The sequence below is a fragment of the Monodelphis domestica genome, chromosome 1 (assembly GCF_027887165.1).
Source record: "Monodelphis domestica isolate mMonDom1 chromosome 1, mMonDom1.pri, whole genome shotgun sequence".
Classification (NCBI taxonomy): Eukaryota; Metazoa; Chordata; class Mammalia; order Didelphimorphia; family Didelphidae; genus Monodelphis; species Monodelphis domestica.
Window position 1 is genome coordinate 759,711,134 of NC_077227.1, and position 71,911 is coordinate 759,783,044.

Sequence of the window (71,911 nt, forward strand, 5' to 3'; positions counted from 1 at the left end):
TCACAAGGGGAGATTCAGCCCCTAAGATAGAAGTGCAGAAAACCAGGACTGGGGGGATAGAAATAAGGAAAATTACTACAATAACAATTGGCATTACACATTTGCATTTGGGTATCTTAGCCACCATATTTCTTCAGAAACCATCTTCTGACAGGAATAAGATCCCTTTAGGAAATCGGATTCCCGAGTTGTTTGCAGAGCTGGTAGGTGATGTTTCCGTTAAAGAATATCCTTTTGCAAAGAACACATTAACTATAACATCTATAAACACTGGAGTAACAATATTTTACAGGTGAATGTCTTTACTCCAGATTCTGGGAAAATTCAGGAGAACTTTGAGCTGTTCCAAGCTCAAGATCCAAACTTCACTTAAGGCTGCAAATACAAGCCATCAATGAATAAACTCCACCTACTTCTCAAAGTATGTTCCTAACAGTTTGACAATGTCCAATTACTAACCTGATAGGTTGTTTGGGGAAATGGAAACTTTAATTTTCCAATTTGTATTACGTGCTGATTATGGGGATGTCACGAAGGAAGAAGGTCCAAATGGGAAAATATCTCATGTCATAAAGGACACAGTGACACAGTGAGTGGCTTCCTGTACCAAGCAAGGCTGGCATTGCCATTATTGTTTCACTCAAGGATCAGCAGCCTAGATGGTCAGGAAAATTCAGTCCAAGGTGAGCCTTGGGCTGCCTTCTCTATAACCATCCTAGGAGCACTTGCCACTGGATGCCAGAGGCCTTCTTTTCCTTAAAGGACAAGTCTCACCCATTACAGCTCAGAGAAATTCTGCTTGTTAGCAGTCCCAAAACAAATTTCCATACCGTCAAACAAGCTTTTCTGACCATTTGCCCTCTCTAAGGATTCCTTAAAGCCTATGAGTCTACATTATAGCAGTTATTCTTACATATTTTGGCAATAATTAATTTGTCACAATTTAGTCATAAAACCTGAACAGGAATGTTGAATTCATTAGCTCTACAGTACATACAAATCAAGGCTAGATCATATCCTGACCTTAGGCCTTCGGAAGGAACTAAGACAAGACCAGTCAGGAATCTCTCTAAGGAATTTTGATTTTCCAAAACTACATACGTCAATTCTAGAAATGATCCCTAAGTTAAAGATCCCATTATGAGAGCAAAACATCTGTTCTCTCTCTCTCTGTCTCTCTCTCTCTGTCTCTCTCTCTGTCTCTCTGTCTCTGTCTCTCTGTCTCTCTCTATCTCTCTCTCTCTGTCTCTCTCTCTCTCTCTCTCTTCCTTCAAAACCCTCTGCTTAAAAAGGCAGAACACAACTTCCATTCTTCCTTCACAAATCTGCATACTCAAGCTTTATGGACTTTAGATCAAAGTCCCTCTTTCTTCTGAATTCAAACCCAACATACCTCTTCACCTTCTCTGACTTGCTTTTACCATCATAAGTCAAACAAACATTCCCTTGGTATCACTTCAATTGCTAATCAGTAACCCAAAGAATTCTGATTTAAAGGATCATTGCAATACTGTATCTTTAGCATAGTACTCATCCATTATGAGTTTCAGTTCATAGTACAAATTGGTAAACTGAGGTAACCACTGAGTATTGAACAAACTCTATGGTTTGCAATGAGCTTTTGTTTACATCCAAACAATATTTAAAATACATATTTCAACAGCAACTCACATAACATTTCAAAAGATTTCATAAAGCATTTAGTATTAAAGGATCTATTTTAAATTTAGAGTTTTGAAATCTTTTAAGGACTGTAAACCTTAAAGCAAGCCTTTGACAAGCAGGCTGATTATCTATTTTCAAGACCAAGAAGTTAAATGTAATAATAAAGTTATTCCACTTTAATACACTGGGATGAAAACCATTGAGATAAAAACCATTTGATAATTTTAAACAAAAACCCATTTTTGGCAAGTTTAAACACTTTAACCCATTTTTTCCCTTAAACCCCTTATGGTAGAAAGGTAGATAAGGCTGGAATGCAGTCTTTTCAAGGCTATACTGCTAAAAACCTATTTTACAAAACCAATCTGTGGCTTTTCTATACAAACAAATTTCACTGTCTGACAAAATTAAATTAGGATGCTATTTTTTAAACCCATATAAATACGTGATCACAATTTTGAAATAAAATACCAATAAATACCTCTAATAGACAGATTTTAAGCATTACTTCCTTCTGGCTAGCAGACAGGGAAAGGAGATTTATCAGGTCTTCTTATCTCTCCCCGTTTACCTCAAAATAGAAGATAATTAATAGGTTGTTCTACAAGTTGAAAAAAAAAACCCTTAGTTTTAAAAGTGTAACATTTAAAAATCCCCCAAATAGGGGTGTCTCACCAGTTTTTCTGTTTAGAATCAACCCTTCTTCCTCTCTGCAGTAGAGGAAGGCAGATCTGATCAGTGAAATGAAAAAGCTTCCCCGTGTTTTCCTTCCCCCCATCTTCACCTGGGTTTTTTTTTTTTTGGCGAGCCCTTTGCCTCAAAATCCAAGTGAAGAGTAGGGTTTGGAGAACTGGGATGCTGGTGAGAGAATAAAGCTAAAAGGTACAGAGCTTCTGTCCATAAAATATGTCCAATTGCCACCTGGTGTTGGAATTTAGGGTAAAAGTCAATTTCCTCATCAATTTTTTTTTTTGCTCAGCTGTTTAACATGAAAGAAAACAAACAAACAAACAAAATCCAACTGAATTTTCTCTCAGGCTGTTTAGCCTTGATCACTTCCCAACAGGGGAGGTCCGCAAGCCTGCTTCTCCCTTTGTCTTAATTGGGTTGGCTAGTCCCTATCTGGCTTGACCTCAGGCTGAAAAAATTTCAAAAATGTAACATGGCCAGTCAACATTACAAAAAGAAATTGGTTGCTTTTTCTTTAAGCTGTTTAGTGCCAATTTTTTCCAATTTTTAAGTATACTCCCCAAAGGGGAATCTCGGGGTTCTCTCTGTCTCTGTCCCATTTAGATGCAGAATTGGCCAATTCCACACGGAAGGTCAACACTGTGCATCCACAGGTTGCCCGACCAAGAGCACTCAGTTCAAGACTGAGGTGAGCACTCAGTGTAAAACTGAGGCAACAAGACTTCCCACACAACTTAGAACCGTCTTCCAGTATAACGGGGAGCCGACAGATAGACCCCAAACTCCAGCGGCCAGACTGATCTGGGGTCGATGGGAGAGAGTGCGCGAAAGAGTTCCCACAGAGATATCACCCAAAAGATGGGGGTTACAGGAGTCAAAAAAAAGGTTCCTTCCTACCTGAAAAGCCATGTCCTCGTGGGCGATCCGGGGTACAGACGTGGCTTTCAGGAGAGCCAAAAACGTTGGGCATCAAAATGCAAGGGCAAAGGAGTTTTCCCTGATAATAGTTGGCCTGGGTTTCTGGGGTACAGTGCCCATGTCATCCCCATGGGGGAACAGCCTTTCCTTTCATGCTGTCCTCCCAGGAACTGTTCCCCATCCTGCTGCCCCACCTTGCTATCCCCCTGGCCATTCTCAACATCACTTTCTAAATTAATAAATTTCTCTTTTTGTTTTTAAGCCAAGTTTTGGAGTCATTGCATGCTTGCAAAAGGTATCCTTCCCGAACCCCAAGGATATCCTTCACCCCCACAATATTTTGGTGCCCAGAAGAAAGAGGGAAACCCCAGGGGTACACATCGACCCCCATAACACCTTCACTGAGCTTACATGCCGTAAGGTCAGACAACATGTATACCAAGATATACAGAAGACTGCACCTTCCAAGACTGGGGCTTTGAGCAGACTCAGGTCACCTCAGATGGAAGAGCCCTGCATCTCCTACCATGTGGGCAGGAAGAGCCAGACTCAGAGAAGGCCTCATCTCTAAAACAGCCAGGTTGGCTGCCCTTTGACCCAGCCATAGAACTGCTGGGTTTATACCCCAAAGAGATAATAGGGGAAAAGACTTGTACAAGAATATTCAGAGCTGGACTCTTTGTGGTGGCCAAAAATTGGAAAATGAGGGGATGCCCTTCAATGGGGGAATGGCTGAACACATTGTGGTATATGATGGCAATGGAATACTATTGTGCTCAAAGGAATAATGAGCTGGAGGGATTCCACGTGAACTGGGACGACCTCCAGGAAGTGATGCAGAGTGAAAGGAGCAGAACCAGGAGAACATTGTACACAGAGACTGATACATTGTAGCACAATAGAACGTAACTGACTGTCAACTAGAAAAAAACGCAGAACTATTAAATAGTCAAAATCACTCTCTAATCAAGGGAAAAGGGGTTCAGCACTACTAAGTGTGACAACAGAGCTGCTCCCCAAGACTGCACAGAGTCTGGACACCCTGGTCACTGACCCCTGGGAGTGCCACGACTCAGGGTGGACTCCAAGGAACAAAAGAATTTGGGGAACCTCTATACCATTTGGGGAGTCCAGGGGCAGGGAAAGATGACTGACATCACTATAGCTACAAGAAAATGGGGGTGTTCAAACTACACTGACAGGATACAATCAAGCTTGGGAAAGAATCATAGCTAGAGGCTAGGGTGTAAGAGAAGGGGCTGCTTACTATAGATACTGAAGGATGGTTCCTGCTCAGGTGTGGATCTTCCTGGGAAAGGTTCTACTACAATAGGGGAGACTACCTAAAACAAAGAGGGTCCTTAGCATATGCTTATCTCACCCAACCAGGATTGTCATTTCCCTGAGGGTGCCCCACTCAGTCTGAAACTTCTAACTTGGGATTCCCTTCAGGGTAGATTCCCATGGGAACAGGGAACAAGTACAAATTTTGGGGTCTCAAATCTATAAACTAGTCCTGAAAATTGGGGTTCATCAGATCTCACTAGGTAACAAGTTTGGGATTCCTAAATTCCATGTTGACATGACTTAGCTACTAGAAGCAATGCAATGACCCAGGACAATCCTGAGGAACTCATGAGAAAGAAACTCTCCACATTCAGAGAAAGAACTGTGGGAGCAGAAACCCAGAAGGAAAACAACTGCTTGATTACATGGGTTGATGGGATATGATTGGGGATGTAGACTCTAAATGATCATCCTAGTGCAAATATTAATAAGGTCTTGATCAATGACACATGTAAAACCCAGTGGAATTGTTCCTCGGCTACGGGAAGGTGTGGGGGAGGGGAGAGAAAGAACATAAATCTTGTAACCATGGAAAAATATTCTAAATTAATTAATTAAATAAAAATTTCCAAATTATTAAAAAAAATAAAATTTAAATGACCAGGCTGGGACTGTGTCTCATGGGAAATAGTATCTCCTATCTTTCCCATGTAATCTTCAAAAGCCATGTGCAGTTGGCCCACAGCGTGGCCCCCAGAACTGAACAGGAACAGGCAATACCATCTACTCTGTCTACTTTGTCTCTATGAAATGGGCCTGGGGGATGGGGATGTAATTTCTGTCTTGATTCCTTTGTCTTTCTCAGTTTCAGGTGCTGGTGGTATCTCCACTGGCCAGAGTGAGGGGTTGAGTCATGGGGTCCTCAGAGCCAAGGCTACAGGTGAAATGGTTAGGGTTGGAGCCAGGACACCAAAGGTGGGTTTTAGGTTTGGAACCAGGACTGTTCTGTATAAGAACCAATCTAAGCTGTGAATCTATCTTTCCCTGAGACTGAGGCAGTCCAAGGTGGGGGAAGAATATGAGAGAATTATGGGAATTAAGAGAACCACACTGACTCCATCTTATGACTCAATTCTGGAGCTAACTCAGTTCCCTTTTTATTCAGTTATGAGTCTAGTCCAATTTCTGTCTTGTGGTAAAACTTGCCTCATGTGTAGAGGGACTTTCTTCCCCTCCCCCTCCTGGATTGCTGACCCAGTTCATCCCATTTTGTGTGCCAGTGCTGTGTCTATGAATGTGAATTAAAAGGTATGGGTGTGACCCAACTGATTTCTACTTCCCTGAATGTGGCTGGGGAGAGGGACCTAGAATCATGCAGGATGATTTACACTTAGATTAGAAAAGAGACTTTAAATCTATGCCTATCTGCTTTCTCTATTTCAACTGATTATTAATAAACTTTATGGAAAATAAGAAACTGCAGTTATTCATTTCATTCTAACACTCAGAACTTTGTGGCATTGTTTGAATGTAGCCCTTCATGGCTGGGAAGCTTGAACACTTCTCAGTTGGTTGTTATCCTTTGTACTAAGGAGGACCAAAATGACATCACTGGGTGATGTCTTTTGACTTCCACATAAATTGGATTTAAGTGAGGCAGAGTTGCACAAAACTAGACCACCTCCACTTAGAGACCCTTAATTAAGGACTGTGTCAAGGAAGTTTATCCCCTTCCCCTCCTGAGGAGCTTTGCCTGTCTATCAAACATTCCTGACATAGCAGAGTTGCACCAGGGGTTGTGTCAATGTGTGTTCTGTACATCAACAAAAGTTAAGGTTTGGGAGAGAATCGGGGAAGAAGCCAGAAGAGAAGGAAGAAAGAAGTCAGGATGCAGAGCAGGCAGGAGAAGGGGGAAGGAATGAGGAAGAGATTGGAAGGCTAGGCACTACACAGTCAGGTTACTTAGGAATGTTTGTCTACCCTTCCAATAAACTTTATAAAATATATTAGTTGGGTAGAAATATTATTTAACTTTTACAGTATGGCGACCACAAAGGGACTTTTTTTTAGGACTTTAATTTTCTTCTGAGAGAAGTTTTGAGTAGGTATAGCTTAGGTAAGATAGAAGCAGCTTCAGTTTGCTGGCCTGCCTTCATATGCAAAAGGAGCCTTGGTGGAGAGAGGGAATAGGCTGCTATTTTTCCCAGATTGGATCACATTGGATTGGTGAGAAAAGCTCCTTCCCTCATGGCATCCCCCCCCCCACTCTTCACCCCATTTTTTTCTTTCAGCTTGAATAGGGGTGAAGGGGCCCTTTTGCCTATACAGAATCAGGTGGGTTTTAATACCCAACAGGAACTCCTGCTCTTTTATTTTCCATAGTACACAAGGTCCTACTGTTCCTTCTTTCAGCCTAGTGCAGTGCAGGGCAGGGGGAAGTGCCTTGAATGGATCTTGGGGGTCATTCTAGGCCATATATTAGAGAAGAGCTAGAAAAGGGAAAAGGACTCCCCAAGGGGAGTCACCCCACCTGACCCAACCCGACCTGACCTGTTTTGGACAAGAATGGGGCAGCAGAGGACAGGGCAGGATCCTGTGTGCCCCCCGACAGTTTGACTTTCCTGGGTGCAAAAAACATAGACTGCTGTTTCTTCCCAGCCTCTGCACTCTCCCCAGGCATGCAATCAGCACAGACCTGCACATGGAAGCACCCTCCTCCCATTCCAAATGGGACTGAGTTTTTTTTTAGCCAAGGGACACTAGGACCCAACAGGTCTTTCCCAGACCAGTGTCTGCCAGACTTTCCCCATGTGCCACACCCACTGGCCTGCTGCAGCAGGGACCTGCTCAGAGACACCCATTAGGCACTCCCTGCCCCCCACCCCAACTTTGAAAAACCATGAGTGATTGCTCTGAGGGGAAGGGAAGGGATTTAACTCCATTTTTCTTTCCTTTCTCCCTTCCCCCCCAAAGTAAACCTTAGAACTGTGCCACGGAAAAAGTCCACCCTTGCCTGAGACTCCAGGGTATCCTAACTAGTGGCGAATGATCAGTCAACAAAAATAACAAATGGAAGACAGCTTAATCATAACAGCCATGGGATTGCTTTGCATCTGACAGCTGCTCCACTTTCCCGATGTCTGATCTTTATTTTTATACCCATTCTCTTGGCATGCAGATACACAAAATCAAAGAGAGAGAATTGGAAAAGTGATACATCAACTTTTAACAAATCACTTGATTAATATAAGGACTGACCTGAAATCCTTATATATTTTTACCTGTGGGTAATAACCTAAGAAGGAGAAGGGAGACTAAGGAAATAGGTGAATAATAAAGACTCAGAAACAACAAGTTAAAACACATGGGGAGTGGAGCGAACTCCTTAATGTTTCCCTTGGATAATTAATTAAAGGGAAACATGAGGAATAAGAAAGCACATGGGGAATACAACTCCTTAATGCCTCCTATGGACAAGAAAGTCCGAGCATTAATAGGAAGCATGGGGGAGACAGCGTTGCGAGGAAAGAGAGATCAGTAGGAAAATATAGGACAGAGAAGTAAGAAGATCCAGGAAAGTAAGAGAGAGAGCCGCGCTTCTTCCCCAGTATTTATTGGAGGTTTTAGGAATGTGGATTGGGAGGTGATCAATGAACACATAATATGGCATAGGTCTTAACATTGGTTGAATTGACAATGACAAGATCAAAGAGGTGGAGATTAACCTGACATGCGCCGTGCAAAGGAATGTGGCTTGATAAGGTGTGAGCTAGGCTCCTGAGGCCACTCAGGAATTCTCTTGCCCTTTGGACTATAACTTCTATACAATGATCATTAACTGATCTGACCATGTATCTGGTAAATGAATATATATGATACAATATCAATACATCAACCATTCTTCTCAGATGCTAACATGCCTGGTCTGCTACAATTAACATTCTATATTCTTGTATTGTGATTACAGACAGGATAAGGTTGCACACAAGATAAATGATTTTGTCACAGGTGGCTTAATTTTTTCATTACCCTGTGAGAAGTTTTGAGCTTACAAACAATCAAGGAAAATTATGTATTGCTTTTAACAAAATGGAATAATTAATCATCAGTTCTTAGAAGACAATTCAACAATCATATCATGGAGGCTGAGGGGTCTGGGAACACAATTCAGATTTAGACTGGCGGCTTCTAGGGAGTTACTGATTTGTGTGATCAAGTCACGGAAGCATACTGAAGCTTGATGTACTTGTACTTATCGTTTGGGCCTCTATGATTGATTTGTGTGCTTACTTCATGAGAATAGGCTTCTGTATGTGGGAAAGTTTTTGGCTTGCCTGTAGCTGCCGTTTTGCTGGGAATTATGTACCTAAGTAAAAGTTAACCCATGATAGTCTTTTTGGGATTGGGTTTAAGGGTCTGATCTTTTGATGACGTTTTGGAGAATTAGGGTATATGTGTTTTGCTCTTGCATTATTTCTTTTGAGACTAGATGGAATAATAATCATGCAAATTCATAAGTAAGGGGCATAGATGAAGGAAGTCATGTAAAAGGGGGTTGGGTGGGCAATCACATTTCTCCAAGAACCACTCTGTGGTCTCCCCAGCTACCACGCGTGACTCTGTCAAGGCGTTGTGGTCTGATGGCTCCCAGCAGAACTGGGCTAAGAGGAAGTTTTCTTTTGGAATTTGTTTCTTCTGACTGCATTTTTCTCTCTCCCTCCCCCACCCTCAAACTTCCCTTGCAGAGTGCCTGCCTCCTTTAGCATATCAAAAGCCACTGAGAGCTTTATTGGAAGAGTGCCTGCATTCTTTAGCATATTAAAAGTAATTTTCCCCTTTCCTTTATCTGACTGCTTGCTTAGATAGCTCTATCCACAAGTGTCTTCCACTCTACATGCATTTATTTATTTACATGCACCACCTACTGTCAAGAATTAAAACTGCAGGAAAATAAAAAAATTCCTTTGCTACTGCTACTAGTGATCTAAAATAATGCTATTAAATTGAATACATTTAAATAAAAGGATTGTTAATAGGAAATATTAATAATATTGAATTTAAATTAAAACCAAATTTCTAAAATTGAACAAAGCCCACATTAAATCAAATTAATTACATGCAAAATTAAGGAATAATTTTGAAACACAATAGTATTAATAATACTATCAACAACAATAATTATTAATTTTCAATGACTGTTATTAGTCACTACTTCCTATTATTAATTACTAATGGCTATTATTGATGATTGATACCTGTTATTTATGGTTGTTAATTATTAATAACAACAATTATAACAAATACATGTTATTAATTATTGATAGCATTATCAATAATTAGAACAAATGCATATTATTAATAGCATCATTAATAATTATAATAAAGACATACTGTTATTAATTTTGACAATAACAATTATTACACTAAATACACATTCATTATTGATACTATTGCTGTGCAACAATTAGTTTGCTTACATTTGCTTTTTGTTTTAAACCTCCTCTTATTGCCTTCCACAGTAACATTGAAGAATTTTGTGTCTCCATTTTTTAATGTTTTAGGAACTTTTCTTTGTCTAAGCTGACCATTTAGCAATACCCAAACTAGCTTAAATAGGACATACAGACTAGACAATATGAGAAATATTGCAACACATCACAGGAAATCAGGAACTATTCCTTCTGATTCACCCCTGCATAAATTTCTAAATTGCTGGAATGATCCAAATTTGCTTAACGAGAATTGGATGACAAAGAAAGAAGCTAGAAAGCTTTGTAAGGAATGGATGAACATATCTTTTACCTGGACAAAATATGGCTTTTTTGACTTCAAGATCTTAAAAGTTTGAAGTTAGCCATTAAAAACAAAGATTCCAAAGATTATAAATACTGGTACTTGTGAGCATACCATGTTGATAAATCTACCATCCCCTCCAGTGAGGAAACCTTTCTTTCTTTGGAACCAAACCATTCTAGCTCAACTCCTTCAGTGAAATCTAGCAAGAAACATGCTCTATCATCCCACCTGGTCTCATACTGACCCAAACCAGGACTTGAACCCCCCAGCTCCTCTCCTTGTCAGACCTCACTTATCCCCTATTCCTCCAATCCCCTTTTCCCCATTCTACCTCTCTACCCTCCTTTACCCACCCATCCCCCAATTCCCACCTGTACCATCCCTACTTCAATCCTTTTCTGTGCCTTTCCTATGACTCCTCTAGACCTCACCCATCCTACTCCTCTCCACCCTGTCCTCAATCCTCCCCCTGCCCATGATATTTTTGTTCTGCCTCTCCACTTGCTGACAAGCTCCATTATACCACCCCACCCCTTCCCCTACCAGTCTCACTGCAACCCACTCCATTGAATTCCAGAACACAAATCAAGCAGCAGTTACCACAGATGATACTAGCTGTCTGAATTGGCCCACAATAGACCTTGAAGAATTGAAAAGAGTGGCAGTTTATACTTTTGAGGGACATAAGGAAAAGTAGAAGGAGAACACTGATTTAGTTGAAGCATTAAGGAAGGAAATAAAAGAATTGACTGCTAAACATAAGGATAAGAAAAATGCTACTTTAGTAGAGACATCAAGGAAGGAAATAAAAGATTTAACTGAAACAGTTGGAAAGGTAAAGAAATGAGAAATCATATCTCCCTTACAAGAATCTACAAAACAACCACTAACATGTTATTTTTGTGGAAAAGTTGGTCATGTATTTATGAATTGCAAGAAGAGAAATCAGGAAAATAGGAATAGAAGTTTCAGGAATAGTAATATTAATAGGAGAAATAGTTATTCCAATGAGGAAAATAAAAACTCACACCCAAACACCTATACTCAGTGTGGGAACTCCCCTCAGTATGGGGAACCCCAGAGGTGTGGACAAAGAAAGTGTGATGAATGATGGTACTTGGGAGGGGAAGGAACCTCAAAGAGTCTGGAGATGAATTTTTAAGCCTTCTCAGACCTCATTGTCTTATTGATGTTAACCGTTTAAGTTTGTTCCCCTCCCAGACTGAAGAAGTCTCTGTAATTCAATTCTAAGTACAAGATGTGTATAATTTAATGTTAACTATATCATAAGTCATCAGAATTAAAATATTCGGTTCCATTGTCTTTATTTGTGCCTCCCCTATGACTCTGATTGTACTGTAGAAGAATATCCTTATAAAAGCCCATAAACAGCATTTTGTTCGTTTTTTGCCTTTATTAATTGTCATATACATGATGATGGATGTGCTCCATCACATTGGTTTCAATCTGTATACAAGCTTTGGAGAATTTAATTGTCTAATAATTTAAATTGATTTTAATGGGTATTCAGAAGTGATTTTTAGATATCTGGGAACATCCCTACCTCTGACTGATCATTTAGTTTCCTGCCTCTTAAGTTGTTTGTAACAAGAAGTAAGGGTATATTTGTAGCTGGAGTAAAGTGCAATGGTATTGTTGCATTTTCTTATCTCTGCATTTATTGTAAACGTAATAGATGACATATCTGCAGTGATTTTCACTTTTTAGCCCTCAGCTCCATGTGAAAACGGTTGGGACATATTGGAGACAGTTCTGTTACACTGTTACAGTCTCATACCAAGAGGGAGGGAGGTACCCAAATGGCTTAGTTATGTGTTATAATATCATCTGGGAGATGGGAATGATTTTTCCTCTGAAGCCTCATAGCTTCAAAATGGATTTCTCATATTTGTGATTCTTCATCAACTGTACAGAGGGGTTTTTTCCCTGTGTTTCTCTCCTACCAAATTTTGGAATGATGGTAATAATAGACTTTGTTAAAAATATCTTTGCCAAAGTTGAAAGATTGACTAAATCTGTAGAACTTGTGACAAATATTTATGATTTCAAAGGTTTTTTTTGGTTGTCACACAGCAAGTCATGTGAATCCTAATGATAGTGGGTTTGTTTGCTATTGTCATTAATGGGCTCTTATAATTTTGGAGATTTTGGTACTTTTTAGAATCTGTATTAGTTGTTGTACTACTGTTGTTAAAAGGTTTCTACCTAGTGAAAAATTATGTACACTCACACTGTGGATCCTGGCCAAGTTAACAGTGATATACATTTCATTTCTGAGTGAGCACCTTTTGTGTTATGCCTCTGCTTGGCTAACACATTGTCACATGGAATTTGAACTGTGAAATTATGATTTAACTTTTTTTTTTCTCTTTATATTTGTAATAGGATATTTGATTTTTTTCTTCTTTCTTTTTTCCTGACCTTGGTGATATTTGAAGTACATGAAATCAGTATTAATGATTTTTTTTTACTTGAAGGATAAAGTTTACAGTATCTATTAGGCCTAGTGATATGCATACCCAAAAGGCTTTTGACTATAGAAACCTGCCATTTATCGATAAATGTTATGGGACTTTGTTTAATTATTATGTCTGATTCCAGGAAAAGGGAACAAAAGATCCAATATACAGTACCAAGTAGCACAAGGTCAAAAAGGACCAATTCCAATCCAGGGAAAATTGTTGAACTTCTATGCCAATACAAAAGGACTTGAACTTAGTGTTCAAATCAAGGTTGTGGTGCTTGACATATGTTAAGATGCAGGACTCCCTTGAACCATACTTTGACTCAAGTACCTCAGTTTGGCTATCATCCTCACTTCCTCTATCTCTGACAGTGAAGGTACAATCAGACCAGGGAATGATTTTTCTCATTTGCTGCTGAAACCTAGTCCCTCCTCTCTTATAATTTGGCAATTTTCTGTAGTCCTGTCTGCAAATGGGTAAAGTGCTGTATTACTACTATTGTCCTATAGGACTTGCTTGTGAGACATAAGTCACTTTAATGGAGCCTTGCCTGTGATTCAAGAACCTGCTACAAGTTTATGATTTTTTACCCAGAATTTTATACATGTAAGATTTTTATTTTGCTTTTTATCATTTCTGTTATTATTAATAATAATTTCATTTTTTACTCTTTTATTTTGGGGTGGTTTGTTTTTGTTTTGTTTTTCTTTTTAATATTATTTCATATACCTCATAACTTAGTCATATATCCAGACATGATTCTGGTGTTGATCAACACTCTCCTGGGGGGGGGGATTGTATAATTATCCTAAAATTCAAGGTTTAAAATTTTTTGGAGAAATTTCAGGAAAAGAAACTTGCCAACACCCCAAAATCAAGAAAGAGGAACCTTTTGGAGAAGGTGCTGTAAAGATGCCTAAAGAAGATACACATGGCATCAAAAGATCCAGAATGAACTTTGGTATATAATGAACTGAATTGAAAGGATTGAACATACTTATTCTGAATGTAAATTCTTATGCCAACAAGGACTGCCCCCTAGTTTGCATATTTTTCAATGTGTCTACCAATCAATTTTTGTATTTTATTCCCATCTCTAACTATTGTAACTCCCTCTTGGAAAAAAAATGCAATATTGTATGTACTTTTAGCTAGAAGGTATTTAGAGTTATAAGATAGTTATATTTAAACGATCTATTGGGGAGACAGGTCTCCCAAAGGATCACAGGGGAAATTGTTTCAAGGAAGTTTATTCCTTCCCCCTCCTGAGTATTTTTACCTGTCTATCAAACATTCCTGACATTGCAGAATTGCGCCAGGGGTTGTGTCGGTGTACATTCTGTACATCCATAAAAGTTAAGGTTTGGGAGAGAATCGGGGGAGAAGCCAGAAGGGAAGGAAGAAAGAAGTCAGGATGCAGAGCAGGCAGGAGAGGGGGGAAGGAATGAGGAAAAGACTAGCAGGCTAAGCACCACGCAGTCAGGTTACTTAGGAATGTTTGTCTACCCTTCCAATAAACTTTATAAAATATATATCTGGGTAAAAATATTATTTAACTCTACACAGCTTAGGTTAGTGATGGGCAACCTTTTGAGAGTGGTGTGTCAAAATTCACCAAAAAACCAAGCATAACTCGACTGGTGTGCTATTTTGGGGAAAAAAACCACATAATTTTGCAATATTTATAGTTTAAATAACAAAAATGTATAATTGTAATATATAACTGTATTTAATAAACAAAAAACTAATTATTTAACTTTCCTGCTTGGTGACTTCTTTGTTCATCTGACATTCGGTTTCTTTGTTGGTCTTGATATTATTTAACTTGTGTGGGGTGATAACTGGATGGAACTGATAACACCTCAGCACCAGGGCCATTCCTGTTCACTCCCCCACCCCAGGAATTCCTCTGCACTCCCTCTACCACAAAAGTGTATAAAAAGCCTGCAAGCCCCAGAATCAGGGTCAGCCATTTTTAGAGTGCTGAGCCCAAACTGCAGTTTGTTTAATAAACTCCTTCCTGTGTGTTACATTGTTGGTCTCGTTTCATCCTTGGGATTGATAACTGGGTACTTCATATAGGGGCGCATTCCGGGATCCCATGAAAGAAATGGAGTATGGCTAACAGAGGGAGGGGACCCCTGTCACTGGGGCAACTCGAGACAATGGGATCTGGAACACGTCACATCTCATTGAAGCACGGTAGGGTATGGTGAGTAGCCTCTGGAGGTGTTGAATGAATGTGTGGAGAATGTTGTGTGAGAGTGAGGGGGTAAGGTCTCCTGAGTCATCAACATATGGCTAAGTGGCTGACCACTGGTCACTGACCTGGGGGTTGTTCGGGATGGCCTATTGCCAAGTCGAACTCATTCAGGAGGACTGTTGCCCACCTATTTCTGAGTGTGGACCAGGAAAATACGCAGTTCCTATTTCCCTCAAGGGGATAGGTCAGAAATCTTGGGAAGCATGTGGACAAAGTGACACTGCTCTTGGCTACCTTCACCTAAGGATCCCCAACTCCCTCTCCCTTGGATGAGCCGTGGGAAGGACCTGTTGGACTCAACTCCCTTAAGCAGGGTATTCTGGCCAGTTGATTTTAGTTGACTTCATTTGGGGTGGTTAGAGGTCCCCTGGTTGGAAGTAGGAAACCCAGTGGATGCACTGGAGGAAAGGGGTGTGGCCACACCACTCTGTTTTTGGGACTACTCACCCCTAGCCCCTTGGGGTGAGTGGTGAAAGACATCTAATCCAACGTTCATATTTACTGTGTCTGTCTTGGTTGTCCAGTCCATCACGTATTGCCCTGTCTGCTTTCGTGTTCACCATCTTTGTGTACAGCCTACTAACTCCTTTCATTCTATAGGATATTATGAGACAGGGAAAGTCCACCCCAGAGGTCCAATACTCTCTCCCTTATGACTACCCATTTCTCTGTCTTCAAGGTGAGGGCCCACAATCTCATTGGCCATTTTCTTCCAGTGACATTTATAATTGGGGAAAATTGGCTCTAAATAACTTGAAAAAAAACGTAATTTCTTTTAATGTTGACTGACAATGTTACACCTTCAATAAGCAAGAGGCATGGCCCATCCATGGAACCCTAAAATTGTAATACCATCCTCTACTTGGGTAGTGACTGTGCTGGACTTCTCCCTTTTCAGTCTGGGAAGCCTCAGGTGTGGAGTGGCTACCAATCCTGAGGTCCGAGACAGATTGGGACTAGCCAACCCACTTAAGACAAAGGGAGAAACATCCTCGCAGGCCTCTCCTGTTGGGAAGAGATCAAATCTAAGCAGCATGAGCAAAAATTCAATTGGGTGTTTTTGTTTGTTTATTTGCTTTCTCTCATGTTGCATAGCTGAGAAACATCAAGGAAAAAAATGAGGAAATTGGTTTTTTGATACCCTAAATTCTAACACCAGGTGTCAATTGGACATATTTAGCATGAAAGAGGTCATAATATGGACAGAAGCTCCTTACCTTTTAGTTTTATCCCTCCCCCCACTAGGCTCCCAGTTCTCCAAACTCTACTCTTTTCTTGGATTTTAAGGCAAGGGCCCGCCAAGAAATCCAGGCAGAGATGATTTTTAAAAAAAGGGAAACCAGGAAGCTATCAGTTCATTGATCAGATCTGCCTTCCTCCTCTGCCACAGGGAGGAAGAAGGTTGATTCTGAACAGAAAGACAACTGGTGAGACATCCCTACTTTGGGGATATTTCTGTTTATCATTGTCTTTGTCACAGTCTCACCTCTATGTATTCTTAAAGTGGACACTCACAAAAAGAAAAATGGGGGAGTTGCAATATTGAACTTCCCACAATCAAAAATCCTCAGCAGAGGACAAACGCGAATATTTATTCAATGATGGTCCCCCAAAGGAGAGAAAAAGAGAAAAATTCAGAGCAGAAAAGGGGAGATTTTTACTCCACAGTTAGAGGCACTTTTCGCTTAAGATTAATTATAAGGGTTGATGCATGCAACTTGGGAGGATTGCTAATGATTTTGATATGGTACAAATGTAATTTCATGTATTGTGGTAACTGTTTGTCAGTTAAATGTGAAATGTTAGCCAGATTTTATTAAGCACAACAAAACTCATGGTTAGAAATTTGTTTTGTTAGATCATGCAATGCATAATGGTTTCAGTGAATTTGAGAATTGTCTAAATGCGATTGATAGCCAGCCCAACACATACAGGGGATGTTTTATTCTATAAGGACAGATATTGCACTGGCTACTTTATAGATGTAAAAGTCATCCAGAAAAAGTTTTAATGTTGTTGAGAAGAACTTATTCTAGAATTTAAACTTGGGATTTTCCCTTTAATGTATGTATTATCAGAACTAGCAACAAGAAATCATATGACACACAAGAGGTTTTAAAAGTGGTTAATCTGTGCATGTGGTTGAATAATACAAGTACTAAGAATCTGGTATTTTGCAAAAGAGGGAATTTCTAAATGGTATTGTCTTTGACTAAGGTTATATGAATTGGTTTTTTAAAATGTGCACAATGTATAGGAAGGAATTTGTGATGTAGAGATGAACATGTATTCAGATACAAATTGCTGGAAAGTAATGATGAGTGAATACAAAATATGTGTGCATTTGTACTATGAAGAGAATTAAGTTTTCCACCTAAATAGGTTAAAGGTATATGATATGCAAACTGTATGTCTTTAACAAGACAAATTTGACCAACCCTGAAATCAAGAAGGGCTTGTCATGAGGATTAAATACAATTCTGTACAGTACCTTTCCTCTACTTACAATAATGGTAAAGAGGAGAAGCCAGAAGAAATAAGAGTAATGGATGGAGATACAAATTGATACTATTAATTCTAGTGTGAAATAGATACAACAAATCATAAATTGGAATAATGTTGATGGAATTTAATCAGGTATGTAGCAATGTTTTGAGCTAAAAGAAAACTAAACTGGAGGTTATATTCTACTTTAGACAGAAGTTTGAGAGGAGTACAGGTAAATGCTTTGAACTTCAGTTTGGTTACACACTGAAAGATGGCTAAAGGGCTTAAAGTTATTTGGAAGTTGTGGAGTTCAAACTAAAATCCACTGAGAGTAAATTATTATGAAGGATTTGATGCATTCAAAATTTTAAATTGTAGTAAACTCACTTGTTAAAGAAGGGTGGGACAAGGTTGTTAAGTAGTAAAACCTAAATCAAGTCAAGCAGCCTTGGAATAAATTGCTGACAAGATATTAACCCCTTCCTTGCACACAGGAAGGAGAAAGAAGTGTTTATAATTGTTCCACACTGATACTTAGGGACTGAATTAGGGACCTCAAAGAGTTGACAACCACTGTGTGATAGAACTTAAAGATGAGTATATGTTAATTGTATATTTCAGATGTTTTAACATGCTCAAGCAAGCAAACATTGCCAGCCCTGTTTTACCAAGAAGTTTCTTTGAAGCTGTGGAATCTTAATGAAAACATTCCATGTCCAGAATGATAAAATGAGTTGAGTGATATGTAATTTATAAGTTACCTCACATGAATTTTGAGAATATGTTGGTTGATATTTTGATTACATTTTGATCTGTAGAAAGATATATGTTACAAATAGTAGCCAAGGAGTGGGTAGGACATTAAAAATGGCATCTATGTGAAAAATGCTTACTGAGAATTTTATGATTGTTATGTGAGTTGCTGCTAAAACATGTGTTTTAAGTACTGTTTGGATGTAAACAAAAGCTCATTGTAAACCTGACTGTACCATATATTTTGTTCAATACTCAGTGGTTACCTCAGTTTACCAATTTGTACTATGAACTGAAATTTATAATTGATGAGCACTATGCTAAAGATGCAGTGGTTCAATGATGTAATCCTTTAAACCAGAATTATTTTGGGTTACAGATTAGCAATCGAAGTGATACCAATGGAATGTTTGGGAAAGGTAAAGGTATGTTGGATTTGAATTCAGAAGAAAGGGACTTTGATCTAAAGTCCATAAAGCTTGAGTATACAGATTTGTGAAGAAAGAATGGAAGTTCTGCTCTGCTTTTTAAGAGAGAGAGAGAGAGAGAGAGAGAGAGAGAGAGAGAGAGAGAGAGAGAGAGAGAGAGAGAGAGAGAGAGAGAGAGAGAGAGAGAGAGAGAGAGGGAGAGAGAGAGAGAAAGAGAGAGAGAGAGAGAGAGGAGACACATAGGGAGGTGAAAGAGAATAACTAGATGTTCTACTCTTATAACTGGATCCCTAACCTAGGGATAATTTCTAGAATTAGTGTATGTGTTGCTGGAAAATCACATAATGATTCTTTAATTTATCTGGACAGTTACCCTGAAGTGATTCTTGTATGGCCTTGTCTTAGTCTTTCAGATGGCCTAGGTCCAAGAGATGATACAGCTCTGATTTTTATTACTATGGAGCTACTCAATTCAGCACTCATGTTCTTTATTTTGGGTTTTGTGACTAAAGTGTGACATGTAAATTATTTCCAAAATACATAAGAATAACTGAGTGGTCAGCCTTGTAGGGATATAAAAGACTTGTTTGCGGGTATGGAAATTTGTTTCTGTACTGCTGATAAGCAGAATTTCTCTCAGCTGAAATGAGTGAGACTTGTCTTTTAAGGAAAAAGAAGGCTTCTGGGATCTAATGGTGACAAAGTACACAAAGGACAGAGAATGTCCTGGGATGGTTACAGAGGTATATTCTGGGCTCACCTGGGAATTCATCTCTTCTGACCATCTAGGCTTTGAATCCTTGAGTGATACAATGATGGCAGAGCCAGTGATAGCTTTGGCCTGAACGTGAAGCCCTCACTATGTATCCTTTGGGACATGAGGAAATATTTTCCCTGTCAGCCTTTTCCTTGGTGACAAATTCCCATAATCAGCACATAATGCAAATTGTAAAATTAAAGTTTCCATTTCCTCAAACAACCTATTAGGTTAATAATTGAAAACTCTTAAGTCATTAGGGAACATACTTTGAGAAGGAGGTGAAGTTTATTAATAGATGGCTTGTATTTGTAGCCTTAATTTACCACAATTGAAGTTTGGACCTTGAGCTTGAATATATAGCTCAAAGCTTTCTTGAATTTCCCCCAGAATCTGGGGTAAAGAAATTCATCTGTAAAATATTGTTACTCAAGTGTTTATAGATGTTTATAGTTAATGTGTACTTTGCAAAAGGATATACTTTAACAGAAACATCACATAGTGGTAGTCTCTTGGTGACCGAGAATGACGATTGTCTTTGTGCATTATCATCTATTGATGTACCCTCATGTGGCTTTGAAGTCCAAAGACTGAGGTGCAGACTTTGTGGCACACGGGGCCTGGGACGCCAGTTGTTACGGGAGGTGCGGTTGTGGCCTGGTGTCGGTGTTCACGTGCAGTGGCAAGACGTCGACGTCATTCATCTTCAAAGGTGGTGGCGGCATGGTGAATGTGGGTTCTCCAGCTGCTTCTGTCAGAGGCAGCGAGTTCTAGTTGCTTTGGTGTCATGCCAGCCCACTTCAAGTTGGACTTTAGCTGATCCTTGAATCTTCTCTTTGGCCGGCCTTGTTTCCTGAGTCCAGCTGACAGTTCACCATAGAATACCTGTCTTGGTACTCGCTGTGGGTCCATGCGGAGGACGTGTCCATACCATCGTAGCTGGGTTTGGAGGACCAGGACTTCAATGCTGGTGGAGTTGGCTCTGTCGAGGACTTCCTGGTTGGTGATTCGGTCCTGCCATCGGATCCTCATGATTGACCGGAGAGAGCGTTGGTGGAATTGCTCCAGCTGTTTCATGTGCTTCTGGTACAGTGTCCATGTCTCACACCGTACAGGAGCGAGCTGAGGACCCTGCGTTGTACACTTTGAGCTTCGTCGCAGTGCTTACACCTCTGTGTTGGAAGACTTTGCAGCGCAGCTGCCCGAGTGCCTGGCTGGCCTTTTGGATCCTGGCATTGATCTCATGGTCTAGGGACCCGTCGTTGGCGATGGTGCTGCCCAGGTACTTGAAAGTGTTGATGTTAGAAAGCTGCGTGCCGTTGATTGTAATGCACGGCTGGTTCGTTGGCCTCCCTGGTGCAGGTTGGAACAGCACCTCTGTTTTGCTGAGGCTGATAGTCAGGCCAAACAGTTTTGTTGGGGTGGAGAACCTGTCCACAATGGTTTGGAGATGATTTTCCTGGTGGGCCATGAGAGCACAGTCATCTGCAAAGAGAGCTTCCAGGGTGAGTCTCTCTGTTGTCTTTGTTTTTGCAGTCAGGCGGCGAAGGTCAAATAGTGAGCCATCCAGTCGATATTTGATGTAGACGCCCAGGTCTAGATCCATCACAGCATGTCATAATACTTGGGTGCAAAATAGGTTGAATAGTACCGGAGCGAGGACACAGCCTTGTTTCACGCCACTGGAGATGTTGAAGTGATCAGAAGTCTCTCTACCAGATAGGACTTCCCCTGTCATGTTGACATGAAAGAGCTGGATCAGTTTGATGAATTTTGCTGGGCAACCGAGCTTGCTGAGGATCGCCCACAATGCATCCCTGTTCACTATGTTGAACACCTTTGTCAGGTCTATGAAGACAATGTAGAGACTCAGGTTCTGCTCAAGGCATTTTTCCTGCATTCACATACCAACTCTGTAAACACCTCAGGAATCCAATTTCCTAAAGGGATCTATCTATTCCTGTCAGAAGATGATTTCTGAAGATGGAGTCTCTTGGCTAAGATACCCAAATGCAAATGTGTAATATCAATTACTATTGTACTAATTTTCTCTGTTTCTATCTGGTGTTCTAGTTTTTGTCCTAGTCCTGGTTTCTACACTTCTATCTTAAGGGCTGACCCTCCCCCTTGTGACCTGTCTTCCAATGGGGGGAAGCAGTTGCTGGACATTCTTCAGATCTCCAAGCATGTCCCCACCTACCTAGGATCCAGGTATTCACTGAGGACATGCCCCTAAAGACCCTGTGCATACAGCCTTTCTCTCCCTGTTTAAGTTTTGGCTACTCCCCTGTGGGATATGTGGACCTTGCATTTGTAACCTTGTCACTTCCCTAATTGCTTCTAGGGTAGAAGCACTCATGGGAGTCACCCAGATACCACTGTAACCTTGGCAACCATCCCAGCCTGAAGCCCTGGACATTGCCTATAGTCAATACCTCTCTCTCTGGACAATAGGCAGGGACAGTTTTACAACCATTCTCAGCTCTAAAGAAGCTACAGAATCATCAAAACAATTTGGTACTGGCTAAGAGACAGAAAGGAGGATCAGTGGAATAGACTGGGGGCAAGTGACCTCAGCCAGATAGTATACGATAAACCCAAAGATCCCAGGTCTTGGGACAAAAATCCACTATTCGATAAGAACTGCTGGGAAAATTGGAAGACAGTGTGGGAGAGATTAGGTTTGGATCAACACCTCACACCCTACACCAAGATAAATTCAAAATGGGTGAATGACTTAAACATAAAGAAGGAAACCATAAGTAAATTGGGTAAACACAGAATAGTATACATGTCAGACCTTTGGGAAGGGAAAGACTTTAAAACCAAGCAAGACATAGAATCACAAAATGTAAAATAAATAATTTCGACTACATCAAATTAAAAGGCTTTTGTACAAACAAAACCAATGTAACTAAAATCAGAAGGAAAACAACAAATTGGGAAAAAATCTTCATAAAAACCTCTGACAAAGGTTTAATTACTCAAATTTAAAAAGAGCTAAATCAATTGTACAAAAAATCAAGCCATTCCCCAATTGATAAATGGGCAAGGGACATGGATAGGCAGTTTTCAGATAAAGAAATCAAAACTATTAACAAGCACATGAAGAAGTGTTCTAAATCTCTTATAATCAGAGAGATGCAAATCAAAACAACTCTGAGGTATCACCTCACACCTAGCAGATTGGCTAACATAACAGCAAAGGAAAGTAATGAATGCTGGAGGGGATGTGGCAAAGTAGGGACATTAATTCATTGCTGGTGGAGTTGTGACCTGATCCAACCATTCTGGAGGGCAATTTGGAACTATGCCCAAAGGGCGACAAAAGAATATCTACCCTTTGATCCAGCCATAGCACTGCTGGGTTTGTACCCCAAAGAGATAATAAGGAAAAGACGTGTACAAGAATATTCATAGCTGCGCTCTTTGTGGTGGCCAAAAATTGGAAAAGGAGGGGATGCCCATCAATTGGGGAATGGCTGAACAAATTGTGGTATATGTTGGTGATGGAATATTATTGTGCTAAAAGGAATAATAAAGTGGAGGAGTTCCATGGAGACTGGAACAACCTCCAGGAAGTGATGCAGAGTGAGAGGAGCAGAACCAGGAGAACATTGTACACAGAGACTAATACACTGTGGTATAATCGAACGTAATGGACTTCTCCATTAGTGGCGATGTAATGTCCCTGAACAATCTGCAGGGATCAAGGAGAAAAACACTATCCATAAGCAGAGGACAAACTGAGGGAGTAGAAACACCGAGGAAAAGCAACTGCCTGACTACAATGGCTGAGGGGACATGACAGAGGAAAGACTCTGAGCGAACACTCTGATGCAAATCCTAACAACATGGCAATGGGTTCGAGTCAAGAACACATATGATACCAGTGGAATCACGCGTCGGCCACGGGGGGGGGGGAGGGAGGAAAAGAAAATGATCTTTGTCTTTAATGAAAAATGCATGGAAATGATCGAATAAAATACTATAAAATTAAAAAAAAAGAAGCTACAGAAGACAGATCATCACCCCTTTTCCCTTAGATATTTGGAGAGGGGGGAGATGACATAGGCATTGTACCCCCCGAATCTCAGGCAAACTATTGTTAGGGGGTGGGGTTCCTTTGCTCCCTTACATCCTCGTGACTCCTAGCCTAAAAACATCTAATGACCTCTATAGGACCCACGTTGTTCTTTGCTTTTATACTGATCATATGGGGCTAGTTAAGGAATCTATTTTCCACGCATTCTTAATCGCCTTCATCAAGGATCGCATTAATATTGTCCAGCTAAGGTCCTTCACCAGCAATATCAAACCCTGACTCCTGAATCCCCTTATGATGGTGTGGTTGCATGAGGAAAATTCCTCATGTACAGCAGAAGTAGGGAGTAAAGAGCCAGCTCCCAAAGCCCTTCTTTCCCCTCCCTGGCCCCCTAACCCCAGGAATTCCTGTCACTCCCCCTCTTGACATATGCCAGGAGCTGATAACACCTCAGCCCCAGGGTCATTCCTGTTCACTCCCCCACCCAAATGAGGCCTGCTCTTTTCCCAGAGCCAGAAACAAGTCTTGCTTGCTCTCCATTTGTCATGTTGCCTCTCTTGGTGACCTGCAGGTCAAAGACCTCTGAAGAAATTCAGGACCAGCTGGGAAGCTGATCGCGCAGACACTGGCCCCTGGGCAGCCCAGGCAAGTTGGGAGGAGAGCCAGTGGGTGGAGAAAAGGGCTTCTAAGGGGAGACCAGGTGCTCTTTGGGGTCTTCTGGCAGAATGGAGAGTGGAAGGAACCCTTGTTGGGGTTTGGTTACAGGCTCATCACAGTGGCCAGTAGATTAGTAACTCTCTGCCTCCCCCTATGGTTCCCTCTCTATACTACCATTATTACTGCTGCTGCTGCTGCTGCTGAGGCTACCACTCTGGATTCTGCTGCCACTCGGATAAAGAAGGCTATGGAGCTGCTCTCAGCCTCAGAGCTTCCCTTATCACACTAGTAGAGCTTGGCTTGGGTGGCCACAGAGGTCCCTTCTGAGTCCCAGAGAAGGACCCACTTTCCAATGGCTCTGAGTGTCGGGGAGAGCCCTGGTCCAGGGTCTAGTGTGATGGCAGGGAGGGGCTTCCCTCCAAATGGAAAATGCCATTTGGCCGGCTGAGACTGTGAATGTGAAAGGGAGATGGACAGTGGGAGGACCCAGGCGGGTGGGAGGGGAGATGGGGGGGGGCAGCAGCTTTGGGGGTTCCTCTAGAGGAACTCTGCACTCACCAGTGCAGAATCATGGCACTCCCTATTCTGAGGGTTGCCAGTGGGCTGGAAGTCTGCTAATCTGGCCACTGGGACAGCCTGGGGAGGAGCCAGGGAAGGGAGAGTTTGGCCTGGAAGCAGCGGAGCTCTAGGAGCAAATGGAGTCGCTCACAGAGCTGCCCGCCAGGGGGCACTCGTTCCACACGCTGAGAGGGAAGAATGGATCTGGGCTTCTGGGATGGGATTCCATTAGAAAAGGGAAGGCCATTGGGGAGAGCAGAAGAGCATTTCCAGGCCATTCTGGGATTGCCATAGGCCAGGTGGGGGGAGAGATCCCTTAGCCAAAGAGAGCAAACCACTAGGCTATCCTACCTCCTTGTCTCCCCTGACCTCTAGAAGGCAGAAGAGCCCCTCCTAAGGACATGGCCACCTCCCCCTCAGCTGGTGGAGCCCATGCTAGGCCCCCTGCTGGGGGGGGGGTGCCCATGCTATGTAACTTGCTTTGGCCCCAGACTTGGGGGATTGAATTTAGTGTGGGGGGGTGCTCAGATCTGCACTCCTGTGTTGGGCATTGCCATTATACCCTCATCTGCTCCTCCTCCCCCCCCTCTGAGTTCTCCCTTCTTCTTTGCTTCTGGATGGGCAGAGGCCTGGAGTCAGGAAAACTCATTTTCCTGAGTCTAGCTGTGTGACCTTGGACAAGTCACTTTACCCTGTTTGCCTCAGTTTCCTCATCTGTCCAATGAGCTGGAGAAGGAAATGGCCAACCAGTGCCCAAGGTCGCCCTTTTCTGGCCCTGGTTGTCAGGGACTTGATGGGAGCCAGCCAGGCCCTTGGGGTGCACCTGGGGAGGGAGAGGCCAGCCACAAAGGAGTCAGCCCAGGCAGGAGGCCCAGGCTGGCCGCTCAGCACTTCTTGGAGACGCTCCTTCCTTGACTGGTGGGCTCCCCTGCCTCAGCAGAGCCCTCCTTTTCAGCCCGGGCTCTCTGTGGCTACAGAGGGCGGGCGGCTGGCTTGGAACCTGCCTCACACGGGCTGGACAGAGGCGTCCCAGGATGGGCTTGTTCTGGGGCCATCATCGAGGTGAGCTGGCCAGGGAAGGGCTAGGCAAGGGGTCCAGTGACTTGTCCAGGGGCACCCAGCTGGGAAGCGTGTGAAGCCGTCCCTAGGCCTGGCGCTCAGTGCACTGAGCCAGGCAATGAAGCTGCCTCCCCGGAGCCCCTGGAAGTGGGCCTGGGGCCGGGGGTCCTTTCCAGCTCCTCCCACTCACTTCAGGCCCTTCACAGCCCTCCTGAGGCCCCTTTCAGAGCCCGCCCTGGGTCTGGCTCCCTCCGGCCCCGCTTGGCCCACCTCCCGGCAGCAGGTCCAGCTCGCCGGGGGCCCCGGCTCTAATTGGCCCCGTGGGGTGGCCCCCTGTGGGCGGACCCAGGAGTCCGGAGGAGCCAAAAGGCCTGGCGCAGCCCCCGAGGCCAGGCTTCCGGCCCTCCCAGGCTGACCCTGAGGCGGCAGGTGAGGCTCCGGACGCAGAGAGGCCGGGCGGGCTGGGCCAAGGCTCTGGGGCTCCGGCGGGCCCTCCCTCCCCGCGGCTGCCCGTCCGCCGGGGCCCGGGAGGGGAAGGCTGGCCGGAGAAGCCGAGGAGGGAGCCAGCCGGGCTCTGGGGGCTCGCACGGGGCCGCTGGCGGGCCTCGGCCTCGTAGACCCAGAGGGAGGGGCGGCGCCCAGGCTCCCTCCCTCCCTCGGCTGCGGAAGCCCCGCGCCCGGACTGCGAGGGCTCTGCTCCGGCCCCGCTCCCCCTGCCTGCCGGCCATCTCGGCCTTCCGGGGGAGGAGCGGCCCCTCCCCAGGCGGGCCTGCGGACTCTTTCCCGGTCGTGGCGATCGCCGCCGAGGCAGCCCTGGCGGAGCTCCCGGAGCGGGGAGCCTGCGGTGCGGGCCCAACAGGAGGCGCGGCGGGAGGGGAGCAGCTCGAGAAGTGGAGCTTCTCCCCGAGCTGCCCACGGCGCGTGGCCTCCGGGTCGTGGGTGGGAGGGCGGCGCCGCGTGGGGAGCCGAGGAGGGCGGCCGGGGGAGATGGAGCTGAGCAAGCCGCGCTTTGGGATCTCCTCCGCTCGCCCCTAGCCCAGACTGGGAGGCCGGGGGGGGGGGGGGGGGGGGAGGGGGGAGGGAGGGGCGCAAATGAACTAGCGGACCGCCCGGGGCGGGGAGGAGCCTCCCGGCGGGCCCTGCGCCCTCATTTATCCCGGCTGGGCGCGGAGGGCTCTGAGCACGAGGGCGGCGAAGGCGATGAAGGGCCGGGGCGGACGGGCACGAGCTCGGGCGCCTCCCGCCGCAGAGCCATCGCCCTCCAGCCTACAATGGGCCCTGCAGATTGGCTCGAGGCAGAAGAGCGGCGAGGGCTGGGCCGCGGGCTCACCCGGCAGGGAAGGGGGTGAAGCGAACCCCCCCCCCCGCCCCCCTTCATTCCGGGGGAGCCGGGAGGAGGGCTGGAGGCGGTCTGAGAGCCAGAGGGGCTCAGTTGGGGGGAGATGCCCCGGGGAGCCCCGATGACTCCCGGCTCCCTCCCCAGGTGACCCGCGAAGCCCCACTTCCGCGGGGGGGGGGGGGGGGGGCTGGCAGTATAGCCGAGAGAAGAGCATAGAATGCCGCGGGCCACCGGAATAGCAGCTTGGGAGGAGCGTCCTTCCGAGAACCCAGGCCCAGGGCTCCACCACTGAGCCACCCAGCTGCTTCGGAGTGGACCGGATCCCCCTTCCCAGCTGGGAAAGCTGAGGCTCTGGGAGGACAGGTGACAGGCCGGGGGTCACAGCAAGTAAGGACCGCTCCGAGGAGGAACCGTAGGGATCCCCCTTGGCTCTGCCTCTCTCCTTCTTCCCCCTCCCCGTCTCTGTCTGCCTGTCTCTGTTTCTCTTTGTCTCTGTCTCTGTTTCTCTCCATCTCTCTGTCTCTGCCTGTCCGTCTCTGTCTCCCCGTCTCTGCCTCCCCATCTCCCCATCTCTCTGTCTCTCTCTCTCTCTCTGCTTCTCCATCTCTCCGTCTCTCTGCCTCTCGGTCTCTCTGTCTCTCCATCTCTCCGTCTCTCTGTCTCTCCATTTCTCTGTCTCTCTGCCTGTCCGTCTCTCTGTCTCCCCGTCTCTGCCTCCCCATCTCTCCGTCTCTCTGTCTCTCTGCTTCTCCATCTCTCTGTCTCTCTGCCTCTCCGTCTCTCTGCCTCTCCGTCTCTCTGTCTCCCCATCTCTCCGTCTCTCTGTCTCCCCATCTCTCCGTCTCTCTGCCTCTCCGTCTCTCTGTCTCCCCATCTCTCCGTCTCTCCGTCTCTCTGTCTCTCTGCCTCTCCATCTCCCTCTGTCTCTTTGTTTTTTTTGCATTTTGGTAAGACCCAAAAACCAAACCGGAATGAATTGAAGAGGAAAATCCCGATCTGCATCCACCTCCCCCACCCCTTCCTCCTGAGGTGGAGAGAGAGAAGAGACAAACTGGAGAGGGAGGGAGGGAGGGAGGGAGGGAGGGAGGGAGGGAGTGGTGCTTCCTGACTAGGTCTTTGGCCCCAGGGTCAGGGAGAGGCAGTGGAGTTGGGGAAAGTGGGTCTTCTAGGTGGAAAAATCCAGTTTGAGCCTCTCCTCTGCTCAGCCTAGATGTGAGACCTTGGGTTGACCACCTGACTTCTCACTGTCCCCCAACCCTTCTAAGAGGGGAGCTGCCAAACCTTGTCTACACTGGGGAATGGCCAGAGCTCCCTGGGAGGGTTTCTCCCTCCTCTTCTGCCCTGAGCATCTCCCCCCTCTGTCCCACCCTGCCTGAGGTGGTGTTTTGCAGAGCAGCCACAGCACAGAATGAGGGGAGAGAACGTGACTATCATCAGTGAGTTCATCCTTGTGGGCTTCCCCACAGCCCCATGGCTGCAGGCCCTGCTCTTCGTCCTCTTCCTCCTAGCTTATCTCTTTGTCCTGGCGGAGAACAGCAGCATCATCCTGGTGGTGTGGGCCAGCCGGGCCCTCCACAAGCCCATGTACTACTTTTTGGCGAGCCTGTCCTTCCTGGAGGTCTGGTACGTGTCGGACATCCTTCCCAAGATGCTGGACGGCCTCCTCCTTGGACGGAAGAGGATCTCCTTTGCAGGCTGCATGACCCAGCTTTACTTCTTCAGCTCTCTGGTCTGCACTGAGTGTGTCCTCCTGGCCTCCATGGCCTATGACCGCTACGTGGCCATCAGCCAGCCCTTGCGCTACTCCATCCTCATGACCACGGGCCTCTGTGTGCGGCTGGTGGCCTTCTCCTATGCCAGCGGCTTCACCGTCTCCATGATCAAAGTCTACTTCATCTCTAGTGCCACGTTCTGTGGCTCGAACGTCATGAACCACTTTTTCTGTGACATCTCCCCCATCCTCAAGCTGGCCTGCACGGACTTCTCCAGGGCTGAGCTGGTGGACTTCATTTTGGCTTTCATCATCCTGGTGTTCCCGCTCATTTCCACGGTGCTCTCCTATGGACACATCTGCTCTGCTGTCCTGCGGATCCCGTCCTCCACAGGTCGCTGGAAAGCCTTCTCCACCTGTGCCTCCCACCTCACGGTGGTGGTCATCTTCTACACGGCCATGATCTTCATGTATGTCCGTCCCCAGGCCATCGACTCCCGGAGCTCCAACAAGCTGATTTCGGCCGTCTACACGGTCCTCACTCCAATTGTGAACCCTCTCATTTACTGCCTGAGAAACAAAGAGTTTAAAGGCAGCCTGAGGAGGAGCCTGGGCCTGGGTCAGGCTCCAGGGGAAGAGCCCACTGTCCTCTCTTAGCAATATTTACAGCAGGGGACCTGGGATGCTTGGCCACACTAGCGAACTTGCAAGGGCCTGGTGGCACTGGACAGAAGTGAGACAGGCCCAGGGACGGATTCAGGTTCAGGTTTTTGGTCCACCCTCTCCTCCACCATAGGTGGTCATTGTCAGCTTTGCTTTCCTTCTCTCTTGTCATACTTCTGGGGGGCAATCCCAGAGCATGGGGCTTGGGCCATCTAGCCAGCAAACCCCTGAACAAAGCTTTCGTTCTAGATACACCCAAGCATGTAGGCACCTGGACGAGTCACTTCACCTTCTTGGCCTTGGTCTCATCTGCCAAATGAGCTGGAGGAGGAAATGGCCAAGCCTTGCAATATCTTTGCTGAGAAAACCCTGGAGGGAGTCAGGAAGAGGCAGCCAGGGTTGGGATTTAAAGGTGAGTGGGTGGGTAACCCACCCTGATTGCTTGAGCTTAGCAGTATAAAAATAAAAATGATAATGACCAGCTACATAAAATTATATTGTAAAACTATACCAAAACTTTTCAAAACTGTTTAGATACTTCTTTTTTTTTAAACCCTTACCTTCCATCTTGGAGTCAATCCTGTGTATTGGCTCCAAGGCAGAAGAGTGGTAAGGGCTAGGCAATGGGGGTCAAGTGACTTGCCCAGGGTCACACAGCTGGGAAGTGTCTGAGGCCAAGGATCTTATTATTTTAATGTGTACAATTATTATTATTTTCCCAAGGTGAATTATCTATTTATTTCTATGGATACTCATCTCCTGGTTATGATGTTGCAGAGTATGTGAGAAATGTGTCCTATATGTGTGTTATTTTGTAGTGAACTTACTAAATTTCTAAAGTCATCTCTTCTGCTACTGTCTTCTGCCTTCGTGTTGTTACTATGTAGTGTTTGCAACTTTAGTGAAAGTGTGTAATGTTAGAATGGCACAAAAAGAATCTTGCAGTTCACGTCCATAATCAGTCTGTGTTTCTCTTCTCTGTCGATTTGTTTTTCAATGTCTTTGTTACAGTTCAGTTGTCCTTTTTGCTGTCATCTATTTTTCTTCGATGTTGTCTTCTCCTTTGTCTTGATCTTGATCGCTGTCTCCATTTCATTCTTCTTCTTCTTGAATAATTTCTTCTGATATCTTTTTGACTGCAGCCATGTTGTCGGAAGTAATCTCTTCTTCTGCCGCTGTTGCTTTTTTCACATGAGAGCAATGCATCCATGATTCTTTCTACAATAAACTTAAAGTTTTTTATGTAAACGGAATCCCCAGGTTTTATTCTATGGAGTGCGTAATCTAATAGATGCCTGTCATACCCACAACTTCCACTAAACCTACTACTTTGCACTCTTCAAGGGATTTCTGCAACACAGATTTGGTAGCACCTGTGTCTAAGAGACAATCATAAACTTGTGTTCCTATTTTTAGGGTTACATGGGGTTTTGTGCTATTTTCTGGAGATCCGGCGGGTATCACAGGAGCTAACACACTGGGATCAGGAAAACTCAACACTTGTTCCTGTTCCTCATTCTCTAATTCTTCATTGATTTCTGCACTAATTTGCCATGTTTTTAAAATCTCTGTCCTTTTCATTTTCTCCATATACATAACTGCTCAGACCTTGGCACACCTTTAAAATGAAGTTGCACCTTTTTGCATTTCGAGTTTTTGGGGATTACCACCAGCCACTTGGGAATATTTTGGACAAGTCCCTGCTTTGATATATTCTTGCATGGTATTCAGGTCTGTGGCTTGTTGTGAAGTATGATAGCATCCAGTATCAAAATAATTTGCTCTCCTATAGTGGAATGTATTAATAAATGCATTATTAAACCTATAATTTCTACATCCATTTTGCCTGAATCCATTAAAGCAATTAAATCTATTGCCTCAGTTTCCCCTGAAACTTTGTCCAAAGAATTGTCCCCTAAATCTGTACTCTCTCATGAGATGACCAGGTTTGTTACAAAGAAAACATCTTGGGGTTTATCTGTATTTTCTGGGGTTGTAGTTATTTCTGGGTTGTCTATAAGTTCTTAGTGCAGTTACTGTTTTTTCCTGTACTTCATTGGATTTCAGTTTTTGTTTAAACTCTGATTTCTTTGGTTAAGTTATCAATTATATCGTTTTTCTCTTCTGATTGCCTACCTTTCTCATCTTGGAAAACATAGCAGTTCTCCTAATTTCATTAAGACCCATGTCAAACCAATTTGGACAGTTACTCCAAAAATAATTTCAGACCACAGGGTATGCATTTTTTACAAACTGCCTGCGAATGTGATTTACGTTTTCGTCTGTTAAAGTATCCAACCCAATCCATTTTTCTGCACAGTCAATTCTTTCAAGGAAAGTGGAAGGAGTCTCTCTCACTTCCTGCTTTAGGCTTTCAAATTTAGACCAGGTTCCTGGGCATCTGGAATTTTGCCTCATAGTTTCAAATATTGCCTCTCTGGCTGTAGTTAAGTCTCTGTACCCCACAAAAGAGTTATATTCCCAATCAGGATCATGAGTTGTCCAATCAGCAATTCAGGGGTTATTAGTGTCCTGTATAATCTTTTTTTTTTCTCCCTTTTTCTTAATAATTCATCCATAAGGATGTCAAAGTCCAAATAAGAAGGATTTGTAAAGTTTAACTGAGCACTTAAACTGCTTTGCAACTGCCACGGGCTCTTCTTCATATGATGGAGTATTTTTCTTAAAACTGTCTATATCAGCTTGTGTAAACATTTTGTGGCACACAAGATTCACTATATCATGCCCTGGGGACGCTATGTGTACCTCCTTTAGAGGGAACATATGAGCTGGTTTGCTTTATAATGCTTCAGTTTCCATTTCTAATTTAGTTGGATTATCTGATTTAGTGGCACCCTCTAATTTAGTTGCATCATGTTCTTTAGTTTCTGCCATTGTCTCTTTAGCCTTGAGTAATTCCTCATATTGAGTTTTTGTCCTATCTAGTTTAATCTCTAGATAGTTCGCTTTTAACATTAAATCACTCTTTGTAGTAGCTTGCTTGATGCTTGCTTTTAAATGTTTAAACACAACTGCCAAAGATTTGATCATCATGTAAAAGCACATACTAAACAATAGCAGCACAGGGACATAAGAGATTAGTCGTAGGAGTGTCAGTGAGAGTACTGGCATTAGAAAGTCATAGGCAAGTACATTTTGTATAAATTCTGGTACAATAGTGAAAATGATAGAAGTCATATCTAATAGAGAAAATCCCATGGTGATTTTATGTAGCTATTCACCAGGTTTCCTGAGAGTACAGAGTCTTTGTATCAAGTTGACTGAGAGATGAGTTTTATAGCGTTCAGCTCACTGTTACCACAGCTCACGGTGAAACTATCAACTCTGGCTGCTTCCACAGACCTCTTGCTGAGACAATAGTTCCAACTATCCAAGTTGACAGTTTGACCTTTAAAATAAGACAATTAGGTTCTTTGTCCTATTTAGGTCACCAAAATGTAAAAATTAAAATGATAATGACCAGCTACATAAAATTATATTGTAAAACTATACCAAAACTGTTCAGAACTGTTCAGGTACTTTTGATAGAGGTAATCAAAAGTATCTTCAGTGAAGAAGTGAAGCTCAAATGTAAACTTCCCTTCAGGGCCAGGCACAAGGACACTAAAGAAACTCTTATTATAAAAATAAAATATTTATTGAAATATATAAGGATAAAGAAGGATTTCTAATTCTAAGGGATTCTAAATCCACCCAAATAAACTCCCTGGTTCCATAAGGAACCGCTTCTCCTGTGTTTCACAGGCTACACTAATCCTCCCTGATCTGACTAACCCAAATTTATACTATCTAAATAAAAACTACCACTATTCTCCTTATAAATCTTAACTTCACCTTCAAATTATAAAATAGCAAAGGCTAGCTGGTTAGGTCTCAACAAGAATCAAGTTGGGATTCTGAGCCTTAACAGACTCAGAGTCCAAACCAAAGACTAGGTTTTTCTTTGGTCTTCTCTGAGTTAAACAATCTATAAAAACCACAATAGATATTCAATTGTCTTTCCCAAGTTGGGAAAGGAAAACACTGAGCTTCAGGTCTTTCCCTCAGACAGAGAGAGAGGCAAAGATGTTCCCTTCTCCAGCCCTGAGAGTCTCTGAGTGTGTCTCTGCCAATTGCCAGAGACCAAACTCCCAACTGCCAGAGAGAGTAACTGACACAGAAAACTGGTTATAACTGTCAACATCTGAAATCAACAGCTCTCTCAGCTCTGTTTCAAACTCTAGTTCTTTTCTCAAGCAGCAACTTTACTTATATCTAAACTAATAAAACAATACTTCTTTTCTAATATCATCCTTATAGCAGGGAAGGTCAGGGAAGGAAGCCATGGCTCTTCTGGAGGCCTGGGGATTCTTTTAGCCCTTTCAGTCCTGTTTGACTGCAGTGATCGGCAGTTTCTTCCTCCAACACATTTGACAGATGAGGAAACTGAGGCCAGTAGGGTGAAGTGACTTGGCCAGGGTCACCCTGCTAGAAAGCATCTGAGGCCAGATTGAAACCCGGGAAGATAAGTCTTCCTGACTCCATGCCCGGTCCCTGTCCTCTGGTCATTGCAAGGACTGTATGCTAATCAGAATAAGCGCAGGAATGATAACTAACCTCTCCATGTCCTTTAGGGTACACTGTGCTCTCTCTGACCCTCTCCATTCTGACCCCATCTCCCTTCTCTGATTTCCCGTGATTCTTCACCTTGATAACCTGGCGCCTACCTTGGCCCTCAGTGCCCTGAACCATGGTGTGGGGAGCAGCGGCTTCCTGGGTGCCCTCTGTCTAGAAGGTGGGAGAGGCGAGGGACCTTCCTGCCTTTGGCTCCAGGCCTGGGGGGAGAGCTATTCTCCCAGTGGAGCCCCTTCATAGTGTATGTATTAGAATGTTGTGCCCCGGAATACATTTCCCACAATTCCCTTTTCCCTTTGGTGTACCTGTGTCATTATGTTGTACTTGGACTACTGAATATTGGCCTTAATATTTACAGTAGCTGTATTAGATTAGGACAGAACCAGACCCACGTACCCCCTTACCACCGCTCATACTCTGGGCTTGGCTGCTCAGGACTTCTCCACCTCCAACCCTGGTAGGCCCGGGGACCCCAGGAAGGACAAACGGAATCAGCCTCTCTTGGGACCCGCGCGGCCCCGAAGGGGGTGTCCATGAGGTGGGAGAACAGGTTCCAGGAGAGGGGAGGAAGGAAGGGCTGGGTCCCAGCTGCTTCCCCCACCCGGGCCAGATCCTGCCCTGAATGGGGCTGGCGGGTTCCTGAGCCTTCTCCCCCCCTCCCCAGGGCTCCTCCTTCCTCTGTGCTGCTCCAGGGCAATGGCCAGTGTGGCGGCTCCCTCCCTGCCAGTGAGCCCCACAGGGGGCTGGACAGCTCCTTCCTCCTCCTCCAGCGGGAGATGCCTGGAAAGAGGGAAGGCTGGAGGCAACGCCTGGTGAGAAGCCGCAGCAGTGAGGACGCAGGCCGCAGGGACCCTGGGACGCTCCGGAACCCTAACTTCCCGGCTCCAGCCAGCCTCGTGGGTTGGGGCGCCCAGTTCTCCCGGGCTTCCTGCTGGGCGGATGGGCTCTCCCTGAAGCTTCCCTTCCGCTGGTTCTCTCCTGGTGCCATCCGAGACGCCCCTCGGTATTGCCGGGACCCGCCTCTGGGGGGCCTGCCTGAGTCTGCAAGTCGGAGGGGGCTCAGAGCTCCCAGCAGGCCTCTGTCCCGGGGAAAGGGGGAGCCTTAGGACCCCCCCCCCCCCAGGTAGCCCCAGTGTCCCCTTCCCCTCACCAGTCTCCAGGCCCGCCCTTTGCTGGCGCTCAGGGCAATCTCTGTTCGGCTCTGGATCCTCCCTGGTCTTGCCTGGAACCCTCTGACCTCCCGAGGCTGTCCTTGGCCCCAGCCGGCTCGGGGCCCCTTCCGAGCCTGAGGCCAGCTGTGAACCCAGGACCTCCCGGAGCCACCCCAGGCCCCTACAGTGAGCTTCCCTCCAATCCCTGGCCCCAGCCGCAAGATACCGAGAGGGGAGCCAGGGCTGGTTGCCTTTGGCCCTAACTGGCTGGGTGACCTTGTACAAGTCCCTTCCCTCTGAATTGCCCTTCCTCCTCTAAGCTGGGGGCGATATTGCCGCTCAGCCTGTCCTACCCAACTCTGCCAGGCTGGAGTAAAGGCAAAAGGGCCCAGGACCTCCAACCGTCTGATAAGCACGGCCTCCAGCTCTGCGGCCCAGTCAAACATCTCAGCAGATAGCTGACCGCAGGGGTTTCAGGACGTTGCAAAGTGCATAAAGTGCTCCCGGGTTTAAGCAATCATCCGGGTTAGGTAATATTGTGAGGCATATATGTAGGGTCCCAACTCTGGGAGGACGGACCTGCTTTGCTGAGCTCCCCTGGCATAAAGGCTCTCCCTTGCTTGGATTGCATTGTCTTCGTGTGCTCCTTGGGTGGTCTGCAACTCGGACCCTAACCAGGCACTCGTGGCCCTGCGGCCCTGGGCGAGTCACTTCATCCCCTCCACAGAATTGACTCTAAGGAGGGGAAGGCTCCAGCCGTGGGGGTGCAGAGGTGCACCCCTGGGGTTCGGGAAGGAAACCTTCTGCAAGAATGCAAGCCTCCAAACTTACCTTAAAAGGAAAGAGAGCTGTATTAGGAATGTTGAATTTTGGCAAGCCAGACAGCATGAGAGGAGCAGCCTGGGAGCTGCTCCCCAATGCCTCAGTTCTGGGGTTTTTCTATTCAATGAGCACTTGACTCCCGAGCCAGGGGTTGGGGAGGAGTTTTCCCTGGAGGCTGGGGGTGGTTCTCAGGATTTGGATCAATGGGACCCCAAAGGAGGATATCCTCTCCGGGTCAGAGGTTTGGGGTGGGAGTCAGAGGGTGTGAAGGAGCAAAGGAATGTTCCTGATAGTAGTTTGAGTTTCTGGGGGGTACAATGCCCATGACAGAGGAACCGAGGGACCTGCCCAGAGAGGTGTAGACAAGGGCTGCTATTTAGGAGGCCGCAGGTGATGGGCTCCTGTCCACACTGCTCATTGCTCAGTCCCTTCGGACTTTGTGGCCTCATCTGGCTTTTCTTGGTCAAGACACTGGAGTGCTTGGCTCTTTCCTTCTCCAGCTCACTTTACAGATAAGGAAATGGAGGCAAGCAAGGTGAAGTGGCTTGTCCAGGGACACTCAGCTAGGAAGTGTCTCTTTCTGACTCCTGGCCTGGCACTGTTTCCACTGAGTCACCTGGCTGCCCATCCCCTCTAGGCGCTTCTGCAAATGCTGATTGGCAGCCAGTAGATAGAGCACTGGGCCTGGAGTGAGCAAGACTTGAGTTCAAATCCAGCCAGCGGCAATGAATAAGCCAACAGCCCCGTGGTGTTCCCCACCACCTGTCTGTCCCGCACCGAGCCATTGGCTAGGCAAGTCCCTCTGCTGCTTCGGGGCAGGCTATCGGCAGGGTCCCGTCCCCAGAGCTGAAATGCGGGCGGGCAGCTGTCAGGGACAGGCTGGGGACCTCCAGCGGGCGGCCAGCCGCCTTCCAGGTTTGCTTCCTAAGAAGCTCTTTTACTGTTCTCCGGCCTGGAGCCTACTGGGGAAGCTCTCATTGGCTCCCCACCGAGGGGGCGGGGCAGAGCCAGAGTGGGTGACTTGGTGCTCCCGGAGGAGCCTCCCCCGGCTCAGAGCTGCGCATCCTCAGGGAACGGGGAGAGGGAGAGGGAGAGGGCGAGGAGCGCGACTCCCTGGCAGCACCGCCCGTCATGGCCCGCCCAGGGGCTCGAGGAAGCTCCGAGACCCCTCGGAGCGGCAGGGAGCTAGCTAGTGTTGCCTGACTCAGTTTCTCGAGTTTGACGATACTCTTCGTTCCTTCGGGCCTTTCCAGGCTGCCTGCGGAGGGAGTGGGGAGTCCTTCCCTGCCCCTCGGGGTTACCGGAGGCAGACCGGGCAATCGGGGTTCTGAACTTGGAGGCGAGCACTGGAACTGTTCGGGGGTTTCTCGGGCAGGGTCACACGGGCAGGACACGTCCGAGGCAGCATTTGAACTCAGGTCTTCCTGACTCCAGGCAGGAGCTCCAAGGGACTGTGGAGGTCTGTGAGCTCCCGGGTGAATTTGGGCCGGAACATGCAGCCCCCTCCAGGCCTGGGGCATCGGCTGGGGGGGTCTAAAGCTTGGCCTGGAAGAGATCCGCCCCAGGGGGAAGGGCCTCCCTCTTCCTGGATACTCCCTGGCCGTAGGCAGGACTTGCAGGTTTGGGTTTCATTAGGCAGATACTGACAGAAAAGAGAGTCTCCCGACTGTTCCTCAAACGCTGCCCTTGGGTGGCCTAGGAGGAACCAGGACATTCGGGCTCCTGGCCCAGAGCCCTCCCTTACGCCCATGGCCCGCCCTCCCCCGGGGGCTCTCTGGGGACAGACAGGCAGGGTGATGGACAGGAAGGCGGCCATCTTCTTTTCTGTGACTCGCCCAGGGCCACACAGCTACGTGTGTCTGAAGCCTGCCTTGAACCCAGGACTGGAGAGCTATCCATTGGACCACTTAGCACGAGGAGGGGCCTGGGATAGGGGACAGCATTCCCTGGGGGGGCGGAGTGCCGGGGAGCTCCCAGCCTCCTGCAGCCCAGCCAGGCTGAGAAGCAGCCACTCCTTTCTACCGTGGAGAGCTGAGGAGCCTCTAAACCCGCAGACTTTGCTATCTGGAGGGTCCTGAAAGGCCAGAATCTGCCTCCAGGGGAGCCTGTCACGAGCCTCGGCTTCACCCTGAAGCTCTCCCGCAGCCTCTCCTGCTGGGGGTGGGGCGCCCTGGGGAGCTCCAGGTCCCCCAGAATGACTCATCTGCCTCCACTCTGGAGGCCTGCAGAGAGGGAAAATCTTGTCTTGCCTGTCCACAAGATTCAGGGTCAAAAAGGAAAAGAAATCTGGTTGTCGGTCCCCCAAAGAAGCTGGGCTGGGCGACTGGCGCTTTCTCCTGGACTGGAGCGGCCTGGGGGCTCGATCAGGGGGCAGATGGGCATGTGGGTCCCTGGAGTGGCTAACGGGCAAGTCTGTGCCTGTGGGAAAATGCCTTTCTTAGTGGTTAGTCTTAGCAGAAGTGTCCGGGTAAGCAGGGCCTTTCCAAGATGGTTCTCTGACTGGAATCCTTCCTGTCCCCTCAGATGGAGGCCTGTTTGCTCAGGCTCAGAGACCGCCTCACCTTGGAGCAGACATTTCCCCCCAATCCGAGCCCTTCCTGAGAAGTTTCATCAAATCTGGATAGCTCAATGTCTGGGGCAGCCAAAGGGGTTAGTGCAAAGAAGTCAGGCAGTGAGGGGGCCGGAGTGTCTGGGATATGAAGGGCTTAAGAGCCTGCCTGCCCTTGGAGCCAGCAGTACCACTACTAGGCTTGGAGCCCAAAGAGATAAAAACAAATGGGAGGGGACCTGTTTGCACACAAATATTTCTAGCTGAGCTTTTTGTGATGGTATGAAATTAGAAACTGGGGGGGGGGGGTCCCTCGGTTGGGGAATGGCTGAACAAACTGTGGTATCTGTTGGTGATGGAATACTATCGTGCTGTAATGAATGATGAACTGGAGGGACTCCATGTGAACTGGGACGACCTCCAAGAAGTGATACAGAGTGAGAGGAGCAGAACCAGGAGAACAATGTACACAGAGATGGATACATTGTAGCACAATCAAATGTAACTGACTTCCCTACTAGCAGCCATGCAATGATCCATTGCCATCCAAGGGACTTGGGAGAATGAATGTTCTCCACATCTAGAGAAAGAATTGTTGGAGAAGAAATGCAGAAGAAAACAGGATTTATCACTTGTTTAGCTGGGCATGTGATTTGGGGTTTGGGTTTTAACAGATTACTTTCTCACCAAAATGAACAATATGGAAATAGACATTAGTGATAATACACATTTAACCCAGTGGAATTGCTTGTCAGCTTTGGGAGGGAGGGAGGAGGGAAGAGGAGGGGGAGACAACATGAGTTATGTAACCATGGAAAAATATTTTAAAATTAAATTAAAAAGAAAAAAAAATTTGGGATACAAATCCTATAAAACCCAAGCATTCTCTTCAAGGAAAAGGAGGAAACAGGAATCAGTCAGTCATACTGCAATACATCAGAGAAGGAACAAGAAGGCAACTTAAGCAAAATCTGTAAGCAGGAATGGAGGGTTGGAATCATTTCCAGAACTCAATCCTTCCCCCTCAAAGTTTCTGAAGTGATTGCTCTGAACGTTAGGAAATCTTTAGCAAATGTATCCACAACTGGAATGACCAAATGTGACACTCTGCTACTAAGAGCAATACAGCGCTCCAGAACAATTGAGGGGCATCTGACACAGAATGTTCTCCATCTCCAGAGGAAGAACTGGGGGTGCAGGAATGCAGATATGAAAGCAAATGATTTATCACTTGTTTATTTGGGTATATGTTTGGGGGTTTGGGTTTTATAAGATTATTCACTTAAGAAAATGAATAATATGGAAACAGGTTTTGTGTGATAATCCACATAAAACCCAGAATGAATTGCTTGCCAGCTCTGGGAGTGGGGAGGGAAGAAGGGAAGGAGCCAGCATGGATCATAGAACTTTGGGAAACTCATGTGGAAATTTGTTATTAAAAAAAAAATAAGCTTAGTGAATAAGGAAAAAAAAGTATCCACAACTACGGTGGGGAGTGGGGAACTGGATCTCAGGAGCAGCACAGAATCTTGGGGGGACCTCAGGTGCTTCCATACATAGACTAAGACATTGTGTGACCAGCAATTTGATAAGGAACTAGAACAAGGAGGACCTGGGTGTAAACTTCCAATTTTTGACTGAAACCCAAGTCCTAAGTACCCTTCTAAAAAGGTGGGGAACTTGTAAGAGAAAAAGGACAATAAGCAGAACTGCATAACCGGGGGGGGGGGGGGGGGAGGCAAAAAGGAGCATGGAATGCCTCTCAGTGTCCATTTAGACAGAACAATCCTTGCTCTGGAATTCTAGGCATAGCTATCTACTTTATGAAACAGTCTGCTTCTGGGAAACGGACTTCTTTTGCTAATTCTGAGTCCAAAGGGTCTGTTCTAGACCACTGTCCACCAAGTGTTCCGCTTGTCCCTGAGAGACATGGATCCGTGAATGAACACCTTGCTGACAGTTCCTAGGACTGGCCTTGTTTCGAGGGCATATTTGGAGAGACGTTTCTTCCAGGACACCCATTTTCCTGGCTCCAGGTCATGCAATGCCTCTCTTGACCATTCTCTGTTCAAGCCCACCAAGGATAAGACATAGTATAATTTAGTAAAGTCTGAGCAAACCCATTTACATCACCCTTCCCATAATTAGTCTGATTAGGATTAATTAAACCCTAGGGCTAATGAGGACCATTTGGAGTAATTGGGATTTTAGCAGCTAAGGACAGGGTAAAGAATAGTGGGTATGGTTTCCTTAAGGCCAGACAGGATCTTGGGAGGGAAAGCCTGTTGGAATTCTAGGTAGCCTGAGTCAGTTGGGTTTTTGCAACTGCCAAAGATCTCCTAGACGTTTTTTCCTAGAAGAAGGCTGGTGTTTCTGTTCCCCGGAACACTGAAAAACCCCAGTGGCAGGTGAAGGAGGAGAACACGTTAGTTTCTGGAATAAGTTTGTGGGGGAAATCAACAGAAAAGAGAAAGAGAGAGACTGTTTTCCCTCTGTGTGGTGGCTAAGAGGGCCAAGACGTGAGGCCTATGCAGGCCTACAAGCCCAGCTAGGCCTTGTAAACCTTAAAATTCCTTAGACTTATAAATGTTGGAAATTTCACCATTGGGAAATTTTATACTTGGAAAATTTCTTACTGATAGTCTATTGGAATGTGAACCCCATTGGCATGGGAGGTTCCTCCTCCTCCCTTCTTAAGATTACTTTAGGACAGAAACCTTTTGCTGAACAATGGAAAGGACTTTGACCTATGCTTAAGCATAGAACAGGAATTTCTTTGAGTCATGATTGAGTTTAGAATTGATACAATAGAGATACTTGGAATGACAGAACCAGGTCTTGGAAATTACAATCTCCACCCTACTCAGTCCTAACAGGATTGAGGAAGGGCTGCAGCATAGATCAAAATTTAATTATTCCAATCTCCACCCTGCTCGGGGTAACAGGATTTAGGAAGGGCTGCAGCAAAGGATCAAAGATTTAATTATTTGAGAATATGACCTTCAACAGACATGTGCAAAGCCAGAGACCTCTGGGCGGTCCTGGGTTAAGCTAGAGCCTCCATTGGCACAGGGAAATTGATGGACAGTGATTGGTAGATGTGAGAACTGAGGGGAGGGAACTTGGATGGTTTCCTTAAAGATAGGGGAGTCTGAGGACTGAGGGTGGTTGGTTGGAGAGTTTTGGCTCTGAGTGGTTGGAGAGGTGCTCTGAGAAGCTTGCTCTGAAGGAAGCTGAAGGTGGAGGCCCCTGAGACTGTTTCTCCATTTTGGTCACGTGAGTAATAGGGACTGATCTCCTTTCTTTGCCCCAGCTATCTAAGGGCTTGGGCCCTTTGGCCCAGCCTAAACAGAAGGGGTATTTAAGCCCTATTCCCTTCTCTCCCCTTTCCCTCTCCCTCTCTATCTCTATCTCTAATTCCTTTCTTCCTCCTGTTTGTAATTAAACTCCATGAAAGGTTGACTGCTGACTTGAGTTTTCATTTAGGAATTACATAGCTGAATTCCTTGGCGACCTTAAATTAATATATATCAGTCTTTTAAAGTGATTTCCTTGTCACAGCCTGGAAGTGCTGGCAGTAGGCAGAGAGAGTGAATAACTGAACTGATTTAAAGCTGAAAGAGATCTGAGACAGAAAGAGACTGTTTTTCCTCTATGTGGCTGGAGTCAGAGGCAGCCATTTTTGAGGCCTGAGTAGGCTCAGAAGGCTGCTTAGATTTCCTGAAAAGCCTAGCTAGTGTAAAAAATGGAGACTTGAACCCAGGACTCCAGTCCCCAGAAATCCTTGCTCACTTCCCAGAATGCTTTGTAATCGCACTGAATTCTCACCTGGGCGAGATCACAAATTGTTATTTAAAGAGTTCCCCCGCCTACTGGGAGGCTCTTTCCTGTTTCTGCTTGCAAGCAGAGGGCTCTTTCATGATGTAGGTGAGGTTAAAATGGGCCTCTCGGCCCCCCTAGCACGTGCTTCTCTTACTTGTATATTCTTAACCTTTAATAAAACTCTAAAAATATAATACTCCTTTCAGAGAGAAACTAATTTCTACGTGCCACAGCTTGGCTCCCTAATGTCAACTGTTACACTAGGTCTGAAAGGGCTGGCAGTTGGCGGAGAGACTGACTCAGAACAGAGAGAAACTAACAGAGACAATAAACTTCATCATAAATAAGAGAATTATAATTTAGCACGGTATATTGAGACTAGATCTGGGCATGAGCGTAGATTAAGGAGTGATGAGAAGACTGGGGGGAAGTGGGTAAAAGCTTAGACGTGGGGATGCTATCCCAGCCTTCGTTACCTTTGCTTAGACCTTTTCCTTCATACTTAGCCAATAGTTTTTGGTTTTACAGCTGCCTCCAAGTACCGTTACTCTCAGCAATGTTTGTGGGCCAAAACCTGTTACCCAGGGCCCAGCTCAGGCTATGAGGCAACTGCCTGCCTGACTACCAGCAGTAAAAAGGTGCTGGATCCAATCCCCCCCTTAGTGCTCTTGGCTCTTCCCAATTGCAACATTCTATGACTTGAAAGCCATTGCGACTCTTCCGTTGTTCATTGGATTATGATCAGGCTCTCAGAAGAAGGCAGACTCTGAGATTCCCTTTCCACGGGCCATTTGCGCCTTCTACCTTCCCCAAGACCTGCAGATGATAGTGATCCCAGTGTTGATCTTTGTAGCATGCCAGGCGTATTAGCATCTGGGAAGTATGATTCACGTATTGACATTGTCCTACCGGACACATGGTCAGAGCTCTGGATGTTAAAGGGACGGTCCTAGGCACTAGCAAGGGACAGCCATGCAAGGTCATCAACATAGCGCGGTTTGAATCAGTGCTGCTGGGACTTCATTTGCAAAGCGCAGGATGGATTAAACTCCACCTCTTTGATCTTGTCATTGTCAATTGGACCAATGTTAAAACCGATCCTAAGACCCTCAATAAATACTGGGAACAAGCGTGAAACTCCACCCGTACTAACTAACACCTTTTACCCTTACTAAGGCTCTCTTACTAGCTCTCTGACTAGTTCTCTCACCCTTCATTTCCTCTCTCCTTTCCTCCTCGCCACTTACTCTCTTGCTTCACTATATCTCTTTCAGAGTGACTTGGTCACCCCAGTACCTGCTATTGCCATAGAGGTACCAGGAGCCGAGGCTCCACTCTTTCATAGTGTGATGATTAAAATAGTGGGATTCATAAACTGTGGCAGATAATAGAGTGGTTGGCTTAAATTGTGACCGCAGAAAATAGGGTTTCAAGCCAGAGTTTTGTTTTAAATCAAATATAAGGTGGTCGCCAGGGGAAAATTTCCAAATATTAAATATGCCCAAGTCAGCTGGGTTTTATAGAGATTTTAATTCATACAAATGAGAAATTAATGAAAGAGAGAGAGAGAGAGAAAGGAAATAATGAGAAAAAGGGCTAGACCAGCCTAAGCCAGCACGAGCCAGCCTAGGCTGAAAACCCTAAGAGAGAGATCAGTCAGTCTTTTATCCACTCACCACAAGATTTGTCCAAGCAAGATTCTAGTGGTCAGAGAGACACCAGCTGCCCCCTCCAATTCAGCTTTTCCCAGCTGAATCTCTCAAGACCTCCTTTTTGACCTTCTTTTAAAGGGAATTTTCTCCTATGTCACCTCCCCTAAGTTCTCACATCTACCAATCACAGTAGACGTTTTTCCAAAGCACAGACCATTCTTAATTCACACCTGAGTAGACTTAAACTTTTGATTAAGTTCATACCTGAAAAACCTCTGAGTAAGTTTCTCACCTCTTTGCTCCTTGTAAATTCACAAGTTGCCTGACCTTCATAGGTACTTAGCACCCCTTTGTATTAGATCTAGAAATAGGCATGGCCTAAGAACTTTTGCCTTACTATAAATATGGGTTTAAGTATTTTTCATTGTTCAGGAAGGAGTTTCTTCCCCTAAAGCATGCTTAAGTAGGGGTGGAGTAGAGCCTGATCTAAGTTCCTTCATTGTTTAAAATGGGGAATGGTCTTAACCAAATCTTATGAAGTCGGGTCTGAGAATTTTTTAAGATTCACAATAGTGACATGCTCGCCCCCAAAGCAGATTCTCTTGTCTAAGAGTATCAAGGGGTTGATACTCCTCACCTGTCCTTTTCTTCCTCCTATCCTCTTGGAGTTCACGTTACTCCCCACGTGTTTCTACTTCTGTCTTTGAGTCATTATTATTCTCCCATTTCCTTAGCCCCCTCTTTCCACCTCAGGTTATTCCCATGGACAGCTGTTATTAGACTCACGTGGGGGATCACTATACCTCCCATCTGGGTCTCTATACCTGGCGCCCGACATGGGGCTATATTTAGCACCCACATGATCTGAATCACCTGAGGAGAAAGTGTTGGGGTTCTTCCAGACTGCAGACAGAAAAGCAGGACCTGCCATTGACCAGAGAGGTAAGCTTTTCCTTTCAGGAAAATGGGTCAAACTCTATCTTCTTATACCTGTTACATTCGCTTATTGAAATCTTTAATTCAGAAAAGAGGACTTAAGATCTCAGAGAATAAGCTCAGAGCGTTGATCAAGACTATCTTGAGAGCTTATCCTAATTTTCCATCTAAGGGAGTAGTTGATGTAAAAGAATGGGATCAGATAGGTCAGAGGATAAGACAAAATCAGAAAGAGGGACAAAAACTTTCCTAAACGAATTGGAACATGTGGAATATTGTAAGGATGGCATTAACAGCAGAGCCATTACAATATTCCACTGACATAAATGAAAAAACTTTAGAAATCCCAGACAGGGAGTCTCATTCTTCCACGGCCGGCCCAAGAATTTGCTCTTCCTTTACTAGTGCCTAGGACTGTCCCTTCAGAGTTCTGACCATGCGTCCGGTAGTACAATGTCAATACATGAATCATACTTCCCAAATGCTAATATGCCTGGCATGCTACAATCTTGGGTTTCTTTAAACCCTCGATTTCTATCTCAATCAATATCAATAGGAAGTCCATTACTGAGCAGTTCTGAAACAACCACCACTAACCCTAAATTTGTGGGAAAGCCTCAATGGAACTAGAGTATAGAGACCCAGATGGGAGGTATAGCGACCCCCCACGTGGGTCCTATCACATCTATCTGTGGGAATAACCTGAGGTGGAAAGAGGGGGCTAAGGAGATGGGAGAATAATAATGACTCAAAGACACAAGTAGAAACACGTGGGGAGTGACGCGAACTCCAAGGAGGCAAGAGGAACAAGAGGACAGGCTGGGAGTATCCACCCCTTGGTACTCCTATAGACAGTAGAGTGAACAACAATGGGAAGCTTCGGGGGCGACTGTGGTGCTAGAAAACTGAGGGGAGTCACCAGTCCCTGGTGCCAAGGCACTGGGGCAACAGAGTCGCTAAGAAAGGTGGGAGTCAACTCCCTGGTGCCTCCTATCGCAATAGGAGGTACTGGGGTCGCTAGGAAAGAGACACAGAGAAGCAAGAGTGGTAAGACGAGAGGAGGGTAAGGGAGAGAGGAGAGAGGCAGTGAAGGCCAAAGGGCCTGGTGAGAGAGCTGCTAAGAGAGAGCAAGAGAGGAGTCAGTAAGGGTAAGAGAGGGGTCGGTAAGAGAGGAGTTTGGGAGAGGCATCGAAGGCCAAAGGAAGGAATCCGCGCTTGTCCCCCGGTATTTATTGAAGATCTTAGGAATGTGTACGTGTCATGACATGGTCCAATTGACAATGACAAGATCATAGAGGTGGAGTTTAATCCATCCCGTGCTTTGTAAATTAAATCGGAGCCTCAACGCCCTGATTCAAACTGCCCTATGTTCCTGACCTTCCTCTGAGCAGAGGCAGCCTGGCTGTCTCCACACCCAACCCAAGAATTTGCTCGTCCTTTGCTAGTGCCTCGGACTGTCCCTTTAACATCCAGAGTTCTGACCATGTGTCTGGTAGTACAATGTTAATACAACAATCATACTGCCCAAATGCTAACATGCCTGGTATGTTACAATGACTAACCTATCTTCAAAGCTCTTGGATTTGGGCACTGTTGGACATCTGTTTGTGGATATTCAGATGGACCTTCTGGAGGAGGGTCAGTGCCTGCTCTCTCCCCCTCTCTCTTTCAGTTTGGTTCTCTATGAGCCCCAGAATCCAATCAAAACTCTATCCTTTTTTGGCCCATTGTGTATAATTGAAAATCTGTTACCCTAAAAAAGAACTACATTTCCCAGGAGCCCATTGACTTCCTGTAGACAGGGGATATTAGGCAAGGACATGAAGGGTCCCAGCACTTTACTTCCTGTCTCGAGCTTGGTGGTGGTAAGGCAGGCGTTTGAACTGGCTGATCAGCCATAGACATGTGGTCTTTATTTTGTATCTTCTTTATTCCTTAATTTCTAATGATCATTAATTAATATCTTAAATATATTTTTATTACTGAGATTTAATTTTAACTTTTACAACTGTCTTTATCTGGCCTTTTGCTATTCTTCTAATACAATTATAGTTAATAACATCAGGTCTTTTGGTATATTTTCTAGCTATTGGGAAACACTAGAAACTAGCCCCATAGAGCCCAGGGGAGAGGGGCTGACTTCATCCTTGCCTTTCTTCAGGTGATGTTTCCCACTCCCCCAAGACTTCTAGCCTTTGTATGTTGTAAGAATTGGAAACAATATTTCCACCCAGATACAAATTTTATAGTTTATTGGAAAGGGTAGACAACTATTCCTCTAAGTAACCTGATCACGTGGTGCCTAGCCTGCATGTCTCTTCTCCCCTTCCCTCTCCCACCTGCCTGCTCTGTTCTCCTCTCAGTTCTCCCCTGATTCTCACCTTTATTGATGTACCACACATCGACTGGCCCAACTGTGCTATCTCAGGAATGTTTGATGGACTGGCTACTCAGGAGGGGGAGGGGATAAAAATTCCTTGACACAATGTCTTTTATGGGTCCCCACCTCCACCCCTTGAAGATTACATTGTCATCTCTTCTCATCTTCAGGTCGCTCACTGGGAAGAAAAACCACCCGAGGAGAATGAAAACACGATGTCTACATCAATCTACAACTCTGAAGCAGTTGAGCAAGGAGACAGCGAGCCTGTCTGAATGGGGTTGGTCAGGAAGGTGAAAAGAGAAGTCAACGGCCCCAGATTCAGAAGGGGAGAGAGATGAGCAAAGGGGACCTTCACATTTGCATTCTGTTCTGATAAGCTCAGAGATGTCTGGTGATTGGCACAATGAGATTCATGATAAAACCTTTGCCACGGTCAGAGAAACTGGCCATGAAAAGAGAAGGCAAGACAAGGTTCCGGTAGCCATAGGGAGGCTGTCTCACCAGGCAAGGCCCAGCCACAGATTGAGAAATGGGCTATAAGGACAAAACTGGCCGCACTTTGGTTTCAGGTAAAAGTGAAAAAGGCCTTTTTGAACCAGCTAACCCTCCACTAAAAGCCCCCACTCTTGCAAAGGGCTGATAGCTGCATTTGTGGTCTAACAGGTGGGAAACTTGGCTGCTCAGAAGGGAAAGCGTATAGTGGGGAAAAGGAACCCAGGTGTATTGTTAGATTGCCAAGTTTAAATTCTTTTGAGAGTAATTTTAGGATAAGAAATTTGCTCCCTCCTGGAATCCAGAAAGTGAACTGTTTGGAGAAGGTGCCATGAAGATGCCTGCAGGGACCGCAGGCTGCACCAGAAGATCCAGCCTGGACTTTGGGATGTGGTGATGTGAACTGCATGGGGTTGAATGCATTTATGTTGAATGTACACTCTTATACAAAGGGGACCTTTGGCTTTTTGTCAATGCGCCTAACCTTGGTTTTGTTCTTTTTCTCCTTTATTTCCCTTTAGTCCCACTTTTTCCTTTAGAAAGTATATTGTAAGTACCTCTAGTTGAAGATCTTTAGAGTTATAAGTTGGCTATGTGTACTGATTGCCTGGGGGAACTAGGCATGTACAATCTGGGCAACTTCTACATGCTTGGTGTCCATTGGAATCACAGGGGGGATCGTGTGATTAGAATTTTGTACTCCAGGACTCCGTTTCCCGAATCCCACTTCGTCCTCCCTTCCAGCCTTACCTTTTGGAGATGCAGTTTCTGTAGCCTCGCCCCCTCCTTCTCCCCCCACCCCCAGGCTGTTGGAAAATTTCTCTTTCCTCTGCTTCAAGTGACTATGAATAGATCTTATAAAAGAGAACACGTGGAGTTACTGGACATTCCTTTTAATCTTACAAGGGTCCTGTCACACACAGGCCATCCCCTCAATATTCCAAGCCATTCGTACCCACCGAAAGCACACGGAGCTCATGCTGCTTTGGAGCAACTCCAGGGATGGTGGAGCAGCGCCTTCACTAGCTTTCCAAGGACCCCCCCCAGAGCTGCACCTGACCGCTCCGCCCTTCCAGCCCAGGGCAGGGCAAAGTTGTCCCTCAAGCCCAGAGCAATATCAGGCAGTTCACAATAGACAACATCGAGAACATGAATCCTCCGCCCGCCAGCCCGCATGCACAGGTGATGCTTCCCCCAAACCCCAGCTTAATCCATGAGAAAGGAGTCCCGGTGGGGGATTTTACTCCTGCAGTCTCAGTCCGCTGCGCCCCCGAGGCCCGAATGCGCTTGGTGTCAGCTCTGTCTGCCCGGGGTCTGGGGCTCCAAGGTGGCCTCGGAGTAAGCAGGCCCTCCAGTGGGATCCCTCCATTTGCCTCTGCCTCAGGGCAGACTCCCGGGTTGGGGGGGGGGGCAAGGACGTCGCTAACTTCTGCCAGGGAGCAAACGAACCTCCGCAGGCCGGGAGCTGGGCCTTGGCACCCTGCAGTGCCTCCCTGACAGCCGGCAACCCAGCCCCGAGGCACAGGGCTGCTCGGCCTCGATTTCCCCAAATCCCAGGACGAGAAACTTAGCCACAGCCCCGTCCGAAAAGGGCCGAAAGGCTGCCCGCACGCTCCCGGGGAGCGGCGGAGCTGCGACCCCAGCAGTGGCTGCTCAGAGCCGGGGAGCCCCGCGGGCTGAACCCTGAAGGGCTTCGTTCTGCCCAGAGCAACCCGCTCCGGCCCCTCCGCACGCTCTTTGCCGGGCGGCTCTCGCTTCTCCAGGGGGGCCGCCGCGCCCCATCCTCACCTGGCCGGGGAAGGGCAGCCCCGCTCTCGGGCCCATTCCCGGAGCCCGGCGCGCTAGTTCTGCGTCCAGGTCCACAGGTAGAGGATGACGCAGACCGGCAGCAGGACGGGCAGCAGCAGGCTGTAGAAGCACAGGCTGCTCGTGCTGGTGCAGCCGTGCGGGAAGTCGTCCTCCACCGAGGCCGAGTAGATGAGGCCGCCCAGAGAGATGAGCGGCACCAGCACGGTGAGCGTGGGCAGCGACAGCAGCATCGTCGGGCTCGCGGCTGGGCCCCGCGCCTCGGCCTCCCTCCCCGCCTGCACCATCCGAGCTGCCTGCGCCGAGGAGGGAGGAGCAGCGGCTTCCCGGGCCGCTCCTCCCAGAAGCCGGCCCACCCCCGGGCCGCGCCGAGGCGAGGCCTGGCGCTCCCCCTCCCCCGCCCTCCGCTGCGAGGCCCCGCCCCCGCGATGCCAGCTGCTCCTCCTCCTCCTCCTCGGCGCTGCCGCAGCTCCGCCGCCCAGTCGGCCCTCCCTCCCCTCCACCCCCGTCTCCCAAGGGTGGCGCCCTTTCACCGCGCTTCTGGACTCCCGGAGGGGTGGTTTAGCCGGCCCACAGCCCCGAGGGGGCCTGCACGGTTCCGGGTTCGGCAAAGCAAACGAGCCCCCCGCAGGGCGCCTGATTCGCCGCCCTCACATTAAGCCCGGGCCGGCGGCCGGCTGGGAGCTTCTCGCCTATAGCCTCGCGGCCGGCCGCCCGCTCGCTGGTGTCCGGTGACTCGGTGCGGCCTCCAGGCGGAACGAGCCCCCCCTCTGCTGGGCCCAATGCCGCAGGGTCTGGCCGCGCCGGTGGCCGCCCCGATGGGACTTGGAGGCGCAGATAGGCCGGAGGCTGGCCGGGCCCGTGCACCCTGCTGGCCCCCCAGGGCGGCGTCTGGCCGCCGGAGCCCGGCTCGACCCCGGGCCAAGTTTCCGGATCCCGAGCTTGAGGAGGCGGCGGCTTTAGGGCGCCCCCACTTCCGTCGGGCTCTCCCGTCGCGTTCCGAGGGCCTCGAAGGAGCTTCGTCTCTTCCCGGCTGGCTTCCCAGGCCGAGCCGCGATCCGTCCCTGGACTCGGCCGGTTCCTACCAGGCTGTCCGGGCTTCTCGGAGCCTCAAACCGCTCCTTCCCGTTCCCACTCGGGGACTTGTGCGGCCCGTCCCCCGCGGAGAGTCGGCTGGGCCCTCGGCCTCCCACTCGTCTGCGCTTCCCGGAGTCTCTCTGTAGCCCCTTCGCTACGTCCCCATTTCGGCCGCACAGAGCCCCGCAGCCGCGATATCCGCTTCGGCCCCCCCTGCGGCCTCTCTGCGGTCCCAACCCAGCCGGGCTCCGGCCGGCCTTTTGGTTCCAAAGCGCCCTCCAGCAGGGTTAGATCCGTTCACCGCCCCCCCCCTCCCCCCCCGCAGTGCATTGGTGCCAGTTGGAAGGGGAGGGCATCGGAGGATCTCGGCTCTGCCAAGGCTGCTTCCCTCCCAGACTCCCATCTACACCCCCCCCACCCCCATTTGGGAAGGTCTTTCCCCTGAGGGGAGCCGCTGATCATACTCGGGAAGAAAGGCAGGCTTCGGCCTGACCCCGCCCATCGCCAGCCTCCCGAGTGTCCCTCCTCCTTGCACTGCCCGGCCCTGCTTGAGTCCAGGGATCTTCACTCTGCCTCAGTTCACCCAAGTCTGCCCGTTTTCTTTTTTTCTTTTCTTTTTTAAAATTTTATTTGGTCATTTCCAAACATTATTCATTGGAAACAAAGATCATTTTCTTTTCTTCCCCCCCCCCCCCACTTCTCCCACAGCCCACGGCGCAATTCCACTGGGTGTCACATGTGATCTTGATTAGAACCCATTTCCCTGTTGTTGGAATTTGCATTAGAGTGTTCATTTAGAGTCTCTCCTCAGTCGTATCCCCTCCACCTCTGTAGTCAAGCAGTTGCTTTTCATCGGTGTTTTTACTCCCACAGTTTGTCCTCTGCTTGTGGATAGTGTTTTTTCTCCTAGATCCCTGCAGATTGTTTAGGGACATTGCATTGACACCAATGGAGAAGTCCATCACCTTCGATTGTACCACAATGTATCAGTCTCTGTGTACAATGTTCTCCTGGTTCTGCTCCTCTCGCTCTGCATCACTTCCTGGAGGTTGTTCCAGTCTCCATGGAATTCCTCCACTTTATTATTCCTTTTAGCACAATAGTGTTCCATCACCAACAGATACCACAGTTTGTTCAGTCATTCCCCAAAGGGCATCCCCTCGTTTTCCAGTTCTTGGCCACCACAAAGAGCGCAGCTATGAATATTCTTGTACAAGTCTTTTTCCTTATTATCTCTTTGGGGTACAAACCCAACAGTGCTATGGCTGGATCAAAGGGCAGACAGTCTTTTAGTGCCCTTTGGGCATAGTTCCAAATTGCCCCCCAGAATGGTTGGATCAATTCACAACTCCACCAGCAATGCATTAATGTTCCAACTTTGCCCCATCAGCATTCATTACTTTCCATAGCTGTCATGTTAGCTAAAGCTTCCTCAGAGGGGAGAGAAGCTTTAAGGTAGGAAGATAGAGACAGGATAGAAAATTTAAATACCACGAGGGGGATGACGGAGTCGAATTAGAGATATGAGGTGGCAGGAGTGAGTCTTTATTAATTATCCATAAGTCACAGCCAAGCTCTGATCAAAGGACCACTTCGAAGGCTTTTACCAGTCCAGAGATCCACATTTATTACCACACAGGTCGGAGAGATGAAAGAGAGATAGAGAAGATTTAAAGATGGAGCTTGGCCAGAGGCCAAGTTCCTGCCAGGACAGCCATCAGCTCCTGAAAGAGAGAGAGAGAGGCGGAGCTTGCTGGGCTAAATATAATCTTTGATATGCAAATATACACAGTACATAGGGATGATTCTCATTGGTTAATGACAAGGTATAGGTGTGGTTTCTCTTAACCAGGTGAGCACAAAGAAACCTGTGTTCCCGCCTAACCTGTGGGAAGCTGGGGTCAAGGGTCAGAGGCTTTCCCAGCCATGAGCAATACTGAGCATGCTCAAGACTGACTGTTCCCCTTGCCCATAGCTAGGGGTGGACTGCTACATTAGCCAATCTGCTAGGTGTGAGGTGATACCTCAGAGTTGTTTTGATTTGCATCTCTCTGATTATAAGAGATTTAGAGCACTTTTTCATGTGCTTATTAATAGTTTTGATTTCTTTATCTGAGAACTGCCTGTTCATGTCCCTTGCCCATTTATCAATTGGAGAATGGCTTGATTTTTTGTACAGTTGATTTAGCTCATTATAAATATGAGTAATTAAACCTTTGTCAGAGGTTTTTATGAAGATTGTTTCCCAATTTGTTGCTTTCCTTCTGATTTTAGTTATATTGGTTTTGTTTGTACAAAAACTTTTAATTTGGTGTAGCCAAAATTATTTATTTTACATTTTGTGACTCTGCCTGTTTTCTGAACTTCTCTCTTCCTCGTTCCAGGGCGCCGCAGTGTCACGTGATTGCTGAGCCCTTGACTCAGCCACAGAAATCCCCCGCTTCCACCTTTGTGCCACCCCAAAAAGCAGCCACCGCCCATCTCTGCATCGCACTGGGACACAGAACCAGGAGTGGCATCACTGGGTCAAAGGCAGGCCCGCTGGTGGCTTCAAGGGGCTCTCCAGAATGGTTGGAGGGTTCCCAGCTCTACCCAAAGGGTGGGCGGCCCTGCTGTCCCACTTCCCCTGCCACACCCATCACTTTCCTTTCTCGCCACCTCAGTCAATCTTACGGGTGTGTGTGGGGTGCCTCAGAGGCGGCTTCCTTGGGCTTTCTCTACTCCTACATCCTTTCCTGACTGCCGAGAGCTTTACTTTCTTCACCGGAGAATGGCCTGCTCACTTGGCCTTCCATCAAGGGGTGTGACTTGTGTTCTCAGATGTTAGATTCCCTTCTCTATACTTGAGAAATGGGGCTTCCATTAGAGACATTCGCTACAGATTCTCTTCCATTTCGTTGTTTCTCTTCTAAGCTTGCTTGCACTACTTTTGTTTGTGCACAGCCGCTCCAATTTCAAGTATTCAAAAGATCTCCTTTGTATCCTGTAAGGCTCTCTATGCCTTGTTTGGCCATAAGTTCTTCCCTCATTCATAAGTCTGCCAGGTCAAGCACTCCCTGCTCCCCTAGTCTGCTTACGCTCTTTATTTCTTTTTTTCCTTCTCTAAAACCTTTACTTATGCTCTTAGAGTCAATGCTTTGTATTGGTTCTAAGGCCCCAGAGCCCTAAGGGCTAGTGTTGCAATAGGCAAGTAAGGCTTAGGACAGGGACACGAGGCTGGAACCTTCGGAGCCTGGTTGACTGAGAATCCCTGGGATTCAGTTAGAAAAACCTGTTACTCTAGACCTGGAGGGGAAAGGAGAGAGAGATGGGTGGCTGCATCTTCCAGAAGCTCATTGACCAGGATACTAGCCTGGGAATACCTTTCTTTGGCTGTGGTGAGCACTTATTCCTCAGGCATCTGCTGCTCAGGGATGGAGGAGCTGACTTCAACTTGGAGAATTCCCATCTGTGGACATTTCACCTGGCATTGCTGTTTGGCTCCCCGAGACTGTAAGATCCTGGTCCCCTCTTTGATTGGCCTTCATATAACTTAGGGTTTAGTATAGAGCAGGTCACAGAGTGTGTCTATTTGGAGTATAAAAGAATTGAGATCTCTGCCTTTCCCTTTTTACCTTCCCTTTCCTTGTTTAAGAAACTCCAAATATTGATATGTTCCTTCAATGTTTCTTCCCTAAAACCCCTTCAATCCTATTAGAATATTTCACTTGGCCAAGCCAGCTAGGTTTATAACTTAAATTTTATGGTTGTATTGATTCACATAAGGAGTGTAGAGGGCAGTTACTTGGTACATTCTAAAGGCACTCAGTGGAGTGGAACATTCCACTGAGTGGGAGCAGCCGAATTCCATGACTCTGGGAAAGCTGTGGGACACTTAAAAACATTAAAGGGCCATTACCATGTGCTCTTGGTGGCCATAGTGGGTGGCCATTTTGAAAATTTTTTGTCAAATTATAACCTTTTGTAATTGTTTTTTTTTTTAACTGTTCAAAGTGGATCACAATAATACAAATATACGTGTTAACTCTGTATTTTTGTTTAATGTACACATGTCTGGAGACATGTTATTTACTGTGTTAATGATGTTATGGGGGTGCATTCTGCACATTCCCTATGTTGTATTTGTGTTGTTTCCTAATATTTGTTTAATTGTAGAATAATAGAATATGACTGGATGAAACCAGTAATGGATGTAAAAGTTAAAACTGTTGTGGCACATTTCCCCCATGTCTTATATGTTTGTATGTCATGTACAAGTCTCGAGTGGTGTTCTTTCTAATCAGCAGATGGGTAAAGGCTGTGGTCATCTGGGTTACAAAGGACTTGGAGCTTAAATGGATGGTAATTCATATGAAGAATCAGCTTGATCTAATGGAATTATATACAAAAGAAAATATGATTATAAATAAGAGAAATGAGTGTGGGGGTACTGGAAATAATGGGGAAATGAAACAACTTAATAGATTATAAAAAGAAGAGGCTAGTGGGATGGCTACCCTAGATCCACTTAGGGATCTCCCTGTAGTTTCCAAACCCACAAAAGATTCACCCCTCAGGACTTGGAATTAATTAAAAGGAAAACTTCTAGCTTTACAGAAGAACCCAATTGAGTTATTAAGGAAATGAAAAGGACAATAGATCTGTTTGACCCTGACTATAATGATTTCGCATTGCTAATGAAGGAATGATTAACTAAAAGGGAATGTAACAAGTTTATAGGGGAGACAAGATCAGACCCTCTATTGGTATCCTGGCTGGAACAATATGACATGGATATGAATAATTAAGATATATATGACAAAATGAAGAAATGAAGGAAGCTATAATTGAGGTTATGGGTCCGTATACTAAAAAAACAAATGCATGGTCAAAATTTGAAGCAATTAAGCAAAAGATCACAGAAACACCTATGACCTTCCTTGAAAGAATTACTAAGGTGGCTGAAACAATCCTTTGTATGGATGTACTCAAGGAAGGAACCATTGCACACATTAAAAGGATCTTTGTAAAAAATGCAGTTCCCCAAATCAAACTTTTCTTTAAGAATAATTACCCCAATTGGGAAGAAATGGATTTGGAGGACCTTAGGTGTAAAGCTACATATTTAGTCACTGACACTGAGGATAGATATGAGGAGAAAGATACTATAGTAGAAGACCTAAAAAGAAAACTTAGGGAAGCAAAATTAAAAGCTAAGGACAGTGAGATAAAAGAAGTCAAGGTAGTGGTTGCTTTGAGATCCCTAAAGCCTAGGAACAACTATAGGCCTAGTGACAGAAGATCAGGTCCCAGAAAATGCTTTTTATGTGATCATGTTGGTCACTTTTACAGTGACTGCAGATATAGGAGCCAAGTATAAAGGGGAAAAGGGGTAAATTCTTTTTTTTTTAATTTTATTGGGTCAATTTCAAACATTATTCCTTGGTTACAAAAACCATGTTCGATTCTTCCCTCCCCTTCCTCTGCCCTTCCTGTTGCTGATGCACAATTCTACTGGGTATTACATGTGTCCTTGATCAGAACCTATTTCCATGCTGTTGATGTTTGCACTAGAATGTTCCTTTAATGTCTATATCCCCATTCATATCCCCCTTGACCCATGTAATCAAACAGTTGCTTTTTCCCCCATGATTTTACTCCCACAGTTTTCTCTCTGAATGTGGACAGTGTTCTTTCTCATAGATCCCTCTGGGTTCTTCAGGATCACTGCATTGCTACTAATGGAGAAGTCCATTACATTCGATTGTACCACAGTGTATCAGTCTCTGTGTACAATGTTCTATTGGTTTCTACTCCTTTTGCTCTCCATCACTTCCTGGAGGTCATTCCAGTCCCCATGGAATTCCTCCACTTTATTATTCCTTTGAGCACAATAGTATTCCACTACCAACATATACCACAATTTGTTCAGCCATTCCCCAATTGAAGGGTAACCCCTCATTTTCCAATTTTTGGCCACCACAAAGAGCGCACCTATGAATATTCTTATGATCTCTTTGGGGTACAAACCTAGCAGGGCTATGGCTGGATCAAAGGGCAGACAGTCTTGTAGTGCCCTTTGGGCATAGTTCCAAATTGCCCTCCGGAATGGTTGGATCAATTCACAACTCTACCAGCAATGAATTAATGTCCTGGCTTTGCCACATCCCCTTCAACATTCATTATTTTCCATTGTTGTTATGTTAGCCAATCTGCTAGGTGTGAGGTGATACCTCAGAGTTGTTTTGATTTGCATCTCTCTGATTATAAGAGGGGGTTAATTCTTTAAAGGGTTGGTTGGACTTGATTATTTAAGAGTTTGGTCACTAGGAATTTAATTAATTCCAAAGAGATTTTATTTACAATTTCATTACAAAATGTAGAAAGAGTGAAGTAAGAAATAAGAGAGAGCATAAGGTAAGCCTAAACACTAAGTAATTACTCCTGGACCCTCTGGGCAGGGAGAATTAGTTTCAACTGGCCTCAGCAAAGCTGAGGACCCAGGAAGTCTCTTCAGAAAATCCAGCAGTTAAGAGTCAGCTTTTCACTCACCAAGTGTTAGTCCAGTCAGAAGATTCTTCTGCCCCTTTTTTACCAGCTTCAACTCAAAAGCATGAAGAATTCCTCCAGCCTCCACTTCCAAAAATGAAAAACTGTCCTCTCATGGGAGATTCCATTCCAAGTGTCTCCATGTTGAAGATTCTCCAGAAGAACTGAGTTCAGGCCCTTGTCTCTTTCTTTTAAAGACCTTTTTTCTTGCATCATTTCCCCTAATTCCACATCTACCAATCACAACTGATGCTGTGCTCTAGGACTGCCCAAAGGCAATTAGTCAATTTTTATTTGTTACCCACTATTGCATACATGGGCCACAGACCTCCTACTTCATGATTAAATGGGATATTTGCACCTTTGGTGATTGGATCTAAATGGGCAGATCTTCATACTTATCTTTTAAGTACCGTGTTTGCACTTTTTGTAATTGAATATAAACTTAACTTTTAAGTAGAGTGTTTACACTTCTGGGGATTACAATTTAATCTTCACAATGAAGGAAGAGCTAAGTATATTCATTGTTACAATCAGGGGAGAGCCAAATCCAATCGTCACATAAGTTAGGACACAAATTAATAGGAAAGATGGTTTTAATAGGCATTATAACAATAATAATAACTGGAGCAACAACCATTATAATAATTGAAATAGTAACAATTGGTCGAACAACAATCATAATAATAATCAAATGTAAATCAATGCCAAAATGTCTGCTGTCAGGGACAACAAGCACCCAATCTGATCACTATGCAGGATAGGGTAAAGCCTGGAGCTAGGTCAAAATATAGCTAGGTGGTGAAGGGTGACCAAAGCAAGGGTGCCTGTTCATTACGAAGGTTTATCCAGAATACATCAGTAATTGAATCAAGGGATAATGAGTGGTGTATAAATGAAAATAAGTATAATGGTAATGAGGTTGATGATGACATAAATGAATTAAATAAATCAAAGAATAATATAATTAGCATTAATAATTATAAGGAAAAAGAAAATTGTAATATAAATTTAATAGAAAATTCTAATGAATATAAAATAAGAGAAATTAATGAAGAATATAAACTGAATAGTAAGAATGAAATTGTAAATGAGAACGATGATACCAAGGTGGAGATTATAAGGACCAATGAGAGTGGTGTAAAAGCTAATGATGTAAAATCCTGGGAATATCATGTAATTCAAGCTGTAAACTTGGATGGACAGGAAATGACTGAGCTTTGTACTGATGTTACTGTGCTAGCACCAGTATTAGAAACATTTTGGCCTCCAAACAGTACAGAACCCTATGTATCTATTACAATAGGTGATCAGATATATTAGCTTCTGGTTGATACTGGAGCCAGTAAATCAGTTTTTTAAAGTCTTCCTAAAGATTGTAGAGCTGTTCTTACTATGGAAGTACTAGGAGATACTGGAAAACCAGAAACAATAGAAAAACTACAACCTAAAATGATTACTTTAGGTCCTTTATCTGTGGAGAATGCATTTCTTTGTATGCCAGACTGACCCATGAATTTTCTTGGTAGGGATTTATTGTGTAAATTATGATGTACTGATACTGAGGATATATCATTATATCTACCAGAAGAATCTCTGAAAGCTTTTCCATTGCTGTTCTTAGATTAGGTCAGTACAGAGGATGAGTTGGGTTCCATCTATCCTATTCCTGAGGATATCCCTGAAGATTCATGGTCAAAGTCTTCCACAGATGTAGGTCTATTGAAATCAGCTACCCCTGTAAGGGTGAGGACTAAGGAGGGATCAGTTCCTTGTGTATCTCAATATCCCTTAAGTAAAGAAGCAATAGAGGGTATCAGACCTATTATTGAGTCCTTAATCCAACAAAGGATAATAACACCTTGCTTCTCAGAATACAATACACCTATACTTCCAATAAAAAAGCCAAAATTCAATCAGAATGGCAAAATTGTCTACAGATTCATCCAGGATCTGAGAGGTGTAAACAATCATGTGGTAAAGACACATCTATTTGTACCAAGCCCAGCTGCTACAATCTCTTCCATTCCAAGTCAGGCAAAATATTTCACTATGGTAGATTTATGCTCAGCATTTTTCTTGATACTGATCCATGAGGATTCTCAAAAGATCTTTGCTTTTACTTGGGAGAAAACAGTAGAGCTGAACTCATCTTCCACAGGGATTCCCCGATTTCCCAAGTCAGTTCTCACAAATTTTGAGTAGAGACATGAAAACCATAACATTGAAAGAAAGTAAAATAGTACATTTTGTTGCTGATATCCTCCTAGCATCACCAGCTCCTAAAGGTTGTTTAAGAGAGAGCAAGATGATTTTGATTGAATTATATAAATGTGGGCATAAAATTTCCAAGGCAAAATTACAGTGGGTTTTGCCTCGAGTAGAATATCTTGGATTTGTGTTGTCAGAGGGTTCCAGAAGTATCGCGCAGAAAAGAATAGCAGATATCCAGAAACTGATTGCACCTAAGACCAAGAAACAACTCCAAGCTGTTTTTGGAACAACTGGTTTCTGTAGGCAATGGAAACCTGGATATCGTGAAATAACTAAGTGTCTTAACAGAACTAATCAGGAATACAGAACCAGAACCTCTGAAACTCAAACGTGAACATCTGCAAGCCTTAAGTAAGCTTAAGGAAGTGATTTTATCTGCACCAGCTTTGGGTATCCTGGACTATACAAAACCATTTCAACTGTTTGTAAACGAGACAAAAGGTACTGCTTCTGGTGTACTGACACAGATTTTAGGACAAAGTTATCATCCAATTGATGGTTGTCAGCTTGATCCAATTTCTGCTGGTACAGTTCCTTATCTAAGGGGTGTAGCAGTTGCAGCTGTATTAGTCCAGGAGTCATCAGATTTAGTTTTGGGATATCCATTAACTATATTTTGTTCACATCAAATAGAAGCACTAATGAGGAAATTTCATACTCAAGCATATTCTGACCAACAAATATCTAAGTGTAAAATTATACTCCTAGGTAGGGAAAACATTGAGTTGAGGTTGTGTAGTGTATTAAACCCAGATACACTTCTTCCTGATTTGCCAAAGAACGGTGAACCATTACATGAATGTGTAGAAGTAGTAGATCTAGTGGATATGCTTAGGATGGATTTTAAAGACACTCCAATCAAAAATCTAGACTTGGTTTTATACACTGATGGTTCTTCATATTTGTGTAATGGAATTAGTTGTACCAGTGCTGCAGTTGTCACAAAATATGAGACACTGTGGTATGGATCATTACCTAGTAACCTTAGTGCTCAAGGTGTAGAGTTGGTCACTTTAAAGGAATCATGTCTTCTGGATGATGGTAAAAGTGCAAATATTTATACAGACTCTTGATATGCTTTTTCAGTTTGTCATGCTACAGGACAGATCTGGAAACAATGAGGTTTTATTACTACATCAGGAAAACCAATTGCTCAAGCAGAAATAATTACTGAGTTGTTGGATGCTATCCAGAAACCTAAACAGTTAGGGGTGATCCATTGTAGAAGTCATACATATGGCAGAAATTCAGTCTCTAAAGGAAATCACCGAGCTGATATAACTGAAAAATTTGCTGCCAAGAATGCTCCAGTATATGTCATGAGCTTGTCAACTATTGAATCTGATGATCTAGAAAAAGCTTATTTAGACTCAGAAATTCAGAAATGGAAGGAGAAGTTTGGATCAAGGAAAGAACATGGAATATGGGTTTCAGATACTGGAAAACTCCTGTTACTAAAAGACTTATATACCTATTTGTGTCAAACTATCCACACAAAAGGTCATTTTGGTGCTCAAGCTGTAATTGACCCAGTAAAGAGGCAATGTATAGTGCCTGGAATAAGTACTATAGCAAATAAGATCTGCTCAAGCTGTTCTGTTTGCCAGAAATTCCATCAAGGGGAATTCAGGCAGAAAGGTTTAGGTGGTAAACCTTTAGCATATTGTCCATTTGAGAGTCTAAAAATTGATTACATCAGTATGCCAAAAGTTGGAAGACAAGTTTTGCTCGGTAATTGTTGATAGATTAACTAAGTTTCCTGAAGCATTTCCATCAAATACAAATACAGCTAGCTTTGTGGTGAAAGTGTTGATTAAGGAAATTACACTAGATTTGGAGTACCACTTACCATAGACTCTGATAAAGGATCTCATTTCACCCAGGATATCCTGAAAAGAGTCTATGAGAATGTAGGAATAACCCCTAAATTCATGTTCCTTATCACTCAAAGTTCAGGTCAGGTAAAGCATGTAAATAGGGAACTCAAGACTATGGTGGGGAAGATCTGTGCTGAAACTCATCTCAAATGACCAGATATTCTTCCCATAGCTTTGTTTTATTTATGCACGAGACCAGGAGCAGATTTGCATATATAATCTTATGAAATGCTCTTTGGACATGCTCCACTATAGGCAAAGACTTGTAAGACAGTCTATATATCACTCTTAGGTGGAGACTGTCAACTTGCTTCTTAATTAAGAGCTTTACAACAAAGAGTAAAAGAATTACATGATATGGGAGTATTAATTCAATCTGGTCCATTGGATTATTCTCTCCATAATTTCAAACAAGGAGATATGGTATATGTCAAAAATTTTGCTAAAAAATCAGCAACACAAGAGACTTGAGTAGGTTGTTACACCATTGTGTTAGTTTCTCCAACTTCAGTTCAAGTTTTAGGTAAAGATTCATGGTATCATTATTCACACATGAAATTAGCACATGGTATAAATAATGAAAATGTACAAATCATCGGAGAAGAAAATGAAGAAAAAGAGACCATAGAAATTTAGAATCATCAGGAAAATTGAGTCTGCAGTCAAAAAGATGAGTAAGGAGGACCATTCCTTCAGAAGAGGATAGAAGAGGACAATGCAGATCAAGAGGAGAATTCAAGAAATTAATGGACATTGTTTTTTTAAATAAGCTAAACATTTTATAAAATTACATTTTAAGGAAAATAATGTTGGCACTTTTAGGGATTTTGTTCATTGCATTTTCCTTTTAACAGTTGATAAGACTAATGAAACATTTCCCAGCTTTTAAGGAAGTGACAAAAAATTAAATTTGTTCTTATATATTTGAGAAATGGTCCCTTTTTTGAGAAATTTGCCATGAAAATGATCATCTTTATTCTTATAATTTAATAAAGGAAAATACACCACACGAAAGGAAGCAGGTGGTGGGATGGCATTAGGTGGGATCTTTTAGGGAGAACGTGGAACCAAACTGTACCCAGAAAAAAAGATTACCTAGGATTCAAGTCAAGAAGATGTACAGATGGATAAAGGACAGTTCACTATGGAGTACAGTTTTGGCCCTTTATGAAGAAAGGTTTTGGGAGGAATTTAGTGCTTCGCTTACCAGTCCTCTAAACTGTGCAGAAGAAGCTAATGGATTACTGAGTAATCAGAGCTGAGGTAAATAGCATACTATTAATCAATTACATATTGACTACTAGAGAAAATAAAACAGCAACAACAAAACAAGTATGCACTTGGTAGTGTTGTTAAAAATTCTATATTTTGAATATTGACTACGATACTTGACAAGAAAACTTCTTTACTGCAACAGATATTTTACCAGGCTTTTTCAGGTTCTTGAGTCTCTATGCAATAAGAAAAAAATAATTCTGGTTTGATTTTTTAAAGTCTTCAGTATTATCAATGGATTTCTGTTCAATGGCTTATAGGTAAATATTTATTTTATATATGAAATATCTTGATGCTTTTACCACTTCTTTATCAGCAAAATCCATTTTTTCAAAATATACTAATATGAAGTTATTATGTTTATTACAATTCTTACTGATTTAACTTTTTTTGCTAGCATTTTTCATATTTCTGTAATATCACAGGCACAGTTAAGGACTTCTCATCCTTTCTTCCTGGCAGATTTCTTTTTGTCTTGCTGTACACTGACTTCCCACAAAGCTTTTACATTGCTCTAAAATTATTTAACTTAAATATTGCAGATACAGAATGGCTGTGGACCTATGAATTCATAGGTGACCTTCCATCACCTCCTGTACTTCCTGTCATCCACTGTGCCTTGGTTTCACTTACATCTGAATTTGCTGGCTACTTAATAAATCCTATTTATAACCTTGAGACAATGAAAAGAGAAATATTTTATAATTAGGTACCTCAATAGGATGTAAGTTGATCCTCCAAATGATTATCCTATTATAGCTTGTAAAGTTGGCTTAAAAATATTCCATGAGTAAGCATTACTTTTAGCTATTCTTGGACATCAAATTTTCTGTTCAGGTCTGGTCTTTTCTTTACGAATTCTTGAAATTCTTCTATTTTGTTGAATGACCATACTTTCCCCTGTAAGAATATAGTCAGTTTTGCTGGGTAGTTGATTCTTGGTTGTAGACCTAGTTCCATTGCTTTCCAGAATATCATATTCCATGCCTTTCTTCTTTTCAGTGTGGATGCAGCCAGTTCCTGAGTTATCTTCACTGTGGTTCCTTGGTATCTGAATGACTTCTTCTTGGCAGCTTGTAATATCTTTTCTTTGGTCTGATAGTTCTTGAATTTGGCTATAACATTCCTGGTGTTGTCAGTTGGGGATTAAGTACAGGAGGTGATCTGTTGATTCTATCAATCTCCACTTTTCCCTCTTATTCTAGGATATTGGGGCAGTTTTCTTTAATAATTTCCTGTAATATAATGTCCAGGCTTTTTCTTTTGTCATGGTCTTCTGGTAGGCCAATGATTCTTAAATTGTCTCTCCTTGAACGATTTTCTAAATCCTCTGTTTTGTGAATGAGATGCTTCATATTTCCTCAATTCTTTCATTCTTTTGGTTTTGTTTTATAGTGTCCTGCTGCCTTGTGAGGTCACTTGATTCTAGTTGTTGTATTCTTGTTCTTAAAGACTGGATTTCATCCTTAGTTTTTTGGTCATCCTTTTCCTTTTGGTCTGATTTTCTTTGGAGGTCATCTTTCATCTTCTTCACCTCATCTTTCATCTGCTTTGCCTCATCTTTCATCTCCTTTGCCTCATTTTCCAGCTGGTTGATTTTGGCTTTCAAGACACTATTTTCTTGTTTTAGTTCAAGTGCCTCTGTTTCCAGATGACTTATCTTAGTTTTTAAGTTCTTTTTCCAATTGTCTTCAGCTTCTCTTAATTGTGTTTTGAATTGCATTTTGAGTTCTTCCAAAGCCTGTATCCAATTCACTGGGATTTCTGATTTTTCCTTTGCCGATCCCCCCTTCCCCCGTTTCATTCGCTCTTTGCTCATTACCTGTGCAGAAGCTGTCTATTGTAATTTCTTTCTTCTTTTTCTTTTGTTTGCTCGAGTTTACCCCTTCTTTGCTCCATGTATTTGTCTGTGCTCTTGCTCCTCTCATTTTTTTTTTTTGGTTTTTGGTCTGTCAGTCTCCCCTCTTGGAGCTTGGTCAGATCTCTTGGTACAGTCTCTAGGGGAGGAATGTTAGCTTCCCTGTCCTCTGGAGGCTTTTGATCAGATTAAGTTCAACTGGGTTGGGCTGTATGTGCTCTGAGGCCAAAGACTCCTGGAAGGCTGGGCCGCCCAGGCTCTCTCCAGTTCTCTCCAGCTGCTTCTCCACTGTCCACAAGGTTCCCCAGTGCCTTTGCCCACCTCCCTGAGCTCTGAGGAGTCCTGATGGGATTAGGTTCAACTGGATTGGTCTGGATGTGCCCCGAGGCAACGGTGAGACTGGAGCCAGATGGAGGGACACAGCCACGGATCTGGTCTCTCCCTGGTTTCCTCCTCGCTGTCCATGCTGGATGCTCCGAGCCCGGCGCTCCACTGCTCACAAGGTAGACCCTCCAAACCAGCACCTTTGCCCGCTCAGAGGTTCCTGCTGCCGCTGGGGGCTCATCCCTCTGGGTTGGTGGGGAGGGGTCCTGGGACCTTCCCTCAGCCTTCCCCTTAGACCCAAGTATTCTTGGATTCCGGCTTTTGGGGAGGTGTACCTTTTGATTTGAGTCCAGAACGAGGGTTCCCCGCCTCTGTCCTGTTGTTCAGTTTGAATTTCGGTGCCCTAGGAGCATTCAGTTTGCCATCAGTAAGGAAGGGTTTTCTGAGGTCTGAACTTTTGCTGCTTGCTAAGCTGCCATCTTGACTCCGCCTCCTCCAATGGACATTGTTAAACAACTGAAAACTTGTAACTTTAAAGATTGAAAATGAAGAGGATCACAGGATCAATGGACTAATTGATTAAAATCTGAGGTAATGTATTGTAGCATTCCAAGCATATTCACATCTATCAAATATGAATGACTGTATGATTACTGTGTCTTCAGACATAAGGTGATACTCTGATATTTGTGAGTGAAATCTTGACCTAGCCACATGGCTGTTGCCTAAGACAAACTCATTAACATTTTGGCTCAGAGTCTCATTCCTCTGAGAAAGCGTGGTTTGAAATCTACACACCCAAAAGGTGTTACCCTTACATTGCCATCCAATCTGAATTGTCTATGCTTTGTAACGTGATTGCTACGTGCTTGAGAGTGCTTCCTTAAACACGTGGAAATAAAAACAAGGCAGCCCCGTGATCTCTCTCTTGGATCTTCTCTCTGCTCTAGGGACCTCCCTCTCTCTCTAGAAAACCTTCCCCTCTCCTGGGCTCTAGCCTCTCTCGGCTTGGCATTCTCTGCCTTAATCTCTTCCTCTACCTCGTGTTCCATAGTTCTCATATTTTCCTTCCAAGGAGAATATCATAGGGGTTTTGCCTGCCCTATTTAAACACTGATTTGTCTGTGTCTGTCATTCTTCACCCTGGTTCTCAGACTCCCTGCCTCTCCTCGGGTCCCTACCACAAAGGAGAACCCCTTCTTGTGGGCCCTGCAGGTCAGGAGCCCTCATGTATCATAACACAAAACAACATAACACATATTCACAGAAACAAACATAAATATATTTACTACTATAGAGTTGGAGAAGAATTATTCAATCAAGATGAGATGAGAAGAGAAAGAAAGATTTGAAGTAGTGGTGAGTATATTGCATGCAACATTAACATAACAGTAACACTGACATTACACAAGGAAAACAACATGACATAACAAAGTAACGTAACAAAACATAAAAATGGTTAGGTTACATTGAATCACTACTTAAATGAGTGAAATAATGTATAGTTAGGGTACTAATATTAGCTATAGATTAGTTACTAACAAAATTTAATTAGCTATTTAGCTATTTAGTTTTAATATAGAAATTTAGGCAGAAGAATTTTGAAGATAGAGATTTAACTAGATAGGATTAAGTATATAAGATTAGATACTAACTTGCATTACAACATACATAACCACATATATTACATAACACAAATAACATAATATCACATATCAAACAAATTTGTAAATACAGATGTAAATATATGTAAATAGTGTGTATAATAGGATTGTTAATTGTATTATAATGTATGTATATGTAACATACGTATCATATGTATCATGTATAAGTAAGAAGTATATTTGCATACATGTGCATATTCATAGCATACATGTATACATTGTATGTGTGAATTTTAAAAGTCTCCATCTTGGTCTAGCACCCAAAAATTGTGCACACCCACACTACACGGGCATGTGCTAGTCAATGACAAATCAGAAATAACTAACTGCCCACCTGGGCTGTCCTAAGCCAAGCTAGAGCCAACCATTGGCATTTGTGAGACACAGGAAGTGAGGTAGGGAACAGCCTCTGGAATTCGCTCACTTCCTGTGGAGAGAGCGAGACGGGAGTTGGTGTTAGGAGCTTAGACAGGGAGGACGCCCGCAGACAGCTTTCCTTCAGATCACTCACGTGAGTTAAGGACTGATTCTTTCCACCTTGGCCCTTTGGGCCTAAAACTCCCTCTGCCTTGGTCAGAGGTTGAGTAGCCCCTTTCCTTTTCTCTTCTCTCCTTCGCTCCCTCTCCTTTCCCTACTCCCAGTGTGATTAAACCTCCATAAACTTCATTCTGACTTGAGTGTTTCATTTTAGGAATTTCATAAGTAAATTCCTTGGTGGCCATTGTTCAATATTACATAAATCCTGTAGCCACAATTTTAACCATTACAGTGCTCATAACCTCTCCCAGAAGCCTAAAATTTCTACCATTACAATTGGCGTAACCACTTCGGGAAAAAGAACAATATCAGTCTTCTGATCTCCTTACTAATCACCTGGGAGAAGTCCCACCCCAGCTACCTCCTCTGGCTCTTGGCCCTGCTTTAGTGCTTCAAAGGTTTCTAGAACCTCAATAAATTTCCTGAATTTTCTTGCCTTTTCACCCCACTTATTACTCACTCCGTCAGTCCTTTTACCAAATACCTTGGCTTAAAGACACAGCTGCCAGAACAGGTGAGTAGTTATGTAGTAGTTCTTAAGATTACTTTAGGACAGAAACCTTTTGCTGAACAATGGAAAGGACTTTGACCTATGCTTAAGCATAGAACAGGAATTTCTTTGAGTCATGATTGATTTTAGAATTGATACAATGGAGATACTTGGAATCAATCTCCACCCTACTCAGTCCTAACAGGATTGAGGAAGGGCTGCAGCATAGATCAAAATTTTATTATTCCAATCTCTACCCTACTCAGGGTAACAGGATTTAGGAAGGGCTGTAGCAAAGGATCAAAGATTTAATTATTTGAAAATATGACCTTCAACAGACATGTGCAAAGCCAGAGACCTCTGGGCAGTTCTGGGTTAAGCTAGAGCCTCCATTGGCACAGGGAAATTGATGGACAGGTGATTGGTAGATGTGAGGACTGAGGGGAGGGAACTTGGATGGTTTCCTTAAGGATAGGGGGGTCTGAAGACTGGAGGTGGTGGAGGAGTTTATTGGAGAGGATGAGGTGTGCTCTGAGAAGCTTGTGCTGAAGGAAGCTGAAGGTGGGGGCCCCGGAGACTGTTTCTCCATTTTTGGTCACGTGAGTAATAGGGACTGATCTCCTTTCATTGCTCCAGCTATCTAATGGCTTGGGCCTTTTGGCCCAGCCTAAACAGAAGGGGTATTTAAGCCCTATTCCCTTCTCTCCCCTTTCTCTCTCCCTCTATCTCTCTATCTCTAATTCCTTTCTTCCTCCTGTTTGTAATTAAAACTCCATAAAAGGTTGACGGCTGACTTGAGTTTTCATTAAGGAATTACATAGCTGAATTCCTTGGTGACCTTAAATTAATATATATCAGTCTTTTAAAAGTGATTTCCTTGTCACATAGTCAAGCATTTGCTTTTCCTCGGTGTTTTTACTCCCACAGTTTGTCCTCTGCTTGTGGATAGTGTTTTTTCTCCTAGATCCCTGCAGATTGTTCAGGGACATTGCATTGACCCTAATGGAGAAGTTCATTACCTTTGATTGTACCACAGTGTATCAGTCTCTGTGTACAATGTTCTCCTGGTTCTGCTCCTTTCACTCTGCATCACTTCCTGGAGGTTGTTCCAGTCTCCATGGAATTCCTCCACTTTATTATTCCTTTCAGCACAATAGTATTCCATCACCAACATATACCACAATTTGTTCAGCCATTCCCCAATTTAAGGGGAGCCCCTCATCTTCCATTTTTTGCCACCTCGAAGAGTGCAGCTATGAATATTCTTGTACAAGTCTTTTTTCCTTATTATCTCTTTGGGGTACAAACCCAGCAGTGATATGGCTGGATCAAAAGTCAGACAGTCTTTTACTGCTCTTTGGGTATAGTTCCAAATTGCCCTCCAGAATGGTTGGATCAGTTCACAACCCCACCAGCAGTGAATTAATGTCCCTACTTTGCCACATCCCCTACAGCATTCATTACTTTCCTTTGCTCTCATGTTAGCCAATCTGCTAGGTGTGAGGTGATACCTCAGAGTTGTTTTAATTTGCATCTCTCTGATTATAAGAGATTTAGAACACTTTCTCATGTGCCTATTAATAGTTTTGATTTCTTTATCTGAAAACTGCCTATTCATGTCCCTTGCCCATTTATCAATTGGAGAATGGCTTGATTTTTTGTACAATTGATTTAGCTCTTTGTAAATTTGAGTAATTAAACCTTTGTCAGAGGTTTTTATGAGGATTGTTTCCCAATTTGTTGCTTCCCTTCTGATTTTGGTTACATTGGTTTTGTTTGTACAAAAGCTTTTTAATTTGATGTAGTCAAAATTATTTATTTTACATTTTGTGACTCTTTCTAAGTCTTGCTTGGTTTTAAAATCTTTCCCTTCCCAAAGGCCTGACATGTATGCTATTCGGTGTTCCTATAATTTACTTATAGTTTCCTTCTTTATGTTCAAGTCATTCACCCATTTTGAATTTATCTTGGTGTAGGGTCTGAGGTATTCATCCAAACCTAATCTCTCCCACACTGTCTTCCAGTTTTCCCAGCAGTTCTTATCAAATAGTGGCTTCTTGTCCCCAAAGCTGGGGTCTTTGGGTTTGTCATACTGTCTTTCTGAGGTCACTTGCCCCGAGTCTATTCCACTGATCCTCCTTTCTGTCTCTTAGCCAGTACCAAATTGTTTTGATGACAGCTGCTTTATAATATAGCCTGAGATCTGGGACTGCAAAGCCCCCTTCCTTTGTATTTTTTTCATTATTTCCCTGGATATCCTTGATCCTTTGTTCTTCCAAATGAAATTTGTTATGTTTTTTTTTCTAAATCAGTAAAGAAAATTTTTAGAAGTTCAATGGGTATGGTACTAAATAGATAAATATGTCTGGGTAGGATGGTCATTTTTATTATATTGGCTCGTCCTACCCATGAGCAGTTAATGTTTTTCCAATTGTTCAAGTCTAGTTTTAGTTGTGTGGAGAGTGTTTTGTAGTTGTGTTCATATAGTTCCTGTGTTTGTCTCAGGAGATAGATTCCTAAGTATTTTATTTTGTCTAAGGTGATTTTGAATTGGATTTGTCTTTCCAGTTCTTGCTGCTGAACTGTGTTGGAAATATATAGAAATGCTAATGACTTATGCAGGTTTATTTTCTATCCTGAAACTTAGCTAAAGTTGTTGATTATTTCGACGAGCTTTTTGGTTGAATCTCTAGGATTCTTTAAGTAGACCATCATGTCATCCGCAAAGAGTGATAACTTGGTCTCCTCCTTGCCTATTTTAATGCCTTCAATTTCTTTTTCTTCTCTAATTGCTACTGCTAGTGTTTCTAGTACAATGTCAAATAATAGAGGTGATAATGGGCATCCTTGTTTCACTCCTGATCTTATTGGGAATGCGTCTAGTTTATCCCCATTGCAGATGATATTAGCTGATGGTTTTAGATATATATACTGTTTATTATTTTTAGGAATGACCCTTCTATTCCTATGCTTTCTAGTGTTTTTATTAGGAATGAGTGTTGTATTTTATCAAAGGCTTTTTCTGCGTCTATTGAAATATTCATGTGATTTTTGTTGGTTTGCTTGTTGATATGATCAATTATGTGGATGGTTTTCCTAATATTGAACCAGCCCTGCATCCCTGGTATAAATCCTACTTGACCATGGTGGATGACCCTTCTAATCACTTGCTGGAGTCTTTTTGCTAGTATTCTATTTAAGATTTTTGCATCTATATCCATTAGGGAGATTGGTCTATAATTTTCTTTCTCTGTTTTTGGCCTGCCTGGCTTTGGAATCAGTACCATGTTTGTGTCATAAAAGGAATTTGGTAGAACTCCCTCTTTGCTTATTGTGTCAAATAGTTTGTATAGTATTGGGATTAGCTGTTCTTTGAATGTTTGCTAGAATTCACTTGTGAATCCATCAGATCCTGGAGATTTTTTCTTAGAGAGTTCTTTGATGGCCTGTTGTATTTCTTTTTCTGATATGGGATTATTTAAGAATTCTATTTCTTGGGGGAAGCTGGGTAGCTCAGTAGATTGAGAACCAGGCCGAGAGACGGGAGGTCCTGGGTTCAAATCTGGTCTCAGCCACTTCCTAGCTGTGTGACCCTGGGCAAGTAACTTGACCCCCATTGCCTATCCCTTACCACTCTTCTGCCTTGGAGCCAATACACAGTATTGACTCCAAGACGGAAGGTAAGGGTTTAAAAAAAAAGAATTATATTTCTTCTTCTGTTAGTCTAGGCAATTTATATTTTTGTAAATATTCATTCATATCACCTAGGTTGGTAAATTTATTGCCATATAGTTGGGCAAAGTAGTTTTTAATGATTGCCTTAATTTCCTCTTCATTGGAAGTGAGGTCCCCCTTTTCATCTTTGATGCTGTTAATTTGCCTTTCTTCTTTCCTTTTTTAAATTAGATTGACCAGTACTTTGTCTATTTTGTCTGTTTTTTCAAAGTACCAGCTTCTAGTCTTGTTTATTAGTTCAATAGTTCTATCACTTGGGATTTTATTAATTTCTCCCTTAATTTTTAGGACCTGTAGTTTGGTTTTCTTCTGGGGGGGTTTAATTTGTTCGCTTTCAAGTTTTTTGATTTGCATTTCCAATTCATTGATCTCTGCCTTCCCTAATTTGTTAATATATGCACTCAAGGATATGAATTTTTCTCTGAGTATTGCTTTGGCTGCATCCCATGAGGTTTGAAAGGAT

At 44.4% G+C, this 71,911-nt stretch overlaps 2 protein-coding genes across 2 annotated transcripts; one reads left to right on the top strand and one right to left on the bottom strand.

Annotated features, from left to right (window-relative positions):
- The first annotated feature begins 26,248 nt into the window (after positions 1 to 26,248).
- On the top strand, positions 26,249 to 31,387 carry LOC100011319 (olfactory receptor 6B2-like). The gene is made up of 2 exons (XM_056825052.1): positions 26,249 to 26,278; positions 28,566 to 31,387. The coding sequence occupies exon 2, from the start codon at positions 28,597 to 28,599 to the stop codon at positions 29,554 to 29,556; it is 960 nt and encodes a 319-aa protein (XP_056681030.1). The 5' UTR covers positions 26,249 to 26,278; positions 28,566 to 28,596; the 3' UTR covers positions 29,557 to 31,387.
- Positions 31,388 to 48,880: 17,493 nt separating this feature from the next.
- On the bottom strand, positions 48,881 to 50,461 carry LOC130458612 (phosphatidylinositol N-acetylglucosaminyltransferase subunit Y-like). Its single transcript, XM_056825053.1, has one exon. It carries the CDS (start codon positions 50,094 to 50,096, stop codon positions 49,845 to 49,847), a length of 252 nt encoding a protein of 83 aa, XP_056681031.1. The 5' UTR covers positions 50,097 to 50,461; the 3' UTR covers positions 48,881 to 49,844.
- Between the last annotated feature and the right edge of the window lie 21,450 nt (positions 50,462 to 71,911).

Excerpts from the sequence above, each read along its gene's own strand:
- LOC130458612 (XM_056825053.1), bottom strand. The coding sequence starts at position 50,096 with ATGGTGCAGGCGGGGAGGGAGGCCGAGGCGCGGGGCCCAGCCGCGAGC.
- LOC100011319 (XM_056825052.1), top strand. The coding sequence starts at position 28,597 with ATGAGGGGAGAGAACGTGACTATCATCAGTGAGTTCATCCTTGTGGGC.